We start from the raw sequence: 72,089 nt of genomic DNA on the forward strand, positions 1-72,089 counted from the left end.
TGCGAGCGGAGTTGTCCTATACAAAGAGTTTGTATAAGACCGGACCACGAGATGATTCGTCTCTGTATATAACGCCATTGATACTAGAGACTTACATCTCACCTAAACGACCATAGGTGACATCACCTCAATTCTGAGTGTTTTGGGAACTTCTGTCTTTGAGGGCGTTCCTTTGATTAGTATGGGTGAGAGTGACTAGATTGCCAACTCAACATGCCTACCTTTTTTAGGTCTTTTCTGATTTGGGAGCTAGGAACTCAGTTACACAAGATGGAATTCACTCCTTCTCCAAAGTAGGGGTAAGTAGATAGATTGCTCCCTTAAGGGCTGATTCTGGGGCTTGAACATAGTGGCCACAACTTCTCTTTGGAAAAGAGGACTCAGTCATAGTAGGACTATGACTTATGTTCATTAGAGGGATCAGTGGTACTTAAGGAGTTAGATGTAACTATAGAGGCATAACGGTTATTGGCCCAGCTATACTTACAAGTGATCTGTGAAGGGTTATCGCATTGTTGATTGGTTGATGGACACATAATATATATGTAGTAAGGAGAGTGTGGCTGTCGGTCTTTAGTGGAGTGTATGGCAATTAACAGATGGTGGATCCCGTGACTAAAGAGTTTAGTCAGTTATTCGCTGTTGGAGCTTCGAGTTACAAGTCCATAAGGTCCCCTTGGTAGCTCAATGGATTCAAGTTGAAAATCAGTTATTGATGTTGATTTGAAATGTTCAAATTAACAAGAGATATTCGATTATATATGATATGATCGGTGTGATGTATGAGATACATCAAGTGGAGGATTAATGTAAATGAGATTTACATTAATTACCATGAAATAGAAAAAGAACTATGGTTTATATGTTTCATGAGATGAAATATTAAAACTATAGGTTATAAATATAGTATGGTAAGTTAGTTATCATATATATTTATAATAATATTAATTATTGGATAATTTTCTCTTTTTCTCTAATAACCAATTGAGTGGGAGGTTATTGGTGGTTTCATGGTAACCGTGAGATAAAAGAAATTTTTTTCCCCCTAAATTTAGTAGTTGAGTTGTGAGATTTTCTATTCTCGGAAAGACTCACGGTGACTGTCAAGTGAATACGATTTACTAAACGACAGCTGAAGAGAGACTAGACGATTGTGGAGTGACTCTACACGATAGTCACTTAATTGGCTGATTAGTGTTAGGAAACTAATTCTTGAAATCCTTTATTAACGTAACAGGTTGGTACAACCTTCCAGAAAAACAGTTAAATGATGAACAACCTCTTTATTAGACGATAGGAATCAAATGAGACTAATCGGTAACTTACAAACTATTACTCAATTGCTTATCAAACATTAAACGATCGTTTACAAGTTCTATACGATCGCTCAGTATTACTAAATGATCGCTTACTAAATCCTCCACGATCGCTTACCAGTTACTATACGATCGCCTACCAAATGCTACATGATCGCTGAGCTCTGCTACATGATGGTTTAGTGTTGCTACACGATCGACCAGTAGAAGTAGACAATAAGCGGCACATTGTGATGGCTTCTCCACGACAACATCTTTCGAACTCCCACCCTCGAGAGACCCTCGTCCTCACTTTTGCTATTTAGAATTCACCCCCCCCCCCTTTCTGTTTTCTTCCTTCTTTTTAAACCTCAACTTTTCCCAACAACCTTGACAATAACTCTTAACCAATTGAACCGTCGACTTCCCCTTTTTTCTTTTATTCTTTTTGTTTTGATATTGCCACATAATTGGAGTCCTATCATTACCTCCGTCCTCCACTTTTACCTTGTCCTCAAGGTAAAGTTCTGTTTGTTTAGCTACCTCTTTGGCAGTCTTCTTCATTTTCTCTTGAGTCACTTTTCAATGCTTCTGAAGTACTCGTAGAGCCCCATCCCATATCCTCATCGTACATTTCAGACTAACCCCAGCCTCTGTCCGACTTGGATTCTCTTGCAAAGTAATCTTCCATCCCTCACGAACAAATGATATTGTTAGGTTCTGCCAATCGACCTCTGTTTTCTCGAAAGAGTGTAGCCATTGCATCCCCAAAATCACGTCAACACCTTCCAACTCCAATGGAATGAAACTGTCACACATTCTCCAATCTCCCAGCCTCATTTCCACATTTTGGCATACTCCATTACCTCGCAAAGCAGGTCCCGATCCCAAAACTATTCCGTAACTGGTCGTGGTTGTGATATTCAACTGCAGACAATTCGTTAAACCCTCTAATATAAAGTTGTGTGTCGATCCACAGTCTATTAATACCACTACCGATTCTCCTTTGATATCCCCTATAATCTTCATTGTTTGTGGGTTTGTCAATCCCACAACTGAGTTCACGGACAGTTCAGTAACAGATGAAATTTCCTTACTCAGCATCAGCATACGCAATTCTAATGCCACTTCTCTTGCTTCGTCTTCCTCATGCAACTCCCACTCCTCCCGGACGCCTATACCACCAGCAATCTCAATTCTCTCAACTCTCGCCCTTTACACCAATGTCTAACAATGTATTTTTCATCGCACCAGAAACAGAGCCATTTTTCTCTCTTCGACTGAAATTTAGCATCTGTTAATCTTTTCGCCGAAATTTCTCTCTGGTTATCATTACTCGATGTTCCTCGCAAGGTAATGGTCCTCATCGGGAACGACTCTCCGGTCTTCTCTCCCTCTTTCAAATCATTTCCGCTTACTGATTTACTCACATTGTCAGTATTGGATTTTGAAGCATTCGAATTGTGGAACTTACCCCTGTATGTCCGCGCTCGTCCGACTTTCACCCGCGCATTTTCTATATCTTCAACACGCTGTGTCATCGACATCATTTGCACTAACCCGGTGGGTTCCCAACATTCAACTTCCGTGTTTATCCATAGTGCCAAACCATTCATGAATGTCTCCTCAAGAACCTCATTCGGTAGATGCGGCAACGACGCTACTAACTTATCGAACAGATTTCGATATGCCTCCACCGTTGTTTCTTTTTAATAGCTAGGAATCTTCCACAGATCGATCCCTCTCTTAAGATCAAAATCGCACAAGCATCCTTTTCTTCAAGTCTTCCAAGTCCTTGAACAACTCTCTACCCTCCTTTGATCGGTACCAATCTAATGCGGCGCCGTCGAAACTCACAACTGCTACTGTTATCTTCTCAGTTTCAGTCAACTTATGAATTTGAAAATAGCGGTTTGCTCTGAATAACCACGTGTATGGATCACTTCCGCTAAATACCGGCATTTCGACTTACTTGAATTTGCTTTGGTCGCAAATCGCATCTTCTTCAGCGGCTTTCCTCGAACTATTTGCTTCACACACATTATAGGTATTCGATCTTTCTACCTCTTCCGTCACTTTTGCCTTTCCCTTGGCCAGTTTCATAACATAAGAAAAGAGCATCTGTTGATGCATCTCTGCTTGCCATCCCAAATTCCCTACGCTTTTCACCAGCGAAAAAAAATTCTCCTCTATGTTCGGCAATTTTTGTATTTCGACTTTGAATCCAGAGATCTCTTGTTCTAGTAATTCCAGTTTCTCTTCAAAACGTTTTTAAACCATGTTTGCCCAGGTGGTTGTTCCAATACCAATTTGTTAGGAAACTGATTCTTGAAATCCTTTATTAACGTAATAGGTTGGTACAACCTTTCGAAAAAACAGTTAAACGATGAACAACTTCTTTATTAGACTATAGGAATCAAACGAGACTAATTGGTCGCATACAAACTGTTACTCAATCGCTTACCAAACGCTAAACGATCGTTTACAAGTTCTACATGATCGCTTAGTATTATTAAATGATCGCTTACTAAATCCTCCATGATCGCTCACAAATTCTTATACGATCGCTTACAACTATTACACGCCAACTTACCAGTTACTATACGATTGCCTAACAAATGCTACACGATCGTTGAGCTCCGCTACACGATGGTTTAGTTTTGCTACACGATCGACTAGTAGAAGTAGACGATAAGCGGCACACTGGGATGGCTTCTCCACAATAGCGTCTTCTGAACTCCCACCCTCGAGAGTCCCTCGTCCCCACTCCTACTATTTAGAATTCACCCCTCCTTCTGTTTTCTTCCTTCTTTTTAAACCTCAACTTCTCCCAACAACCTTAACAATAACTTTTAACCGATTCAACCGTCGACTCCCTCTTTTCTCTTTTATTCTTTTTGTTTTGATATGCCACGAAGTTCTATCAATTAGCTAAATGATTGCAGAGCTTTTGCTAAACAATCGCGGAGCTTCTTCTAAATGATTGGGCATCGTCTATGCGATAGACTCTGTCATCTCCCACCTGCTCAATCGTTTACACGATTGTTCTTCTTCCGGTCTTTTCCTCTAACCAAGTCCACACAGGGCCCACACTTCTGAATTCTCACACTGAGAATACCAAGGTAGCCATTATGGTGGTGTCGTACCTAACTCGACATTGTTCGAGGTTTTTAGAGGACGTTCGTTGAGTTCGTAGTGTTTGTATGGTGGTTGTCGATTGTTCATGATCTTGGAGATAGAGTTCGAGCGTTCGTGTGTTGCAGTCTTGGAGTCTGTTCGAGCGTTCGTGATCAAGGGAGATTGAAGATGAGTCTTCAAAGGTATGTTAATTCTATCCCTTGGTCTTATGTAAAGCATGCTGTAATTTCAGTTTTGCGCATAGCCTGTATGTTTCTGTTTCTTGATTGTAGTTGTTAATATTCATATACGAATGAATTTTGGAATGATCATTCCTCTGCTCATAGAAATCCTCATGTCCGATTTCCTTCAATTGGTATCAGAGTCAGGTTGTTCTGATATTCCAAATTTCACTTCTGTTTTGAACTTCTTTTACAATCGTGGTGAGTTTTCTGTATTGCGTTTAATTATTAAATGCATTTGTGGATGGCGTTGATGGATGTTTATGGGTTTAATTGCCTCTGTTTAAAGCTTTCTTTAAATTACAAAGTGTTAATTTGTAAGGCCTCTGTGTTTTTGGGCATAATTAACATGCTATCGAGTCTGTAATTCAAAGTATTTGAGTTAGTCGAGTCGTTCGTGATGAAGTTTCGAAGCATGGAGATGCGGTTCTCAACGAAGAAGAAGACCAAGAGTTGGTCGTGTCGTATAGCCTTAGATAAACGATCGTTGAGATTTGGCTAGGCGATCGTGTAGATTTTTCTATGCAATCATGTAGTATTTACTAAACGATCGGGGGTAAATCGTTTACTCTATCGCGCAGCGTCGGTTGCACGATTGCATAGACATTAGAGGTAGATGATCAAGTGGGAGTATATGATGGTCATCATTTAAAAAAAGTCGTGCACTAAACGATTGTATAGTTAGCATGCTCATATAGTCACTGCCTACACGATCATGAGGTTACGATATGAAGGCGCTCGGTCAGTGATCGTTTAGACGATAGTGCTTCACCGCATCATAGTCATTTGGATGATCGTAAAAAGGTTGCATTGCAGAGCGCGCTGCACGATTGCATACCTCGTGCTTCATCGCATAGTAAAAGGTACACGATCATTGCTAAATGATCGTTTAGCTCTGGAAGCATTGGTAAATGATTGAGTAAAGTGTTTTCTCTTTCGTGTAGACATCGCTTGGGTTTTGGTACACAATCAGTGGAGACATGGACTTTGACCGGACGGTTCAAGACCTGGTTCGCCTATTTGAACGGGAGACTCTTTGTTTTTGTAATAGTTAGCTTTAGTTTTTGAGGATTTTGAGGAAATTTATCTTGGTTCATCAACATTTGTTTATTATACATGAGATGTATGTAGTTTATATGGCAAAGTGTTTGACATATAGATTTGAAACCCATCTTAGGTTGTGCAATTATTCATGCATCATGTAAGTGTTATAATATGGCATGATGAAATTACAAGAATGCATGTGCATGTATCATAAAAATATAAGAGTTACATTTATGCATGCAGTAAGCATATTCATACATCATCTTTATATTATAAGCATTATAGTATAAGGGTGAATGGAAGCCTGTTTTGCTTGGTTTGTTGCTTGTTTGTATAAGTGTTATATAAAAAGTAGCAATGAATGAACAATACATGGAGCATGACACTTAGGCTATTTATAAAAGTTATGAATGCCTTTTATGTGTTAGCTTTGCATTGTGTTTGATTTTGGTTGTTTCTATTATAAGAGTTATAATAAAAATTAGAACTAAAATCGATAAGAAAGAGTTCCATGCAGACTTAGGGTAAACTCATGTTTTAAAAGGGTTTTAAAATTAGATTGAGATAGACCTAAGTTCAGGTTCTAATGGGATTAGTAACCTAGTTTAATCTTTTTAAATCGGTTTAATAGGATTAAATCTTTTTAAATTGGTTTTGGTTCCTCTCCTTACTTTTCAGTAAAGATTGGTAGGTCTGCAACTTGTTGAGGAGAGTTGTTAGGTTATATTTCACTTAGTTAAGAATCACATCGCTAACAAAGTATAGAAAGCTCTCCGGAAATGAATGTAGGATTATGCTAACCTGGCTGCCCTCATCGATGGTAGACCCATTCAACTCCACCACATTGAAGTAGACCATCATGTTAAGCAGATGTTCACGAACAGAGGTGCCTTCTTCTATTTTGGAGTTGAATATATATTTAAGCCTCATGCATAAGCTGTTCAGACAGTTGTCCACACATCCCACGCAGGGACTCCATGTTCTCACATATTGAGACTATAGGCTCATGTTTCTTGGCCAAGACTTCAGAAAGACTTGCCAAGATGTAGGCTCAAGCCTTCTCATTCGCCCGTGTCCATTGCTTGTATGCCTCCTGAAAATTTCGAGCGACATTTGGAGCTGGAATAGGAGGACAGACCTCCGTAAGAGCGAACATGAGATCCTCGATGATTAGAATTGTCGTGATCATATGTTTCCATGTCAAAATATTGTCGCCAGTTAATTTTTCGACGCTTAGTAAAGCTAACGTGGTTGTTGCCATTTTGAAAAAGTTGTTGCTGAAAATATGAATTGAACTTTATTAGATTTTTACTAAACCATATTTAACCAATCAGTTTTGCAAAACAGTTTCAAGTACCCTAAGTGAAAAACTTCTATTTTGTAATGATGCCCCAGTGAGGCAGCACAAATCTCACTGATGGGGTGATCAAATACCCCTTCGCTGGGATAAGACATTCTCAACCATTAGGCAGAACCAACTCTTAGAACTAAACCTAACAATCACCATTTTTCGGTCTAGAACTATTAACCTTTAATAATTCCACGTAAGTGTGACCCCTCGCTTTCGGTGCCAGAGTCTTGTCCTAATGAGCCCACCGTAGGGAAGAAGCAGATTAGGACAATAGACTAAGTTACCTTATGCTCTTACAGGAGATCAAATAAAAAAAGGCGCAAAACTGCCATCCTTTAGGGGGGACACTCCCAGGGTGTCTCGAGGTGATGCGCAGTAACTTTATTCAATCCAACGAGGGAGACCGAGGAATATGCTGTCGCACTTCCTGCTCCCACTTATTATGAACACTCTCTCCATCAACTTTGATATTGACCTACCCAAACACCATTCGTTTGGGGGACACGCCAAAGGTGCCTCGAGGCCGAGGGTAGATCTCACGGTGTGGATTATTTAGGAGAAGCGTGAAAGGTTTAAGTGAAGCATCTTATACCCCAAGTACCTCCCACTGAATGTTCTATCTAGGGGTTCATTAACCTAGACAATTTAGCTACTGATTTTATTCTAAGTCGTCTTTTTAATTCCCGCTCATAAACAATGTTTGTCTATGAAATATGAACAAGTTCAAGTAGTCACATTTAAACACTTTAATGGACTGTCTTTAACTTGCATGCATGCATCAAATCTATCTAATTCACCTTTCCAGGTAAGTTCTCAGGTAGGGGTGTTACGTTTCTGTCAACTTAAATACCCCAGTTTAGATAGAACCCGCCTTAGACAAAAGGTCCCTTATAGATAGATTTGCTACACTTTAACCTTTTATTAGTCAATTTAATCCTATTAAACAGATTAAAAGATTAAAGCCTTAGGGTTGCTAATCATATTAGAACCGTGATCTTAGGTCTATGTGATCTAAGTTTTAAACATTTTAAAACCATGAGTTAAACCTAAATGAGCATGCATGTCTTTCTTATTTCTTTTAGTTCTAATTTCTCTTTAACTTTTAAAAAGAAACAACTAAAAAACCATTGCGCACAACAAAGTGTTTATAACAATTATAAAGTAACCTATGTGTCATGTTTCATGCAATGTCCGGTCATTACTATATATAAGTTTTATATAAGGCGTAATAACCAAGCAAACATGCTATCATTCACCCTTATACTATAACAATTATAATATAAAGATGATGCATATCAATGCTTTTTATGTATGCATAAATATAACTCTTATATTATATGATGCATGAGCATGCTTTTACATAATTAAATCATGCTTCTCTAAATTATAAAATTTACAATAAAGAGATGATGTATGACCAATGCATAACCTAAGGTGGAATTTACTATATGTGCATACCATATGATATATAAAAAACCAAACATCGCATGTTATAAACTAAGGATTAATGGACCGGGATTAGCTTTTACAAAAAAATCGAAATGAAATAACCCTATTTATTACATTTTCCATCGAGCGAACTAGTTCACAGGCGAACCGTGTCTTAAACCGCCAGGAGGACTCCAACATGTAGTAAACACCAAAGGTAAACGATCGCCCAACGCACACTAGACAATTAGACGACAACGAGGCTGCGAAGCTTAATCGTCTAGGCGATCGCTTAATGTGGCGAAAGGTAAACAATTTACCGTGCGATGCTAAGTGATTGTTTATTCAGTTACTAAGCGATGAAGCTTGCTGAGCTAAACGATCGTCTAGTGCACACGCGCGTTAAATGATACGTGAGCATCCCATCGTCTACACGACCCGATACTCAAGGATCACTTACCTCATCATCTACATGACCCGATCAACCCTTGATCGTCTCCTTCCTCGAAGAACTGCAACCCTTGCTCTGATCTTCTTCACGAACGACTCAAGACTCAAACAGACTTTGAATTACAAACTCGATAACGATTATTAATACCCAAAAATGCAGAGGCCTTTACAAACAACCGAAAATGTAAAACAATTAAATCAAACCGATGATAACATCCACGAAAACATCCAGTAATCCGCACATCTACAACAATTTAACAATTAAATAGAGTAGACATGTACCCACCAAGAATGTATATGTAATTCGTTGCAACAATGAAATTAGAATGTCAGAACCTAGCTCTGATACCAATTGAAGGAACTCTTAATGAAGAGAATCCATGAGTGCGTCCGGATCTTTTCGATTTCGTCGTGACCAAAATACAACACATACATTCCAACAGACAGTTATGCAAATTAACACTAATTAACGACATGCTTCGAACAATAAAAATACAAGGAAAAGAGTTCTCATACCAGTTGATGACTCTCTTCAAACGTCGAACTTAGAAGCAGTGGAAGAACCTCTACTCGAACTCTATCGCCTAACAAACCAATCGGCTGCAGCAGCACGATCGTTTACACGAATGGCAGCAATACGAACAATCACGAACAAGTGAACAGTGGGAACGACACCACCAGTTGGAGCCCTTGGTATTCTCGGAGTGAGAATCTAAAGTGTGATCTTTGGTGAATTTGGTAGAGGTCGGAGAAAAGACAAATCGTGTAGACGATAAGCAAGTGGGAGAGAAAGGGCTATTGTATAGCAAGGGTGCTTATCGTTTAGAAGAAGCTACACAATCGTGTAGGTTTTACTAAGCGATCGCTTAATAAATGGTAGACGATTGTTTAGAAAACGTGGCACGTTATGCAATCATTTAGGAAAGCTAAGCGATCGTTTAGGGACGGGCGTTGCGATTGTTTAGGCGCTGGTGTGCAATCATTTAGACGATGAGCTACTATCGTATAAGCTCTCAAGTTAGGCGATCGTTACATTTTCACACTGATTGTGAATTTTTGAACTTTTTGCAAAATGAATAAAATTTTCATTTTATTCTTCGGTTACAATAACCGACTTTGGATTCTCCCACTAACACATGACCGAGAGAAGTTTTCGGCCAATTATCATATAATTAACCAATTTAATAATTAATGAATATAATCTTATTATATTCTTACCCTATAGTTTGATATCACATATCTACTATAGTAATTTCTCCTCCACTTGATATAAATCATATTTATATCTAATTTCCTCCAAAATAATGTATCTCATACATTTAATCAATTATATCATATATAATTAACCAATCCAATTATATCATATATAATCAAACTCCCTCTTGTCATTTTGAACATTTCAAACTGACCCAAACACTGATTCTCGACTTTATCCAAGATACCAAGGGGACCTAATGGACCTGTGTCTCGAAGCTCCAACGGTCCGTGAATAGCTGACTAAACTCTTTAGCCATGAGATCCACCATCCGTTAACTGCCAGACATTCCACTAAAGACCAACAGCTGAACTCTTCTTACCATAAATATATTTTTGTGTCCATCGGATATAACCAATCATGAGTACAATGACCCTTCACAGATGCTCGTAAGTACAGCTGGGCTAATTTACCGTTTTGCCCCTATAGTTATATCTCACTTCTTGAGTACCACTGATTCCTCTAATGGACAATACAACATAATCCAACTATGTGTGAACACCTCTCAGGCCAAGAGAAGGTGTGTGGTGCCACATTGTTCAAGCCTTGGAATCAACCCTTAAGGGAGCTATCTATCTACTTGCCCCTGCTTCGGGGCAGAAGTGAATTCCATCTTGTGTAGCTGAGATCCCAGATCCCAAATCAGACGAATCCCCAAAATGGTAGGTTTGAATCAACAACCTGGCCACTCACACCCATACAAATCAAAGGACTGCCTTCAATGGCAGGAGTTCCCAACTCACTCAAGATTGAAGTCATGTTACCTATGGTCATCCTAGTGAAGCAAAGTCTCTGTCATGAACGGTGTTATATAACGAGACGTTAACACTTCATGGTCAGGTCTTATACAAACTCTTTGTATAAGACACCCCCGCTCGCATGTCCCCTGCATGAATGATCAAGATCAGACCATCTGTGACAAGTCACAACACTTGTGACCATTCCACAAAGCGGGCCGCATCCATAGCATAACCAGGATAAAGTTTTCCTCCTATATTCATATACTACAGACCATTTTGGTTATCACTCAAGACATGATCCACTTGTATGTCACCATATACATGTTTAAGTTACATATAGATAACCAGGAATTTTATATTTATTGGTTTGTGGTAAAGCAAATAAAACATACAACTGAGCAAAATCAAAATGTGAAGTAAATATCATATATTATACAACACAAGCATTCGTACAAACTGTTTACAAACTACAAGGCACGAGACTTTAGGGCATGAACCTCAACAAAATTGACATAGATTTACTGCTTTAAAAGAGTTTAAAGTTTAAGAGCCCAGTGTTTTAGGCATTTAATTTCTATCAAGTCTGTAAATCTATGTCTATTCATTCGTTTGGGTTGCTGAAGAGTTTGGTGGCCATTGGAGCAAGAACATGCTGGAGATTGAAGCAGAGTAAAGCATTCTGCCTTGGAGCAAGACACAACGTAATTACACTATGTATTACGTTGTAAGGCAGAATGCCCAACGTCACTATGCTTTGACAGTAGCATTACGATGCTGTGTGGAGTGTAAGACTACACTGCGGTAAAGTAAAACCCAACATAACGACGCTAGCACCGAGTGTCGTTATGTTCCAAGGATGGTCCGCGCGCGTGTCAGGCAATTCGAGTCATGCGTTCGAACGACAATTGAAGCAATTGTTTGCTTGTTTTTTTGAATTAATTTGTAATATTAATTAATTAAATTAATATAGAAGTTATATTAATTTGATTAGTTGTTTAGGATGCTAATTTTTGGTCCAATGTTGCTTTTTATTATTTTATACATATGATGTATGATATATTTTATTATGTTGTATAATGTATGCCGTAGTATAAAAATCCCACCATAGGATAAATATAAAACCATGCATCATTTAATTTAAGTGTTATATTATATAGTTGCATGATTTAATTAAGCATGCTCATGCATCATATTTAATATAATTGTTATATTATATGGTTGCATACATATATAACATGTCCATGCATCATTTTATATTATAATTGTTATAATATATAGTTTGGATGATGGATGTATGTTATTATTTTCATTATTTTATAATATAATTGTTATGTTATGAAATGAAAATGGAAATGCATGAAGCATGACATTACTTTAGAAATATAATTGTTATAATTTTAAGTATGTCATTAGATGCATGGCATAAGTTTTAATTGTTTCATTAACTTTATAAGTGTTATAAGTCTAATGGAATTAGAATTAAAATAATAATCAAGAGTTGCATGCTAATATATGTTAAATTAATTTTAAATGGTTTAAAATTGATTTCATCTAGACCTAAGTTAATAATATTTCTAACGAGATTAGAAATATGTTTAATCTTTTAATTCCCTTTTAATAGGATTAAATTTGATTAAATATAAGATTAAATCTATAACATAATTGTCTATAAGGAACCTTTGTCTAAGGAAGGTTCTGTCTAGGTTGGGTATTTAAGCTGATGAAAACGAAACATCCCTACTTGGGAGCCGACCTGGAAGGTGAACTAGACATATGTTATAAGCATGCAATAAATAATTAGGTTTATTAAAGTATTTAATAAACAAGAATCATTATTGTTAAACTATCCAATATAAGAGTTACCATTTGAAAAATTTAACAATCATTTGATATGTCAAATGATGTATATGATATGTCAAATTCATTTTAAAACACTTAATGGGAGGAAAATGATGTATATGATATGTCAAATTCATTTCACGTTTCTCCCTAAATAATTCACACCATGAGATCTATGCTCGGCCTCGAGACACCTTTGCTTGTGTTCTCCTATGGGTGGTGTTTGCATAGGTCAATACCAAAGTGAATGAAGCGGAACTTTTGTTGGGTTTTATGTCCTAAAAACTCGTAGTTTGTAAAATGATAAATATTTTCTATAATCAATATACTTGTTATTGATCTCATAAATTGTATGAAAGTCTAGATCCAATAAACTAAGACCCATGACTATTGTATGAGTACTTGAACTTTATATGGAGACATAAGAGTGGATCGGGTTCGAGTAAATAGTCAAAATGATTTATTGTACATGAATGAGGTTGGGTACCTTATTCTGGTAACACCATTGGATGCGGCCTACTCTGTAGTTGTTACAAAGAGTTGTAAAGTGCTACATACGATGTGATCCTAATTCGTACATATTATGACATGAGGAGTGGGGGCATCCTATGCAATGAATTTGCATAAGATCAGAACCAAGAAATAAGTCACTCTTACTTTATAACGTTGTTTACTGTTTAAGACTGACTATTTCACCTAGATGACCTAGGTAACTCGATCTTAATCCTGAGCTAACTATGAACTTCTGTTTATTCGGGATTGCCCTTAGATTTGCATAGTTGAGGGTTGGCTCAACAGTGCCGACTCAATAAGACTCCCATTTCAGGGGTAAGACCGAATAGATAGTTAGGGACATAGGGTGCAAGACGGAGTTCACGCCTACCCGATTTAGGGATAGGAGAAAGGTTGTTCTCTCAAGTACTGAATCCAGGTCTTGAACAAGGGGCCCCACTTTCTCACTGGGCTGAGAGAGTTTGGTTTGGTGATTGAATCACAAACCAATTGTTCATTAGAGGATCAGTAGGGACTTGAGGAATAAGACGTAATCTCGGGGGTAAAACAGATATTTGACCCAATCGTTGTTACGAACAACCTGTGAAGGGTCGACTTGCTGATTATGGTTAAATCATGTGGACATAATATATTTACAGTGAGGGGAGTGCAACTATGGGCTTTAGTGGAATGACCCATGAGTTAAGGAATGGAGATTAATTTGGTCTAATGAGTTTAGCCAATTAATCTCTGATCGTTGGAGCCCATGATCTGTAGGTCCGCGAGGTCCCCCTACTAACTCGTAACGAACTAGCTCTAGAACAACGTGAAAAGCTAATTTGAGACGTTCAAATTAAAATTAAGGGAACTAGTAATTATATGAGATATAATTATGTTTAATTTTAGAATTAAACGGAATAGGAGAATTTATATATTTAAATATGATTTAAATATATAAAGATGGATGTGTGTTAAAATTAATTTAATGTTTGATATTAAATTAATTAAGTTTTATTTAATAATTAATTTATGAAATTAATTAAATTTTCATTTTTAAAATCAAAATAGATTTATAAAATCAAAATTTTATTTTTAGATAAAATTGGAAAAATTGGAAAACAAAAACACAAAATGGAAAAATGGATTTTTTCATTATCCATCACTTAAGCAGCTCACACATGAAGCATTATTTGCCTTTCTTCTCCAAGAATGAGCTACAACTCATGCAACTCTTCTCTTTGCATGTTGATCTACAATATAATAAAGAAATTGAAGTGAAAATCGGGCGTGCAATCAAAAGAGTTTTGAGAGAAAAACTAGTTTGAAGAAAGGTTCTTAAACAAGGTTGCAGCAGTGAGCTTTTCTCCTTCATTCCTTGATTCAAGCTTGTTTTGAGTCCCACAACTCAATCTAGAGCATCAAGAGAATAGTGAGGAAGATCTTGAGGTAGTCTACAACAAGAATGGAGAAGATAGCAGTTGGAGATGGAGCTTTGAAGAAGTTCTACAAGAGATATGTCTTGAAACTCACTTTTTCTCCAAAAGCATGCTTTATATTTTGCCAAAAATAGTGAATTAGAATGCTTAGATGATCCTTGTGCCTCCACTGCTATTGATACAATCTTACAAGTCGAGGATTAAGGAACTTGAAGATGTTAAAAAACAAATGAGAGAGGATCATGCAAGACAAATGGAAGAAATGAAAAAAAATGATTGAAGACATGATATGGTCATAGAGAGGAAGGCCATCGAATTAGGTATGATTACTTCATTATTTAGTTGTCTAATATGTTGCTATCCTGCAGTTATGGTAGCAAAGTAGTTATATCTTACTAGTAGCTTTATGATAAAGAATTGTTGGCTATCCTTCAATTATGGTAGCCAAACAACTGGATTTTAATGTGTTTGTCATCGTTATTGTGTGTTTGTCTATTAGCGTCGGGAATGTCGTGGGGGGTGGGCCAAGTTTGGTTTAGACTGTTTTGAAGGGTGGGTAAAGTTTGGTTATACTCGTTTTGTCATTGAACAGGAGTTTTTGTGTGTTTATGGATGTTTATGGATGTTTGAATATGTTATGGGGGTGAGTTGAGTTTCGTGATACTCGTTTTGGAGTTGAACTTGAAGTTTTTTTTTTTGTTTTTTCATGTTTATGAGTGTTGGGAATTTCGTGGGGATGGGAAGAGTTTGGTTATACTCATTTTGTCATTAAACTTAGAGTTTTTGTGTGTTTATAGATGTTTATGAATGTCTGAATATGTTGTGGAGGGTGGGTTGAGTTTTGTAATACTCGTTTTGGAGTTGAACTTGAAGTTTTTTTGTGTGTTTTTTATGTTTATGAGCGTCGGGAATGTCATGAGGGGTCGGTAGAGTTAAGTTATACTCGTTTTGTCAATGAACTGGAGTTTTTATGTATTTATGGATATTTATGAATGTTTATGAATGTTTGAACATGTTGTGAGGTGTGGGTTCAGTTTGGTTTAGAATTTTTTGGGGGGAAAGTTTGAGTTCTTTGTGTGTTCGTTCTTATTTATGAAGTTTGAATGTTGTAGGGGTGGGTAGGGAGTTGAACTTGTAGGTTTTTATACACTTTTTTTTATGTTTATGAGCATCGAGAATGTCGTGGGGGTTGGTAGAGTTAGGTTATACTCGTTTTGTTATTGAACTTGGAGTTTTTATGTGTTTTTGGATATTTATGGATGTTTATGAATGTTTGAACATGTTGTGGGGTATGGGTCTAGTTTGGTTTAGATTATTTTGGGGGGAAAGTTTGAGTTCTTTATGTGTTCGTTCTTGTTTATGAAGTTTGAATGTTGTGGGGGTAGGTAGGGAGTTGAACTTGTAGGTTTTTATGTGTTTTTTTTATGTTTATGAGCGTCGGGAATGTCATAGGGGGTTGGTAGAGTTAGGTTATACTTGTTTTGTTATTGAACTTGGAGTTTTTGTGTGTTTATGCATATTTATGGATGTTTATGAATGTTTTAACATGTTGTAGGGTGTGGGTCCAGTTTGGTTTAGATTGGTTTGGGGGGAAAGTTTGAGTTCTTTGTGTGTTCGTTCTTGTTTATGAAGTTTGAATGTTGTAAGGGTGGGTAGGGAGTTGAACTTGTAGGTTTTTATACACTTTTTTTTATGTTTATGAGCGTCGAGAATGTTGTGGGGCTTGGTAGAGTTAGGTTATACTCGTTTTGTTATTGAACTTGGAGTTTTTGTGTGTTTATAGATATTTATGAATGTTTATGAATGTTTATGAATGTTTGAACATGTTGTGGGGTGTGGGTCTAGTTTGGTTTAGATTTTTTGGGGGGGAAAGTTTGAGTTCTTTGTGTGTTCGTTCTTGTTTATGAAGTTTGAATGTTGTGGGATGGGTAGGGAGTTGAACTTGTAGGTTTTTATGTGTTTTTTTATGTTTATGAGCATCGGGAATGTCATGGGGGTTGGTAGAGTTAGGTTATACTCGTTTTGTTATTGAACTTGGAGTTTTTGTGTGTTTATGGATATTTATGAATGTTTTAACATGTTATAGAGTGTGGGTTCAGTTTGGTTTAGATTGGTTTGGGGGGAAAGTTTGAGTTCTTTGTGTGTTCGTTCTTGTTTATGAAGTTTGAATGTTGTGGGGGTGGGTAAGGAGTTGAACTTGTAGGTTTTTATGTGTTTTTTTTATGTTTATGAGCGTCGAGAATGTCGTGGGGGATGGGTAGAGTTAGGTTGTATTGGTTTTGTTATTGAACTTGGAGTTTTTGTGTGTTTATGCATATTTATGGATGTTTATGAATGTTTGAACATGTTGTGGGGTGTGGGTCCAATTTGGTTTAGATTATTTTGAGGGGAAAGTTTGAGTTCTTTGTGTGTTCGTTCTTGCTTATGAAGTTTGAATGTTGTGGGGGTGGGTAGGGAGTTGAACTTGTAGGTTTTTATGTGTTTTTTGATGTTTATAAGCGTCGAAAATGTTGTGGGGGTGGAAGAGTTAGGTTATACTCGTTTTTTCATTGAACTTGGAGTTTCTGTGTGTTTATGGATATTTATGAATGTTTATGAATATTTGAACATGTTGTGGAGGGTGGGTCCAGTTTGGCTTAGATTGTTTTGAGGGGAAAGTTTGAGTTCTTTGTGTGTTCATTCTTGTTTATGAGTTTGAATGTTGCGGGGGTGGGTAGGAAGTTGAACTTGTAGGTTTTTATGTGTTTTTTAATGTTTATGAGCGTCGGAAATGTCGTGGGGGTGGGTAGAGTTTGGTTATACTCGTTTTGTCATTGAACTTGGAGTTTTTGTATGTTTATGAATGTTTGAACATGTTGTGGGGGGTGGGTCCAGTTTGGTTTAGATTGTTTTGGGGGAAAAGTTTGAGTTCTTTGTGTGTTCATTCTTGTTTATGAGTTTGAATGTTGCGGGGGTGGGTAGGAAGTTGAACTTGTAGGTTTTTATGTGTTTTTTAATGTTTATGAGTGTCAGGAATGTCGTGGGGGTGGGTAGAGTTTGGTTATACTCGTTTTTTCATTGAACTTGGAGTTTTTGTGTGTTTATGGATGTTTATGAATGTTTGAACATTTTGTGGGGGGTGAATCAAGTTTAGTTTAGATTGTTTGGGGGGAAGTTTGAGTTTTTTGTGTGTTCGTTGGTGTTTATGAAGTTTGAATATTGTGGGGGTGGATAGAGTTTGGTTATAATCGTTTTGGAGTTTAACTTGTAGGTTTTTATGTGTTTTTTTTATGTTTATGAGCGTCGAAAATGTCATGGGAGATGGGTAGAGTTTAGTTATACTCGTTTTGTCATTGAACTTGGAGTTTTTGTGTGTTTATGGATGTTTATGAATGTTTGAATATGTTTTGGGGGGTGGGTTGAGTTTTGTCATACTCGTTTTGGTGTTGAACTTGAAGTTTTTTATTTGTTTCTAGAAGTTTATGACATTTGAATGTTTTTATTTTGTTGTATGATGTTGTCCGGAGATGAGGTTAGACAATTGTTGAAGATGTTGTGTTCCACACGTTGTTTTCTTTTCTTTATTTCTGAAGAAATATTTCTTGACGTTGTTTTCATCTTATTTCTTTCATGTATTTCTGAAGACAAATTTCTTTTATAAACTATCTTGTAACTTTTCTTTTATTTGTTATAGTATGGACTTCGTTTTGTTTGTTTTATTTATTATGTGAATTTGTTTGAGTTATTAATGATGCTTTACAGGTTATTCATATCAAATTAAAAAAAAAATTACAAATTACAAATTAAACAAATTTAAAAGTCAATATTCAACCAATGAAAAAACTCCCCACGCATAATTGGGTCGTCGGGAGTTCCACTAACTCCTAACGAATGGTACAGCCCGTCGGGAGTTCTGAACTCTCGACACACTAGTGGACCATCGGGAGTTCCTGAACTCCTGACGCATAGAAGAGCTTGTCGGGAGTTCCAAGAACTCCCGACGACGTATACTAACCGTCCGAAGTTTCTGTAACTCCTGACGACTTACATTCTACGTTGGGAGTTTGTGAACAACTCCCAACGGTCCCTTTCTGGTGTCGGGAGCTTCACTCCCGACGGATTTCTCCCGACCCAACTCCCGACGATCAGTACGTCGTCGGGAGAGGATCTCCCAAAATGTTTTCTACCATTTCCTGACGATTTTAGGTGTGGGAGAAGTACGATTTCTTGTAGTATGTCGATACCCAGTGACTTGGATTTTAATTATTTAGTTTTAATGAAATTATTTAATTTACATCATTTATTAGATTTTTATTAAACTATGAAAAGGTATAGTTTTGAGTTTCATGCATACATGCTTATAGTATTGACCTAGCTTGAGTCCTAGGGAATCGGGTCGATATTACTATGCAACCAAAATATTTCCAATAGCAATATAGAAGAGATGTGAAACACTTTGATCTCGAGGTCAGGGTAAACGAAATTCAATATAGTGAAGATGTTCCTTCAAATGAATGGTTGAATGCTGAAGGTATTTCCTCATATGGATCCTCGAAAGTTGCAACATTACCAGGCCTTGAAAACACAATCTGCAACAGTTACATTTTTCTTTTAAAAAAAATAATAACAATAAAAATTAGAATTTATGATTAATAGTCTTAGGATTTCCCTATTTTTATAGATTTTAGTAAAGACGTATTAGTATAATTTCCTTGAAGTCACTAACGTAAACGTAAATATGCACCTGATAATCTCCGAGAGTACGTGATTTAAAACCAGCGGCACAATAATCAAAATAGTATTCCCATGTTCGTAGAAAACGTTCATCAAAACCAAGTTCAAGTATCTTGCTGAAAATAAATATAAATTATATTTCAATTTGAAACACATTCTTCATTAATAGTGATCAAGCAAAGCTTTCTTACCTTTTATTATTCAAGAAATTCTTTCTCCAAAATCTCAATGTTTGATAGTAATGAATTCCAATATTTTCCAAGTGCTCCACACTGTAAAATGGATGGAAATTAAGCATGAAACTTATATCTAATACTCATACATTAATTATTGTTCAAATATTAATAATAATAATAATAATAATAATAATAATCATAGCTTAATAAATTATATACCTAAGTCTAGATGCATTAGCCATGGCTGTTGTTATTCTACTTAATGAGGGTAGACATCCTCCTTGAAATATATATTCTTTGATGAAACCAGCTTTTAGCCTATACTCTTCATAAGATTCATCTGGCGTTGATATGAACTAATAATGAAAAATAAAAATAAAAATATAAAAATTAATTAATTAATTAAATTTTAAAAGAAAGAAAGAAAAATATATTTATGGCCATAGCAATAAAAGATTTTAAACCTGTAGAACAAGAAGACCATTTTCTGCTAACACTGATTCACATGAACTAAAAAAGTCTTCCATGAATTCATGGCCAACAGCTTCTATCATCCCACTGATACATTTGAAAATAATTAGGTTAAATTATAAGTTCAAATTTTCAAATTTTTAAGTTTGTGTTAAATAAGTCTCTAGAATTTAAAAGAAAATTTTAATAAATCCCTTAAGCCCTATTTGGTAACAAAAAATTAAGCTTGTTCCCTCTCAATTTCTTACATTAGTTTTCATTAGGAGTGTACATCAAACCAACCAAAACCGACCGAATTAAGGTAGGTTGGTGGGGGCTAGGGGTCGGTTGGTTTTTAGTTTTCCTGAAAAAAATTTGAAATACCGACCGACCGATGTATATATATTTGTTTTTTTTTTTTAATTTTTTTAATAAAAAAACAAAGTATAAAAGCAAGCTCATTACCACCAACCTAAGTCCAAGCCTACTAGTTTTAATATTGATTTAATATTATTTTTTATGTGGCCTAATTTTCAAACTCATTACATGATTTATTTAAATTTTTTCATTAAAAATGATTGATTTAAAGTTAAAAAAGTTGCTAATTTTATTAACCTAACAATAACATATTATCAATCCATATTTCCTTTTCATTCACCTTGGCTCTTCTTAAAAAAAAAAAAAAAAAAAAAAACGACCGATGGTGCCAGTTTTTTCCCAAAACTGACAACGACCGACTGATTTACACTCCTAGTTTTCATCTTTCTAAAGTAAAAGAGTTGAATAATTCCCAATCAAATCTAAAAAGAAAAACTACTTTTTTCTAATTTTCAAAATTTGGCTTGATTTTTTGAAACCTTTTGGTAGAAAGTAAATAATAAAAGCAAGAGAATTTATAGGTAGAATGTGTGTTTATAGGCCTAATTTTTAAAAACTAAAATCCAAAAATCAAATAGTTACAAAACGGGGTATCAACTTTTAAGTTTGTGTTTAGTAGGTCTCCAAACATTAAAAATTAAAGTATCTAATAAGTCGCTGACTTTTAATTTTGTATCTAATAAATCCTTGAATTTTAGATTTTATGTCTAACAGGTTGGACATTTTTTAAAATTCATGAATCTATTGGACACACAAAATTAATATTTAATGTCTTATTAGATGCAAAGTTTAAATTCACATTTAATAGATTTGTTAATTTTAAGAAAACGTTAAATATGCTAGAGATTTATTGGATACAAAAATTGAAAGTTTAAAGACTTATTTGACATTTTTAATTCTTTAAGATCTATTAATACACAAATTAAATGTTCAAAAACCGAAAGATCTTTAAAAGCATATACAAAAATTCAGAAAATTATTGTATTGTTTGATAATCATTCAGTTTTTGGATTTTAGTTTTGAAAATTATTATTGTTATCTCACCATTTTTACTTATGATTTTATATTTCTTACGTTAGCATTTAGATTCTTACACCCATGACTGAAGTGGTGTTTCCCAAAAAAAAAATAATAATAATAAAAAAAAATCTTGAAAATTATATATATATTTTTAATTTTTAAAATTTGGCTTCTATTTGAGAATACTACTAAACTAGTAGATTTAAGTCGTGTTTATTTATAGATTTAATTTTTAAAAATAAAAAATAAAAAATGAAATGATTACCCTAAAGAATCTAAATATATAATTCAACCAAATAATTGTCATAATATTCCTATCATATTTATGCATATTATGATTAATTAATTATAATCTTATATCATTCGTCAACTTTACCATGATATAATTCTATCATATTTATTGGTATTCGACAATTGTCGATAGTCACAAAGAAGAACCTCGATGTGATCCTGCAAGAAAAAATTGGACCAAAATGATTTGTTAATATTTCAAATTTTTTAAATTTGTATTATACACAAATGGGTCCTCATTTATAAGACTCCTAGAAAAACACATGCTTTTTTAAGTTTTTAATGTGGATAATTGTAATAAGTGAAAGGATAGTTTTTATATCAGGAGATTTTTTTTTAAAAAAAATGGTGAAACTATTTACATGAACTAATAAAATTTTAATATTATTTCATAGAGGCTGAAAGAATTCTATCAATGTCTATCAGTGTCTTCTTTTGCTATTTCTATAAATAGTTTGATATTTTTTCTATCTATAAAATTTTTTCTTTTACATTTACAAATATGTTATACAAAAAAATAATTTATAAATATGTCAATTTTTGAAACTTTCGAGTCTCACTGATAGTCAATAGTATATCAGTGATACCCACGTGGGTCCTCGCCTATAAGACTCCCTTACATAAACATATAGTTTCTTTAGTTTTTAGTTTAGATAATTGTAATGAGTGACAATGTAGTTTTATATTTACAAATATGTCACACGGACAAATAACTAATTTATAGATATGGCAAGTTTGAAAACTTTCGAGTCTATCAAAGTTTGTAGATTTGTATTATACACAAGTGGGTCCTCATCTATAAAAGCCTTAGAAAAATATATGATTTTTTTAGTTTTTAGTTTGATTAATTGTAACGAGTGAAAAGTAGTTTTCATATTTACAATATGTTAAACAAATAAATAATTTATAAATGTGACAAATTTTTAACTTTCAAATTTATTACTGGTGAGTGATAGACTTCTATCATGGATATACTGTTTATAACTATCGTTAATAGACCATTTTCCACTTCTATTACTGATAGATGTCTATTACTAGTCAACCATTTTATTCTATATGAATTGTATACAATTTTTGTGTCCATTTTTGGATAGACCATTAACGTGTCCATAAGTGATAACTTTTTACTATTGTGATAGATCAATTTTATGTCTATTAGTAATCATTTCTTTATTTGTGATATATTATTTTTATGTTTATTACCAATAAAACATTTTCATGTGTATCACTGATGTCTAACAATATACATGTGTATCTCGTTGACTAATAAGATTTAAAATTGTAATAGGTCTATCACTGACTCACAAATTGATAAGGCTTAAAATAAAGTCGTATTTTAAAGAGAGAATGAGTTTGTACCTGAAGGCCAAGATCTTTAACCCTATTTTGGGCATATTTGAATTGTTCTTTGGACAAAGTAATGCCAGTACAATGACATCCAGTTTGCTTCACTATTTCAATAGCTAGAGTTCCCCAACCACACCCAATATCCAAAACTTTGTGGTTTTTATTGATTCTTGCCTGGAAATATTAGAATAAAGAAAGGGGTTTGTTTTCAAATATAGAAAAAAACTAAAATATTTATAAATATAGTAAATTTTTTTTGTTTATCAGTGTTAGACATTGATAAACTACTATCATCTATTACTGATAGACTGTGAAATTTCACTATATTTAAAAATATTTTTAGCAATTCGACATTTAAAATTATTTCCCATAAGGAAAGAATTTTAATAAGGTAGTGAGATATATACTAAATTGCAGTAGAATAATGATTTAATAATATCACCTTTTTAATAAGAATGGAGATTTTCCTCAATTGAGCAATCCTCAAATCTTCATCTTCCCTCTATATTTTAAAAAATGGAAAAGGAATAAATAAATAAAGCACTTTCCATTAGAATTTAATTATCAAATAAAAGTTTGCATTTACAAACCTTAAAGATGGCACATGAGTAGGTCATTGTATCATCCAAGAAGAGAGAGAAAAGTTCATTGCTCTATATAAAACCAGATTAAGAAATAAGAATTTAAAAATTTGTAACCAAAATAAGGAGAACTTAGAAATATATTGTTAGGATATTAAGAATATTTTAGTAATTAATTAAGAAAATTGATATGAAATATTGTTAATATGATTGACACGGAACATATATCCAGAAATACAGAACATGTATGATATACTTTTATTTGATCAAATCGTCTTTTTATTCTTGATAATGAATCACTTGACGTTTTTAAAAGCATCAAAAGTTATTGCTATTTGACATAACAAAAACATCAAATAACACAATTTTTATAGTAGTGTGATGATTTATTGATTTGTTATAAAAATATTGACTGAGAGCAAGAGGATCTAAGTATCTTGAATTACTTATTTTTATATTTTTTTCACGTGTTATATTTGAGTCATTTTAGTTTTGTTTTTATTTTCTATAAATATCACATAAATGTTATAATTATAATAGTTATGCAATATTTAAAATTAAAATTTATCAAACACTATTTTATTTTATTACACATCTAATTTTTCTAAAAGCACAGCTACCAGTAATTATTTTAAACCTATAATAATCTCAAATTAAGCAAAATTAACTTTGATTCATATAATTTAATTACATAAATTTAATATTAATTTACTAATCATTGTAACTAAACTTTTCTGTTTTAAAATTAAAATTTACCATCCGCTATTAATATTCTTATAATTTAAAAATAGTTACCTAACTCCATAACTAGTATTTCTTAGATGATAATAAATACAAGTATAAATTGATGACACTAAAAATTAGCCATAGAAGTTGAAAATTCAAAATTCACATTTTTCCTGTTAAAAGTGTTTTTTTTTTTTTTCAAATTTAATAACTCTAAAGAACTATCTTTCTTTAATGATTGCGAATTCTATTCAAAACTATCATAATAGTCGAAAAATCTGGATTTTTCCCTTTTTATCTCACCAAAATCACGGATTTTTCATTTTTGTATATATAATGACTATTATTTATAACCACAAATTTGTAATACCTATCATAAATTTCAAAAAAATTCAAAAAACATTGTTTCTCCCAAAAAAAAATTATGAATTTGGCCTTTACAACTATTTAAAAGGTCAATAGACTGTGATAGATAGTAAAATTTTACGATATTTGTAAATATTTTGATTCATTTTTTTATATTTTAAAACAATAAAAAAGGTGTAGATTTGATTTTTATGACGGTTTTTCTCTCTCGTCTCTAGATTTTGTAGGATTTGTCTTTCTTCTTGTGTCATGAAAGGTGCATTTTACGTTCTTATAAGAAAGAGATTTTCTAAAGACAAAAGAAAGGAAAAAAACAAAAAAAGGTAGTCATCCATAATATATAATACCAGATCATAATGACGAGAAATATTTGTGCGAGCTTGTGCAATGCTGTTTTTCCTTGAAGCATGTTGATAAAAATACTTTGCTGATGCAATACTAGCTGTAAATAGTGGAGGAGACCACCATCCCCTGCAAAAACAAAATAATATTAATAATAATCATTAACGATACGAAGATTTTTTCAAATAATAAAACTGTTGAAAATATTTACAAGATATAATAAAATTTTAGAATTATCAATGATAGACGCTCATAGACACCGATACACTTCTATAAGTGTCTATCAATGCCACTAATAGACGCTAATACAAGTCTATCAGTATCTATCAACGTCTATTGCTGAATTTTAAAATATATTTTGTAAATATTTTGATTCGTTTTTCTATATTTGAAAAGAACCCTTAACAATATATCATACATGATAAATAGTTCTCAAATTACAAATTTCGTCCCTATATCTTTTTATATTTTTATTAATTGGTGTATCAACTATGACGTCTCCCAATTTTCAATTTTGTATTTAATTAATTCTTGATGTATTTGACATGTTTCCAAAACAAACCAATTTACTAAACATATAATTGATTTTTTTTTGTTTTAAGATCATTAAGATCACTTTTGATAATTTTTTTTTTGGTTTTTTAAAATTAAGCAAAGATTACATTTTTCGTAAGTATAAAAGTTGAATTCTAACCAAATTTCAAAAAGAAAAATAAATTTTTAAAAGGAAAATTATTTCAAATGGTTAAACCGTTGAAAATATTTACGAAATATAGTAAAATTTCGAAACTATCAATGATAGACGTTGATAGATACTGATAGACTTCTATCAGTGTCTAACAATGTCACTGATAGACACTGATACTATCATCGTCTATCATTGATAGTTCTAAAATTTTGTTATGTTTTGTAAATATTTTGATTCATTTTTCTATATTTAAAAACTACCATTTTTAAAAACTACTTTTTTTTAGTTTTTTGAATTTGACTTAATTTTTGAAAATATTGATACAAAGTAGATAACAAATTCAAGAGATTTAGATAGGGATAAGGGACACTCATGGGCTTAATTTTCAAAAACAAAAAAATAAGAAACCAAATATTTAGCAAACAAGATCTTAACATTCAATTTTATATACAATAAATTATTAAATTTTTAAAATTGAAAGTTCATGGACATGCGTACTTATTCAACTTATAAACTCATTCGACTCGAAATTGAATGTTTAAGAAGTTATTGACCCAAACCTAAAAGTTAAGTTGAGAATATTAACCAAAGTATATCATAATTAATATTTGTCTCTAAAACATTTACCTTCTTTTTTTAAGTTTTGCAATAGAAGCATTTGTATCTTTATTAGCTATGAGAACCTGCATGCAAAAGAGAAGTTAATTAAGTATATATGAAAGAGTCTATTTAGATCACTTAACATCATTGAGAAGAAATAATGTTTAAATGGCTGAAAATAATTAAACTAAATTAAGCTCACCAAAATAAGATTAAGAAGACCTTCATTTTTATCCATAAATGAAAAGTCTCCATTAATATATGCATCTGCAAGACCTAAGTCAGCTTGTGTCATTATCTGAAAAAAAAAAAATGGTATATATCATTGATATTGAGTAGAATTTGAGAGATAATAAATTTTTATCCTATTTTGTATCTACACATTTTTTTTTTTAAATATATACATCAAACAACTATAATTAATAATAAAATAGTTTAAGTTAAATACCTTCCAATAAAATTGAGGGGTGTGAACTCTTAAGACAACCTTTTGGGGCAAGTTGTCACTTATTATTCCCTTGAAGGTAAATATTTTTCCCCCTTCTTCCATTATACTGTGTCATAAAATTAATGCTAAGAAAAGGATTGTGATCGAATAGAGTAGTAGGATCGTAACTAAAGTAAATTGAAAATAATAATAACGAAGAAGAAGAAATGAGAGAATAGCACACAATGACTTTACGTGGAAAACTCCTAAATAAATCAACTTAAAAACCACGGGAAAGGATAGAATAATTAGCCACTATAAAAACAGTAGTTATAAACTTTCTCTCTTAAGAACACCAAACTCTCTTACAAGAAGAAATTCTCTTTATTTTTATCTCACTTACTTGTTGAAATTTTTTTGAATGGATTGGTAACCATGGGTCCCCTCCTATTTAAAGCCTAAAGATAGTTCATCATCAAGCAAATCCAATGGTTCCAATTTGTCCTTATAGATGTGAAGGATCCAATGACTCAAATTGTTTTAGAGAGATGTGAAAGATCTAAGGGTCACAAATCGGTCTTGGAGAAAGTGTAAGATCCAATGGCCCAAAATTGTCTTCTAAAAACTTTTTGAATAATTAGGATTTTTCTTGATATACCAACAATTAAATTAGGTTTAAATACTACTTTTATTCTGTACTTTTGGTTTCGGTTAATTTTGGTTATGGTATTTTCAAAATGTTCATTTTGGTTGCTATACTTTTAACTTTTGTTCATTACGGTTCATATACTTTCAAAATGTTCATTTTGGTCCTTATACTTTTAATTTTGGTTCATTTTTATCCTTACACTTTTAAAAAGTGATAATTTTGGTCCTTTCATTTTCATTTCATTTTTAAAGGATCAAAATGATCATTTTTTTAATGTTCAAGGATCAAGATGAATTAAAATTGAAAGTATACAAGGATCAAAATGAACATAATAAAAGTATAGAGACGAAAATGGACAAGAAAAGTTGAAAACATAGGGATTAAAATGAACACTTTGAAAATACAGTGACTAAAATGAATCAATAATAAAAAATACAGAGACCAAAATACCATTTAAACCATTAAATTATAAGCTAGTATGAGTTCTCATGATGCACTATAAAGAGAGAGAACTATAGTAAACAACAACTAGGAATAACATTCTCATTGATTTAAATTAGGTAAACGAGAATTTAACTTAACAAAATAAAGTAATTAAAAAAAAAAAAAAGGCATGAATGTAGTATCATGGGGGACTCACGTTAATGATCCAATAGATATGTATCGGCAAAGAAATTTTGTGACGAAAAGTCGTGCTCCTCTTTCTGTTAGAGAAGGTACCATACATTTTGGATTGTTCAAAACACTGAAACTTTTTCCCAAAACATTGTGGGTTGCATTGATACATGCCTGCAACATTTACGTGTTACTAAAGCCCTGTCTGGTAATTATCTACTTTTTTTTTTTGTTTAATTAATTCTACGAACTTTCCATTTTCATCGTACGTTTAAATTTCTTGTTTTATATCTACTTTCTATTAATGTTTTTTTTAATAACCAAACCAAAATTTGAAAACTAGAAAAAGTAGTTTTTATGAAGGGAAAATTATTTCAAATTGGTAAAATTATTGAAAATATTTACAAGATGTAACAAAATTTTATAACTATCTATAGAAGTCTATCGGTGTCTACCAACATCTATTATTGATAGTTATAAAATTCTGCTATATTTTGGTTCATTTTTATATATTTTAAAAACAGCCCATTTAAGAACTTGTTTTTATGGTTGAAATTTGGTTAATAATTCAATTCTTTTACTAAAAAAAGATGAAGAATATCGTAAGAAGAAATTGATGGAAAATAAACTTAGTTTTCAAAAATCAAATGGTTATTAAACAGGTATATATTTTTTAATTAAATTAAAATGGAAATTTAAAGAATTAATTGGAAACCTTGGGAAGAAAAATTCATATCATTTACCTTAACCCCATCCTCAAGGGAGCCATAACCTAAAGAAAAGGCAGCACATAATCAACACATGCCATGCTAGAACAAAGCTTCAAAGAAATTGAAGTTTAATGGAAATTTAGATGTTGAGTTGGGCAATGTTGTTTCTATTTTCTTGTTTTTAGTTTTGAATTCTTCTCTATCGAATCATCGATTGACTAAAAAACTTAAGCTGACGGATTATACACTTTTAACATTCTCGTTTCTTATTTTCTTTTACCATTTGTCCAAATTAAAAAAAAAGTATTATTTGATCCATTTTTACTTTTTAAAATGTACAATAAATATTAAAAATTAGAAACTAGAAATAGAAACGTTATCAAACAACACCAAATATATATGTTTTTCTCCAAATGAAAAATTGAAGACAAAAACAAAGTAACTTTTTTTTTTTAAAGTTAAAGCAAGAAGGCTACCAAAGTGAGTATAATTCAATCGGCATCCAAATATGTTAATGACTAAAAGGTTTGTGGTTCGAATTCTTGAATTACATACCTTGATATGCTCCACAAAACCAAAGTTTTCTCTTCCCTTGGATGGTATGAAGCTCATTTAAAGCTTTGAAAGCATCAACTGTTGGAATTGAATGGCCAGTTGACCATTTAAACAATATATCTTTTGGCTGTTCTTCTGGATTAAGAGTTGCAAGAAATGGAAGACTTGTCTCCCCAAGATTCTGCTTTTTGTCCAAATAAAAATCAAAGTAAAAAATAGTAGTTTTTACTCATCATAAAATATTTTAGGGAAAAATATCATTTCAGTCCCTAAATTTCTATTTGATCACTAAATTTCAAAACGCTACACATTTAATTTTTAAAATTTGAAATTTATTTTTATTTAGTCACTAAGTTTTAAAATGTTACAATTTTACATTTGAAATTTGAGTTATGTTTCAATTTGGTCACATGGTTCAAGTTTTACGTTTTTTACTTTGATTTTTCATTAAATATACTCACTTTCCCTCATTGCATGTTAATGTCTATTACTTGACTTAAATTAATTATAAAATGAAAATTTAAATTTAATTTTCATAGAGATGAAAATTAGTGAAACTTAATTAATTATAATTCTTTTTAATCTTTTAAATCAAATACTAAATATTTATTCTAAAAATGAAAACTGAGTATTTAGTAAAAAAAAATTGATGTTAAAAATGTAAATATGGAAACCTAGTGATCAAATTAAAACAAAACTCAATTCTTAAAGATGAGATTAGAATATTTTGAAACCTTCTGAATAAACTGAAACCAAACTCGAAACTTAACTAAACGTATAACATTTTGTAACCAAAGTAAGGACCAAATAAAAATTAAATCCAAAATCTAGACATAAAAATAAATAAATAAATTTTCTAAATATTTTAAATTGTAGAACAAATTGTGTAATTACTAACCAGAAGTACATTGAGCCAATAAGTTAAATAAACTTTATTGTTTGTATTTCCAAGGAAGTTCCATGCACTCCATATTTTTGGATTTTGAGGCATGAAATCTTTGTCGCCATGAAGATAAATGTCACTGCATTCAACATTATGAAATATATATATATATATCTTAAATCACAAATGGACCTAAATACTTAAGTTAATGGATAAAGGTAAATTTAATTATATATAATCTAACATTCTCTCCTCAGGACCTCTCTAGACGTGTTTAAATAAAAATGAATTTTTTTTAAAAAAAAATTTCTTTTTAAGTCAATCCAAATAAAACACTCACGAAATTACTAGATTATCGATTTAAAAAGGAAAAATTGTGAAACCATTAGTTAATTCTAGAGTTTGTTAAATACTTTTAATTTGATTAATCACCTTCTAAATTTTGTAATTTGTTACAATTATATCCAATTTGATCAATTAACTCCCTATAGTTTGTTAATAGTTTAATCATGATTGGATATCCTTTAATGTTATAAAAGCAAAGAGACATTACATTATATAAAAGTAAAAAAAAAAAAGTTTAAATCCTATTTTGGTCCTTAAACTTTAATATTGTTCTATTTTAGTCCCTAAATTTTTAAAAATGTTGATTTTAATCCCTGAACTTTTAAAAAGTTCGATCCCAGTTATTAATATTCTATTATTTTTTAAGGATGAAATTGCATATAGCATGAATTGAATAAAATGAAGGTGAAGTAAAATATCAACAACCAATGCGCTAAAATAGTGACGACCAAAATCTTGAGCTAAAAATGACTTTTGATCTCCTATAGAAAATCGCTTCACCATCCAATTCAAAATTGAAACTCTAGATTTTCAACCACCTGTTTTGGTCCTTAAACTTTGAATTTTATTATATTTTGACCACCGAAAATCTCTTTATCACCTAACTCAAAAAGAAATAATAACTGTACCTATAAACATATTGAAAGGCAGCAAGAACTTTCAATTCATCTGGTGTTGCTTGTTTCCCCAATATTCTTAAAGTCTCAGGAGCATGAGTTGCTATTATACATGCATCATATATTTCTTGAGAATAACCATGGCCATAACTTACAATGCACCCTATTAAACATTTTGTAAAATATTAAAAATCAATACTATATATTATATAGGATTCAATTAATTACAAATAATAAACAAAAAAAATATAATATATATGAATCAACATCTTTTATATAATAAATCACTCACCTTCATTGCTTGTTGAGATGGAATCAACTTTAGAACCAATTCTTATTTCACAACCTCTACTCTTAAGGACTTCTTGGATCTGATTTTTTTTTAATAATAAAATAATAATAAAAAAAAAGAAAATAAAGATATTAATAGAAAAATGAATAATACTTTAAGTGTAGTCCAAGTTGCACCCATGTTCATGCATCCATTACATTAACAAAGAAAAAATTGAAAAAAATATATTTTTTTAAATAAGAAAAGTTTTCTACGTGGTAACTTGCGATGGGACACTTCAATGAGCTGCACAAATGGTATAACTTCGGGATTCACATGAATTTTCTTCATAGAAATAGCATTGGATTAATATTCACGGATTGTTGCATTAGTTTTATGTATCAAAATAAAATTTTTATTAAAATATCATTTTGATCTTTATATTCTAAATTATATTTCATTTTAGTCTGCTTACTTTTAGTTGTCTAAATTAGCCTCTCTTACTTCAAATAAATTTTAATTTAGTGTTTGTACTTTCAAGAAATCGTGTATTTGTAGTTTTTCGAAGTTAATTTTTATCGAAACTGGTTGAACAATAATAATAATTATCATGCACTAAGAGAATACCATGTATTCATATTTTCAAAATTTATAAAGAGAACATTGATACTGTTGAGGATCTTCAAAGAGATCTCACAATATTAATAAGATACCTAAGCTATTTCTCCTATCGCTTTAGTTTTAAGATGGAACCTTATATTATATATAATATGGTATCAGAGGTCATGAAATCCAAATTATGGGCAATACGATCCAAAAAAAAAAAAAAAAAAGGATTCGACCTAAGAATGTGATAGGATTAGTATTAGAAGAATATTAAGAGTATATTAGTAATTAGCTCGGAAGTTGGTTATAAATAGAGTGGTAGAGAAGAGGATAAGCAATATTTGGCATATGAATTAGAGTTTGAGAGTTATCTCAAGATTGGGAGGGTCCAAATACCTCGAGCACTTGGTTTATCTTATATTTCCGTTATCTTTTATATTCGGATTCTATCATAATGGTGAACCCACGGAGAGGTACCAATATGAAGGAGCATGTTGAGAACGTTAAAAACATCAAGGAATCTATATAATATATATTTTAATTTTAAGAATCAACAACAAACAAAAGAAGAGGGGATGAATTTGAGATTTATTAGAAGTATTAAGCAATAAATATAGACCATTAAAAGTACAATGATTAAAATGAAATTAAACGTTTCAAAGTGTAGGGACCAAAATAACATCTTAATCCGAAAACAATAATAATAATAGAAAATAAAATTAAAAGAAATATTTCTTCCCCATATATAGTTTCAAGGATCACCTTCTTTACATAAGATTGTGAATGTTGTTTGATAGTAATCCATTGTGGTTCTCCAAATAGCTTTAAGAAAGAACAAGAAATTTGAAAATTTATTAAAATAATGCCAATGTTTATAAACTAAATTCTAGAAAGGTACAAAAGGTGATGAAAAAGAGAATAATTAACCTGAAGTAAGTAATGATTTTGAAGAAATGAAAGAACTAAGAAGGCTGAAAAGTTGAGAACTTTGGCTGAGGAACATGACCAAATTGAACATAAAATTGGAGCCTACAAAAACATAAGAAACATTAATATCCTAACCTACTAAAGACTTAAAAACATTGTCATATGAAATTGATAAGAAATAACAAAAAAAATTACAAGGGAAAAAAAAAAGCATTTTTTGATCCTAAATACTCAGGGATAAAAATGTAATATTTGGCTAAATGAAAATTAAACTCAAAACTCAATAGTGAAATTGTAACGTTATAAAATTTCAATAAACGAAATAGATACTCGACTCAAAACTTAGGACTATAGAATCTATTTTCCCAAAATATTATGAGAATTTAACTCACAACATAAGCTTGCTCAAATGTTTTGGAGTACCCCCTTGATTTGAGAAATTGTCCCAATGTTTCATTTGGATCAATTTCTGACTTTTTATTGTCCATAACATCAAGATAACTGTACACAAAATAATCGAGATTAGTATCTAATTAGTTACTTTGAAATGTGAGATTTAATTTTCTAAAGAGAAATTATTTGAGGAGGTTGTGAACAGTAATATGGTCGATAATTTTACACCATTAAATTTAAGAGAAATAAATTACAAAAATATTCTACATTCTTATAAAATGATTATGAATCGGGAATCATGTAGGTTTTTTTTTTTTCTCTCATCCAACCGTTAATAAGAGGCAATCACATTGTAGCGATCTAATTGAATAATTTGTTGTCATTGGCAATACTTACTTGATAACATCGTCCTTAAATTTGATAACTTCTCGAATCATTTTCCAAAAATATGGATTGAAGATGTTATTCATTTGTGCAAATAGACTTGAAAGATCATTTCGGGTGCCCCATTCATAGCCTCGTCCTTTGTCTAAACTCACTGAGAAAGACATATTTGATGTTTCCATTTCGACTCCCAAATTTTCAAAAAGTTCCATCATATTTGGAGATGTTACCTGGTCATATTTTGATGTTTAACCAAAATCATTATATAATCTATTTTGCTCATAAGATCATACATGTAATCTTCTAAAAAAAATTATGATATTTAATATTAAATGTTTTTAAAATATAAAGAATTTATTCATGGATTATTTTCCAAAAAAAAAACATGGATAGTAAAGGATAAAGATGGAAGTCAACTATACGAACTTGAGCATTGTTTAGAGTATTAAGTTGAGTTTTGAAGTTTGAAATTAGTTTATTGGAGTTATGAAGTTTATGTTTGAAGTAGAAAGCTGTTTAGTTTAGAGTTAAGAAATATTAGAGGGAAAGATAGAAAAAGATGGAACATGAACTTCATCGATAAACGTAAAAACTTTATTAGTGAAGTTCATCCAATGTAAGAACTTCAATAGTAAACATTCTTGTTCTTAATTTTGCATCGAGACTTATATGTATTTGATAATGTAAATTTTTATAGGTAATTTTTTTCAGAAAAAAATTGTTAAACTATTTACAGAAATAGTAAAAAAACAATAATAGACACTGAAGAAGATTGAAATTTTGCTATTTTGTGTAAATAATTTTCCTTATTTTTCTATTTTTGAAAATCCTCCAATTTTATAACTATTTTTATAATATTTTAATGAATGTTATTTTTTTATTTTACACAATTGGATCATATTTAAACTATAAAATAAGAGAAAAAGTTTATTTTTTAAAAAAAACTAGAAACAAATAAACAAGAAATAACTATCCTATAAGTTTATGTTTCTATCTCTCTTCTTCAAGAAATAAAAAACAAAAATAGCTATCAAACATGTTATCGTTTCTAATTTAAAAAACACAAAAACAAAAAATGTTTATGTTCTCAAATGGACCTTAAATTTTTGGATATAACAATTTTATGTTTAAGATTTTCATTTGATAGTATTCTTAATCCCATTATTAATTTTTCATTAATTATTAACGAAAAGTTGTTGTGGCACTTATTTTTTTTAAAAATTATCATTAATCAATGACAGACACTTATTTCTCTCTTCATTTCTTTTTTTCAAATCATAAAGATAGGAACAAAGGAAGAAAGAATGATTAGAGGGAAAAATTAGAGGGGAGAGTAAAAGGAGAGAAAATAAGTATCTATTTCAAGTTTAAAAAATAAAAATATTTCTAAAAAAATAAGGAAGAGGTAATTTTTCAATTGAAATAAAAAAATTAAAAAATTATCAGCATGACTAAATAGAAACAAATGCAAACTTCAGATGTAAAGTTGTTGAGTTTGAAAACTCGAAGATATAAAGTTGTAATAGCATTACTCTTAATTTAATCCATTTTTGTTCTTTTTTCTTTTCTATTTATTAGTTCAACATCGTCAATAGTTCTGAAGTTCTAGGTCCAAATTCAGCATAAGGAAGTTCTACTAAATTTGATCCGCTCGATCTAACTTAGTCCATTTATTTATTGGATTGCCTATGATTTGCTATTTTGAAGATGACTAGGTCCATTTAAATCATGTTTGCATCAGATTCAACTCAATGGATTTGTCATTGTACCAATTCAAATATGTATGCGTATATAATTATTTTTTTTTTAATGTTTTTAAGTATACTTTTAAAAAATATGAAAAAAAAAGAAAATTTTATAATATCAATAATTTTAAGGAGTAAAATAACAAAAATGTGAAGTATAAAAATAATTTTAAATAAATCAAATTAAAAATCAATGAATGTTTATCATCGATGTCTAATATGTTTTCAACTTTCAATCTAATAAATTTTTTACTAATTCAAAAAATTTGTTACCTACTCAAACAATCACTTATATCTTTACTATTCTTTTTTTATACAATCTTTAATAATTTTTGTCGACTCATACCACTATCATCCCAAATTTGACAAAAATTAATGACTATCCACAACATAATTAATGTAAACGACGACCAAATTTGTCAATTTTGAAAACTATAATTAAAACTAATTATAGACAAGATTGTATTCATTGAAAGTTTTAAAAAAACAAATCACTTACTAAACAACAAGATTGATTTAAAACTAAAACAAGATCGTTACTAAACAAGATTGTATTCATTGATTGTATTAAAAAAAAAAATTTATTTAATTATATGTCAATTTTGAAAACAAGATTGATTCAAATACTAATTATAGACAAATTTTTAAATTTGTCTATAATTAGTATTTGTCAAACTAAAACAAGATTGTATTAAAACGAAACAAATTATAAAACTAAAACAAGATAGTTACTAAACAAGATTGTATTCATTGAAAAAACAAATGGATTACTGGATTGAAGAGATTGAAGCCAAGGTCCAAATCAATGTCATTAAATTTGATCATTTTAGAATGGTTGCCTAAGTACTCTTCCTTCTCAAACAACACTACTTCTACTCCAGCATTTCTCAAAACATAAGCCGAAATCAGACCGTTGATTCCTCCTCCGACCACTGCTACCTTCATCACTTTCTTTTCTTGATCTTTCTTCAACTTAACTAGATCGATGCTTTCGAAGCGAAAGGAAGAAGAGAGAATTGTAAAGAAGATATGGAAGAAAGAAAAGGAAGAGAAGAGAAAAGTTGAAAGAAAGCTAACCAAACTTTCGTTCCCTATCTATGGTGGATATGGTGGATATTCAAAAACAGTTATTACTATTTATAAGGTACATATCACCGAATTCATAATATATGAAAATCAATCTTAGAAGGGATGGGAAAGTTCCTTTTTCCTTTCTTGGAATTGGTCTTTAAATTTTTTGTATAGTTTTTATTTAGTATATAGATTGTAAGTAAGATATACTTTTTAGTTCTTAAGTTTTGAATTTGACTTCTAAAATTTTAGTCGATGTTACCCGTTTTTAGAGGTGTTCAAATAAACCGACAACCTAAATAACTCAGACTATCTAACCCAAAATATAAGAGTTGGGTTGGGATGGATTAGTTTTGTTTCTGGGTTGGGTTAGATTGGATTAAACTTTTTCTATTTTTGTTGGGTTGGCTAAAAAAAATTTGGAATAATCCAACCCAACCCAAATTATGTATATATATATAAATAAAATATAATATATATATTTCTCTTTGTTTAAGATTTGATTACTTTGTATTGATTAATTTATGAATTTTAAATATTTTTCTTTTAAAATTGTTATGATATTTTTCTTTATTTGAAATTTGCAATAAATATCTTAGATACTTGGTATTTAGCATTTGAATTTTATGAGATTTTAGTTATTAGTCATGTTTTGTATATAAATTTATATATTTTTTATTAAAAAGAAAAAAATAAATTATAACCAACAACCCAACCCAACTCGAATTGTAAGGGTTGAGTTGGGTTGGGTAACTTTATTTGGGTTCTTTGGGTTGCCAACCCAACCAATTCGAATTTTCGGGTTGGTCCAAAATACACCCTTAACCCCACCCAACCCAACCCATGTACACCCCTATCACTTTTACTTTTGAAGTTTCAGTTTTGATTCAATTTGGTCCATCAGGTTTCATGCTTTATACTTTTAACCTAATTAGTTAATTAGTAGAAGTAAAAATAATTAATCATTATTGTGTTCGTACTAGATTTTGACAAGAAAATTTAATTCGTGGAAATGAACTCGATTTTCTTGATTTATTGTATAAGTGTTATATAGTCTCAAATTCTTATCATGGACTTGATCTTCTTAGATAATCATCCTTTGAGTTTGACGATCTTTTTGGATGATTAATCTTCAGAATTTTTGATTTCATTGGATGATCGATCATTGAATCTGATAATTTCAAAAAATAACTAATTTTAGATACTAAAAATATACATGGGTTGGGTTGGGTGGGGTTAAGGGTGTAAAATAAACAAAATATAAAAAATTACAAAAACATTTAGTATAAATACATTTTTATTTCTATATTTAAAATTGAAATTGTGTTGTGATCCAATTGTCGAAATTCCTTTGAAACGACAAGTAGTCGAGTTTGAATAGAAGTTGTCGATTGGGATTCACACATTGAAAATTTAATTGAACTCGCACCCTTTAATTTGGTACATGAATTATTTATTTAATAGTATATTAATATTCATTTCAAATATATGATTGATGTATTACTAAAATATGAGCAATCATTCTAAATTCATTCATATTAGGACCATTAAAAATGTGGTTTCCAAATTATCATCTTAGAAAAAATTGAATTTATTATCAATATTTCTTAAAATCATATTTATTCTATTATATAATAAGGAGTAGATCGAAATTGGTTCAAAATTTAATTTTAAGTGTGTAACATTAATGTATCAATAATTTATCAATGTATATTTAAAATGGTTCCCAACCTGATGAATTGAATCAATATTAAGTTGATTATAATGTGACATAAATTAATTTTATAAAAAAATGAATAAAAATTCAAATTAAATCACGAATAATAACAAATGTACGATCACTAATATAATTGGTATATGAATAGTATATTTGGTGTATTTAACCTAAAATATGTTCTTTCATTTCGTTTGGAGGGTCTCATAATCTAACTATGTAAAGTGAAGGTTATAGTTCAGCTTATAAATAGTTAAAACACTTATTTGGTGTGTATTAATTAAATACAAATATGAATTATAAAAGTAATAAATACAATTTAGTGCATTTACTTTTTGCCCAACTCTATTAAAAGATAACTTTTTGCCTAACTATTTTTAAATTTATCCAAATAAAAAAATATATAAAAAAGAGGTCTCAACTAAAAGGCTCACTGAAAAGGTAAGATAACTAACTAATTCGCAAAAAGAAAAAGAAAAAAAATAAAAACAAAAAATTAAGGCCATTTGATAACTATTTGATTTTTTTATTTTTGAAAATTATGCTTGTTTTAGTCATAAATTGCATCCGTAACTTTGCATTTTTTAAAACTATTACTCTTTTTGAAAACTTGTTGAAATAATTTTTTTTTTTTTTTTTTTTATGTTTTTCGATCGAGATCGACTACTGAGATTTATATAAAAAAAACATTTTCAACATATATTTAAACGGTCGATTCTTTTAGGCTTTCTCAGTGAATCTCAACCAGGATAAGGATCGAGAATCACATAATTTTTTCAAATATTACTTAAGGTATGTTTGGAATACTTTTTTAAGTATTTAATTTAAAGAATAAGCCATTTTGAAAGAAATACAAGTATTTGACAACCATTCAAAATGGATTTTGAAAGCCTTAGGGTCGTTTGGATTAAGGTTTTATAAATGTCCAAAAATTAAGGATGCCTGAGAATAAGATTGATGGGAATCAATGATGATTGTGTTTGATTGTGTCATGGGGATGTTATCCGGATTTTTTGGGAATAAATTTTTGTATTTAATTGTAAAATTCATCATGAAAATTTTATAAAATTTCAATAGATTAATTGATAAACAATGAATTCAATTCAAAATTTTGAAAAAAATTAATTATTTAACAATCAAATGTTAATATTAATTAAATTATTAATTATAAATATTTGTAACATGAGTAATTTATAAATAAAGTTATTGGGTTACATAATTTGATGGGATCAATTCATTGAATTTATATAATTATGATGTATTAAATAATAAAACAAATGTCTAAGTAATCAATGATAAACTAATTAAAGGTATTAAACAAAATAAATTCATATTATATTAATTATAATGAACATTAACTAACTACAAATATAATTAATTAATTATTGATAGTTTTATTGCATCGGTTCTTTATAGAAAAATAAAGTATATATATATATATATTATAATTTATGTAGTAGTTAAATTCATACACTATTATTTAAGATTTAATATAATTTTATAAAATAGTAATTTAATTTTCATATAATAAATAATTTAAAATAATTAAGTTTTCATAATATATAAAATAAAAGAATAAATAAATGTATTATAAGGTGAGAGATAGTGGGAATGAAGAAAATCCACCTTTTTGAATGAGAATTATTCATGGGCATAATGGATGCATGGGAATAGTTTATCCCATGTCGAAGCGACCAAACTTGTACCAAACAAGGGGATATTTATCTTTTATCCATCCCCTGAAGGAACTCTAATTATAGAGGACCTATGAGCGGAAGCGGATCGTCCCAAACTCTATTGTGAAAGAAGATATACATTCCCAGTCATACTAAACAGATTATGCATTAATAATAAATTACAACATGTTTTGAATTAAATACAAAGGATGAGAGAAACAATAGCTTTCAGGAACCTTTCTTCAAGTGTATCCCTCAATCAAACTCAAACGTAACGAACAAGAACTCGAACTCCCTCGAACACCAACAATGAGTATCAACTCGATTCTTGAATAGATCTAGACACAACCACTAGATTACCTTGGTATTTTTGGTGTGAGAATCCAAGAGTGGTGGACTCTGGCTTATTTTATATTAAGAGAAGGATTAGAGTGAAGGAGGATAACGATCGAGTATATGATGACACAATCGTGTAGCAGATGGAAGGCTATCGCATAGACTCGATACTCGATCGTTTAGAAAAGATTACTATCGCATAGTAAACTCGATCCTATCGTTTAGTCACTCGATAGTTAATGGTGCAGTCAACTGAGATTTTGAAATGAAATTTCCTTTTATCTCAATTTGCCATAAAACTATATAACCACCCACTAAGGTCGGTTATTGAGAAAAAGAAATTTTAATTATCATATAATTAATAAAATATAAATAAATACAATAACTAACTTATCATATTATATTTATAACCTATAGTTTTAATATTGCATCATATACAATATATAAACCATAGTTCTTTTTCTATTTTATGGATTTTAATATAAATCATATTTATATTAAATTCCTCCAATCAAATAATAATGTATCAAATATATCATATCAATTATATCATATATAGTTGAATTAATTAAATTATATCATATATAATCAAATTCCCTCTTGTTCATTTAAACATTTCAAACTAACCCAAAAACTAATTCTTAACTTGAATCCATTGAGCGACCAAGGGGACCTTATGGACTTGTTATTTGAAGCTCCAATGGTACATGAATAACTAACTAAACTCTTTAATCACGATATCCACCATCTATTAACTGTTCGACACTCCACTAAAGACCGACAGCTGCACTCTTTGCACTACATATATATTTTTGTATCCATTGGATAAAACTAATCAACAGCACGACTCTTCACAAATCGCTCGTAAGTACAGCTGGGCTAAATTACTATTTTTCCCCTGTAGTTACATCTAACTTCTTAAGTACCACTGATTCCTCTAATGAAAAATAGATCTTAATCCTACTATAACTAAACCCCTCTCGGGCCAAGAGATGATGTGGCACTGAAAGAAAATCAAACATGAGGATTTCCATGAGCAACAAAAGGATCGTTCCAAATTCTATTTGAATGAACACAATCAATTATAGTCTACAACGGAAACTAACAGGTCATGCACAACAAGAAATTACAGCATGCTTTAAGATGATATCAAGGGATAGAGTATGCATACCTTTAAAGAAACTAATACCTTTAATGATATCAATTATAGACTCCAAGCACCCAAAAATAGCAACGTTCGAACACAATGACCGATACACAACACCAACACGACGAACACAATTAACAACCTCCACGAAACCAATCGAGTAACACTCAATTCACGAAGTGAGTGAGGACACCACCACAATGGTTACTTTGGTATTCTTGGTGCGAGAATCCAGGAGTTGTGGGATCTATATGATCTTGGTTGGTTTGAGGACGAAAAAGGAGGACAACAATCATGTAGACGATCGAGCAAGTGGGAGATAGGAAGCTGTTTATCGTATAGACGTTGTGGTCGATGGTTTAGTAAATAACACCCTATCGTATAAACAAAGCCACTCGATCATTTAGTTACGATCAGCTAATGAACTATCGTATAGTCAAAGTACACGATCGTTTAGTCTCTACTCGCTATCGCTTAGTGAAACTCTTTCACTTGATAGCTAAAATTAGGAAACAATTTTTCTTTTATCTTACGATTACCATAAAACCATCAATAACCTCCCACTCAATTGGTTATTAGAGAAAAAGAATTTAATTATCAAATAATTAATTTATTATAAATAAATATGATAAACTAACTTGCCATATTATATTTATAACCTACAGTTTTAATATTTCATCTTATGAAACATACAAACCATTGTTCTTTTTCTATTTTATGGTACTTAATGGGTACAAGCTATGTCAACTTGAATCCATTGAGCTACCAAGGGGACCTTATGGACATGTAGCTTGAAGCTCCAACAATACGTGAATAATTGACTAAACTCTTTAGCCACAGGATCCACCATTCGTTAACTGTTTGGCACTTCACTAAAGAACGACAGCTGCACTCTCCTCACTACAAATATATTTCTGTGTCCATACCAATCAATCAACAGTGCGATAATCTTTCACAGATCGCTCGTAAGGACAACTAGGCCAATTTTTACCCTTGTAGTCACATCTAAATCCTTAAGTACCACTAATTCTTCTAATGAATATAAGTCATAGTCCTATTATGACTGAGTTCTCTCTTCCAAAGAGAGGATGTGGCCACTATGTTCAAGACTCAGAATCAGTCCTTAAGGGAGTAATCTATCTAGTTACCCCTACTTTGGAGAAGGAGTGAATTTCATCTTGTGTAACTCAGTACTCAGTTGCCCAATCAGAGAAATTCCCAAAAGGGTAGGTTTGTTGAGTTGGCAATTTGGCCACTCTCACCCATACTAATCAAAGGACCGTTCTCAAAGGCAGAAGTTCCCAAACATTTAGGATTAAGGTCATGTCACCTATGATCGTTTTAGATGAGATATAAGTCTCAAGTATCAACGATGTTATATAAAGAGACGAACCATCTCGTGGTCCGGTCTTATACAAACTTTTTGTATAAGACACCCTTGCTCGCATGTCTCCACATGAATGGTCAGGATCATACCATTTGTAGTAGATCACAATACTTATAAACCTCTACAAAGCGGGTCGTATCCGTAGTGTCATCAGGATAAGGTATCCCTCCTTTATCCTTATACTATAGACCTTTTAGGTTATTACTTAATGCATGATCCACTTGTATATCTCATATACATGCTTAAGTTTACATGCAATGACCACGAATCTTTGTTTATTGGATATGAGTAAATGAAAATAAAATAACTCTTATTTTATTCATAACAATGTGTACAAAGTTTACAAACTACGAGACTTCAGAAGAATTAGGACACCAATCCTAACAGACGCCATATTGTTCAAGCCCCGAAATCAGCCCTTAAGAGAGCAGTTTATCTACTTCCATCTACTTCGGGGAAGGAGTGAATTCCATCTTGTGTAGCTGAGTTCCCAACTCCTCAATCAGGCGAATCCCCAAAATTGTAGGCTTGTTGAATCGACGATCTAGCCACTCTCACCCATGCAAATCAAAGAATTGCCCTCATAGGCAGGAGTTCACAACTGACTTAGGATTAAGGTCATGTTACCTATGGTCATCCTAGTGAAATGAAAGTCTCTGTCATGAATGGCGTTATATAAAGAGACTAAACATTTCGTGGTCTAGTCTTATACAAACTCCTTTGTATAGAATATCCTCGCTCGCATATCTAATACACGAATGATCAGGATCAAATCATTTATAGCACTTTACAACATTTGTAACACCTACAAAGCAGGCCAACTCGTAATGTCACTAAGATAAGGTATCCCTCCTTATCCATATACTACAGATCATTTAGGTTATCACTTAAAACACGATCTACTTGTATGTCTCCACATACATATTTAAGTTACAACGATAACAATGGATCTTAGTTTATTGATTTGTGGTTAATGCAACTAAAATATCTCATATTTCATAGACTAAAATGAATAAAATATCATATATTATAAATCACAAAATGTTTGTTCATACAAGTGTTTACAAACTACAGGACCCTACGAGATTTAGGGCATCAACCCCAACAATCTCCCACTTGTTCTAAAGCTAGTGGGGTGTACAAGATAATCATATTACAAGTACACAAAGTAATAAACTAGGCACAAACACCCAGTACAAGATATCCCACTTGCCCTAGTCCAACTGTAGTCTGTCCCATAGACCCATACTCTCTAGATGACCTTTAAACACTGTAGCCGTGAGGGCCTTCATAAACGATTAGCAATGTTGTGCTTCGAAGCTACCTTCATGAAAATCACGTCTCCTCGATACACAATCTCTTGGATGAGATGATATTTTCACTAAATGTGTGTAAACCCCGAACTTTGGTTCCTTAGATAAGCATGTTTTGGCCAAAAGGGGTGCTATATTACACACACACACACACACACACACACACACACACACACACATATATATATAATATTTTAAAGTAGATAAATATGTTGTTTATAGGGATTTTGAAGAAAGGAAGGAAATATCTTAAATGAAGGAACTCAATCATTATCTGGCTAGAGGCACTAAGAGAGGATGACATGGCAATTTATTCCTTAAATTCAGGAAGCGGCAGAGAGATTAAAAGGGAAGAGAAACTGCAAAGGCAGGGTTTCGACAATTGACAAGAGAAAATCTAGTAAATTCAGTGCCATTTGAAAGCTGGGAGAATCTAGTTTTCGAGGTGGTCCTGTTGGAAAACGATTGCAAGAGGAGAAGAAAAAAGGAGGAGAATTTGCAAAAGAGGCAGAACCACGGATTAATCCAGACCTGTGGTGAAACCTGGAAGTTCCAAGCAACACTATAAAGAAGTTTGGGCTGAAGTTTTAAAGTAAGAAAGTTAACTTAAATCTAAACAAGTTTGTACAAGGAAGTTTCTTAAAAAGTGCTCTGGATTTTGAGTTATGAATTTTTGAAGTTGTACCAGGGAATTGGGCATAAACAGACAGCTGCTTGTGAAGAACAAGCAAGCAGTCCAACGTGGAGAATTACAGTGAGACTTTGTAAGGAGGGTATCGCTCTCGGGGGAAATCTCGCTAGGAATTGAGGTGAGTATCGTTAAGAATTTCACAAGAAAAGCTTGGTATCGCTCTAGAGGGTATCGCTGGTGTCGCTCCAGAGGATTTTTCCAGTGTCGCTTGTGGGGATCTCGCTAGTGTTACTTGTGGGGATCTCACCAGCATCCTTGAGGGGATCTCACCAACATTGCTTAGGGGGATCTCGCCAGTGAAGCTGTCTGTGTTGATGGAAGTTCTTTTAATAAATAAATTATTTGAGATAAGCTAGGAATTCTAAGTAGTTTTAATCAGGAGTTATATCTTTTCAGGCCAAGAGAAGCTAGGGGAAGCGTATAGACCAGTAGGATCCTGAGGAATTGTGAGTGACTAAGTAAACTCTAAGTTTTTAATATTCACGCATATCTGATCAAGTAACGCACAGTGACATTAATGATGTATTTACACTTCCTCAAGCAACAAAATGTGGAAGAATAACTTAATGCATGTCTCCCGGTTTGTATGTGTGTAGCACAGGCCAAGGTATGTTGTGTAATCTTTACAAAAGCTATGTTATGATTTTGATATATGCTTTCTAAAGGAAGGTTACGGGAGAATGAATTCTCGTGTAAATGAGTGGCAATGGAATAGCTCTTGTGTTATACTAGGCTATGGAACTTAGTGTGTTTTACAGAATACACATTTGATACCGATGGACTTTTGAGAAGGTATCCAACCAATTAGGTACCAAAGGACACTTGAGAAAGTACCTGGCCAATTTGATACCGAAGGACTTTTGAGAAGGTATCCAGCCAATTTGATACCGAAAGACATATGAGAAGGTATCATAGAAGCTCGATACTGAAGGAAAAATTTGAGAAGGTATCTGAGCGAAAGTATCTAGAATATGATAGTATTTAGAGTGGCCACGTGCACATAGGCAGTTATGAATGGGGGACCGAGGTATGGGTCTCTTGGCTGGTTGTAAACATTGGGAGCTAAAGCGTTTAGGCTCATTCTCAATTAGGAAATAATAACGTTTAATGACGTTCCGAGAATGGCTTAAAGCTATATTTAGGGACAATTGTTGAGTTTACTCATTTGTATGTTGACATGTTCATAGTATTGCTATGCTTGTTGCGTTATGATTCTATAGTCACTCATTGGGCTGTTAGCTCATCAAATTTTTGTATTCTCTTTTCTCAGGTAGCGGTCAGTTTCCTCAAGGTTGATCCTGCTGCTGCTTGCCACCAAAAGTCTCGACTTATTAAGAAGATTTAGGTTGATAATCTTTTTATGTACACATATTTTGTAAAAGGGACTAGGGCTTTTTTAGGAATGTTTGGGCCTTCTGGGATGTTTCCTTTTTATTTCCTGTAAAAGTAATGTTGTGGCTGTATGCGTATGTTTATAAAGTTTTGTAGAATTCCTTTGGGAGGTTTGTTGTATGTATAGATTATTAGTGTTTATAATAAGTTGGTATTAGATTAAAAGACTTCGTGGTGGTTGCAGGCAGTAGAGGCTAGTAACTACCACGATCATGTCCTTTTCCTGAATAAAAGAGTACTTTGGGAGGGGGTGTGATAATGTGCTTGTCGTGCTTATGACTCTGAGACTCACGGGAATTCGCCACAACACCACTATTATCACAATATAGGGTGATGGGCCTAGACATGTCTGGAACAACTTCCAGATCAGTTAAGAACTTTTTGAGCCAAACGGCCTCCTTAACAGCTTGACAAGCTGCTATATACTCGGGCTCCATGGTGGAGTCCGCGATGCACCCCTACTTGGTGCTTCACCATACTACAGCCCCTTTGTTAAGAGTGAACACTGATCCTGAGATGGATTTCCTAGAATCCTTATCAGTCTGAAAATCAGAGTTTGTGTATCCTTGAAGGATCAAATCCTTAGAACCATACATATGAGGGAGTAATATAACACGCAATAGAAGAATTTAGAATCAATAAGCGCTTAAACTGCATTTAGTTTGAGTTTTAAACATGCTACTTATGAGGTTTTCATAAGAGGGTTTGAACATGACAATACCTTTGTAGTTCTTTTCACGATTTCAACAGAATCTCCACAAGTTTGAGCTGAATTTTTCAGATAGACCACCAATAAGATCTTCTCAACTATGCTCAAGAAGGAATGCGTGGTGGAAAAGAATCAAGCTAAAATGAGGATGAACTTGAGATGGTGTAGTAGGGTTTTAGTTTTACAGCAACTTGGATAAAGAACTCGGAGTTCTATCTCATTTCATGCATGAAGCTTCATTATATAGACTTTCTTCATGCATTAAAAGATAGCTGTATGTAGGGTAGCTCCAACTTGGTATTAATTGAAGAACTCATGGTGGATTTTGGTAATAAAACACAATAAATAATGTTAGTGGATTTTTTCAATTTTTGGGAAAAATCCACTAACTCTTAATCAATTTCAATTAAATTGATTTTTCTTTTCAAAAAAACTATTTTATTTAAAATTTAGTTTTATATAATTAATTAAAACATTAATTAATTTAAATAAAACTGATTTAATTAATTTAATATCTTAATATTAATAAAACATCAATTCCAACAATATGATTCAAATTCATATAATCAATATTTAAATCATAATTTAAATAGTAATTGATTATCCAATCTCGTTTTAATTTCGATTAAATTAAACGTTTTAATTGCATCATATACAATCAATTGAGAACCTTAAAACTGAATTTGAACATTTCAAATTCATAACCCTAAATCCAAAATTCATCCAATCAATTACTCAATTCATTATTCCATTTATGAGCTAGTAGAGGGACCTATTGGACATACAAATCATGAGCTCCAATAAATTTGTAATCAATTGATTAAATTCTTTAAACTAAATTAATTACTTTCGTTAACCATCAAAGATACCATTATAGCTCGATAGTTTCACTCTCCTCACTGTAGATGTATTTCTGTCCAGGTAAACCATAATTAGTAAGTCGATCCTTCACATGTTGTTCGTATTTACAGTTCGGTCAAAATTACCATTTCACCCCTGTAAATACATCTTGTTCCTTAAGCTTCCACTAACCCTTTAATGAACAATTGATTCATAATATCACTTATGAATCATGCCCCTCTCCATCATGAGAAGACGGGGTCTTGATTGTTCAAGATCGGGATTCAACTCTTAAGAGAACAACCAATCTCCTAACCTTAAAATGGGTAGGAGTGAATTCTATCTTGCAAGGCTATGTCTCTAGCTATCTATTCGGTCTTATCCCCAAAATGGAAGGCTTATTGAGTAGTGTTGTTGGACTACTATCACCCATGAAGATCAAAGGAAAATCTCGAATAAATAGGAGTTCATAGCTAGCTTAGTATTAAGATTGGGCTACCCTAGATTATTTTAGTATGGAATAGTTAGTTTTAACAGTAAACGGTCGTTATAAATAAAAAATGACTATTTTGTGGTCTAGTCTTTATGCAAACTCATTGCATAAGATGCCCCCACTCACATGTCTCTACATGAACGATCTGTGAATCACATAAGTTGTATTACCTATATAAAATGAGCCGCGTCCAATGGTGTTACCAGGATGAAATATCCAATTTCATCCATATACTTATAGACCATGTAGGTTATATACTATTAACTTGATCCTATTTATGTCACTATATAGTTAACGTATTCAACTATAGCCATGGATATGTATATTGGATTTTCATAATAAAATGCAATATCAATAACTTTATCAAATAAGATACTCGATAATATTTTATTGATAAATAGAATGTTTAACACGAAATTTACGAACTGCAGGTTCTAGGACATTCCCAACAACATAAGCATGTAGTCCCTTGTTCTCCGAAGATACTTGAGGATGTTCTTGACAGCTGTCTAGTGACCCTGTCCTGGATTAGATTGATGTCTACTGACTATCGCCACAGCGTCAAGTCTAGTACATAACATCACATACATCAAACTCCCCATGATAGATGCATAGGGGACCCGTCTCATTTCCTCAACCTCTTGAGGTGTCTTAGGACACTGTTCCTTAGACAATGTAACTCCATGCCTGAAAGGAAATAGGCCACTCTTGAAGTTCTGCATCGAGTACTTGATCAACATATTGTCAATGTACGATGCCTGAGTCAGTGCTAGCATTTTGTTCTTTCTATCTTGAAAGATCTGAATCCCAAGAACAAACTGAGCCCTCCCAAATATTTCATTTGGAACTGGGTTGCTAGTCAGTTCTTAACTGAAGTCCATAAGCCTATTGTTGGGGTTGATGCCCTAAATCTCGTAGGTCCTATAGTTTGTAAACACCTATATGAACAAACTATTTGTGATGTAATAATATGAGATATTTTATTCACTACAGTCTATGAAATATGAGATATTTTAGTTGCATTAAACACAAATCAATAAACTAAGATCCTTAGATATCGTTGTAATTTAAACATGTATGTGGAGACATACAAGTGGATCATGGATTAAGTGATAACCTAAATGGTCTTTAGTATATGGATAAAGAAGGGAAACCTTATCCTGGTGACACTACGGATATGGCCCACTTTGTAGATGTTACAAGTGTTGTAAAGTACTACAAATGATCTGATCCTGGTCATTCATGTGGAGACATGCGAGTGGGGTATCCTATACAAAGGAGTTTGTATAAGACTAGACCATGAAATGTTTAGTCTCGTTATATAACGCCATTCATGATAGAGACTTTTATTTCACTAGGATGACCATAGGTAACATGAGGGCGGTCCTTTGATTTGCATGGGTGTGAGTGGCCAAATCTCTGAATCAAACCTACCACCTTGGGAATTCGTCTGATTGAGGAGCTGGGAACTCAGCTACACAAGACAGAATTCACTGCTTCCCTGAAACAAAGGTAAGTAGATAAATTGCTCCCTTAAGTGCTGATTTTGGGGCTTGAACAATGTGGCACCACACTTTCTCATGGCCCAAGCGTTCACTCATAGTGGGACTATGATGTATTGTTCTTTAGAGAAATCAGTGGTACTTAAGGAGTTAGATGTAATTACAGGGGCAAAAAGGTAAATTGGTCCAATTGTACTTAAGAGTGATTTGTGAAGGGTCATCGTACTATTGATTGGTTATATCTGATTGACACAGAAATATATCTGAAGTGCGAAGAGTGTAACTATCGGTCTTTAGTGGAGTGCTCAACAGTTAACGAATAGTGGATATCGTGATTAAAGAATTTAGTAAATTATTCACATACTGTTGGAGCTTCAAGCTACAGGTTCATAAGGTTTCCTTGGTAGCTCAATGGATTCATGTTGAGAATAAGTTTTTGGGTTAGTTTGAAGTGTTCAAATTAACAAGAGGGAATTTGATTATATATGATATAATTAAATTAATTAAATTATATGTGATATAATTTGATGTATTAGATATATTAATTGGAGAAATTAATATAAATATGATTTATATTAAATGCTATAAAGGAGAAAAAAATATGGTTTAAATATTACATATGATGTGATATTAAAACTATAGGTTATAAATATAATATGATAAATTAATTATTATATTTATTTATAATAAAAAATTATGAGATAATTGTTTGTGGTTAGTTAATTTTTCTCCTTTAACCATTTGAGTGGGATGTTTATAATCAATTTTAATAACTGATGCATAAAAGTGAAAATCATTTCGATCGGGTGAAGAAAATAGTTATACGATAGCCTTTGAGAGAGTGAACGATTAAGAATCGAGGCATTGAGTTTGCTAGATGATAGTTCCTCGTTACCCAACGATCGAGTACTAAGTCTATACGATAGATTTTCTTATTCTCTCACTTACTTGATCTTTACTCGATCATATAGTTCAACCTTCCCTTTATCAAATCCACACAGAGCCCACACATCTTATATTCTCACATCGAGAATACCAAGGTAGCCTCTTGGTAGTATCAAGTTTGCTGTTCGAGGGTCAAGGATCAAGTGTTGCTCGATTGGATTCAAGAATCTGACAATTCGTGTTATTCACTGGTTTTTCATTGTGTTCATGCATTTGATCGAGTTTACTCGAAAGTTTGATTGGTGTTGATTGAGGGAATACTCGAAGGATGGTTCTTCAAAGGTATGTCACTCGATTCCTTTTGTTTTTAACTTAAAAGCATGTTGTAATTTACTCGATGATGCATAACTATTGAAAATTGATGTAACATTGATAAATCTACTTGTGAGCTAATAGAAATTGAAGTTGAAATTGTAATTAACCTATTTCTATTTCATACTTGGCTTTGCATTTTCATTAATTGCTAATGATCTTCCACTTTTAGTAAAGGAGTTGTTTGTCGAATGGAATTAACCATTATCGTCATGTATATGGCTTTTCCTTTTCATTAATTACTAATGATCTTCCATTTTAGTAAATGAGCAATCTGTTGAATGGAATTAACCATTATCTTCATATGTATTAATTTGTTGTACAAATTTTGTCCACTGCAAAGAGCAATCACAAGCAAGCACTGATGATATTTTCCAAACTATTTCTATGGGATACCACTACTCTCATTTAACTCTTTTAAAAGCACTTTAAGATAAAAATTTTGTTTTCTTCCACTTGTTGGTTTAATTATATGAAAGATATGTGAAAAATAAGATGGTTTGATATAAAATTAGTTGAATGAACCCATGTCCACTAACTTAGGTTCTGACTGAAGGACCCGTGTGCTAACCTAAGCATGCTTGCTAGTTAAGTTAAATGTAATCTTTTAAGAGGTCGTACAAATCTCTAACTCAAAATACAGTTGGGTTTGTTGGGATTGATGCCCTAACGTCTCGTGTCCTGTAGTTTGTAAACAGTTTGTACGAATGCTTGTGTTGTATAATATATGATATTTACTTCACATCTTGATTTTACTTAGTTGTATGTTTTATTTGCTTTACCACAAACCAATAAACATAAAATCCATGGTTATCTGTATATAACTTAAGCATGTATGTCGTGACATACAAGTGGATCATGTCTTGAGTGATAACCAAAATGGTCTGTTGTATATGGATATAGGAGGGAAACCTTATCCTGGTAATGCTATGGATACAGCCCGCTTTATGGAATGGTCACAAGTGTTGTGATTTGTCACAGATGGTCTGATCCTGATCATTCATGTAGGGGACATGTGAGCGAGGCGTCCTATACAAAGAGTTTGTATAAGATCTGACCACGAAATGTTAACGTCTCGTTATATAACACCATTCATGACAAAGACTTCACTTCACTAGGATGACCATAAGTAACATGACCTCAATCCTGAATGAGTTTTGAACTCTTGCCATTGAGGGCGGTCCTTTGATTTGTATAGGTGTGAGTGGCTAGGTCGCCAATTCAAACCTACCATTTTGGGGATTCGTCTGATTTGGGAGCTAGGAACTCAGCTACACAAGATGGAATTCACTCCTTCTCCGAAGCAGAGGTAAGTAGATAGATAGCTTCTTTAAGGGCTGATTCCAAGGCTTGAACGATGTGGCGCCACACATCTTCTCTTGGCCAGAGAGGTGTTCACACATAGTTGGACTATGTTGTATTGTTCATTGGAGGAATCAATGGTACTTAAGGAGTGAGATGTAACTATAGGGGCAAAACGGTAAATTGGTCCAGCTGTACTTACGAGCATCTATGAAGGGTCATAGTATTCATGATTGGTTATATCCAATGGACATATAAATATATCTGTGGTAAGAATGGTTCAGCTGTTGGTCTTTAGTGGAATGTCTGACAGTTAACAGATGGTAGATCTCATGGCTAGAGAGTTTAGTTAGCTATTCACGGACTGTTGGAGCTTCGAGCCACAGGTCCATTAGGTCCCCTGGGTAGCTTGGATAAAGTCGAGAATCAGTGTTTGTGTCAGTTTGAAATGTTCAAATTGACAAGAGGGAGTTCGATTATATATGATATAATTGAACTGGTAAATTATATATGATATAATTGACTAAATTTATGAGATGCATTAATTTTTGAGAAAATTAGATATAAATATGATTTATATAAAGTGGAGGAGAAATTACTATAGTAGATATGTGATATCAAACTATAGGGTAAGAATATAATATGATTATATTCAGTAATTATTAAATTGGTTAATTATATGATTATTGGCCGAAAATCTCTCCTCGGCCGTGCATTAGTGGGAGAATCTGAAGTTGGTTATTGTAACCAAAGAATAAAATGAAAATTTGTTTCATTGTGCAAAATGTTCGAAAATTCACAATCGTTGTAAAAACGTAACGATTGCCTTGTTTGAGAGCCTATGCGATAGTTGCTCATTGTCTAAACAATCGCATATTAGTGCCTAAATGATCACACCCCCGTCCCTAAATGATTGCTTAGTTTTCTAAACGATCGCATACCGTGCCACGTTTTCTAAACGATCGTCTACCATTTATTAAACGATCGCTTAGTAAAACTTACACGATTGTGTAGCTTCTTCTACACGATTTGTCTTTTCTCCGACTTCTATCAAATTCACCAAAGACCACACTTTGGATTCTCACTCCGAGAATACCAAGGGCTCCAATTGGTGGTGTCGTCCCCGCTGCTTTTTTGTTCATGATTGTTTATGTTGCTGCCGTTCATGTAGATGATCGTGCTGTCGTAGCTGACCGTTTTGTTAGGCGATAGAGTTCGCATAGAAGGTATTCCACTGCTTCTGAGTTCAACGTTTGAAGAGGGTATTCAACTGGTATGAGAACTCTTTCCCTTGTATTTTTATTATTCGAATCATGCTGTTAATTAGTTTTAATTTGCATAACTGCTTATTGGAATGTATGTGTTGTATTTCAGTCATGATGAAATCGAAAATATCTGAATGCGCTCATGGATGCTCTTCATTAAGAGTTCGTTTAGGGTTGATACCCTAAATCTTGTGGTCATGTAGTTTGTACTCATATTATACAAACAATTTATTTATCTAATAAAATAAGAAGTATTTTTTTCGACATTTAGTTGCATTAACCCAGAAGAACCAATAAACTAAGATCCAAGGTTATCAATTGTAACTTAAACATGTATGTGGAGACATACATGTGGATTGAACTTAAGTGAACCTATACTGTCTGTAGTAGATGGATAAGGCTGAATACCTTATTCTAGTGACACTACGAATACGGCCTGCTTTGTAAATGTTGTAATTATTGTAAAGTGCTACAAATGATTTGATCTTAGTGATTCATGTGGAGACATGTGAGCAGGAGTATTCTATACAAAGAATTTGTATAAGACTGAACCACAAAACGAATAATCTCTTTATATAACACCGTTACTAGAAGAGATTTACATTTTACCTAGATAACCATAGGTGACTTGACCTGAATCCTAAGTGAGTTGCGAACTCCTGGCTATGAAAGTCATCCGGTGATCTGCATGATTGAGAGTGGCCAGTTTCCCTAACTCAATATGCTTACCATTTTTGGGATCTGTTTGATTGGAGAGTTGGGAGTGCAACTACACAAGAAAAAATTCACTCCTTTCCTAGTGTTAAGGTAAGTAGAGAAATTGCTCCCTTAAGGGCTGATTCTAGGGCTTGAACAATATGGGGCCACACCCTCTTCTGGCCGAGAGGAGTTCAATTATAGTTGGACTATAAATTATTGTTCATTAGAGGGATTAGTGGTACTTAAGGAGTTGGATGTAACTATATAAGCAAAACGGTAATTTTTGTCCAATTTTACTTACGAGCAATTTGTGAAGAGTTAATGCACCGTCGATTGGTCAAATCTAATGGACATACAAATATATTTTTAGTGCGAAGAGTGCAACTTTAGTGGAGTGACCGACAGTTAATGAAAGTTGGTTAATTTAATAAAGAGTTCAATCTATAGGTTCGTACGGTCCCCTTGTTAGCTTTATTGGGATTAATGAGAATCAAATTAATTTTGGATTAATTGAATTGTTCAAATTAATAGAGAGAATTAATTATATAAGAAATAGTTAATATAATAATCAAGTGTATAACATCATTTAAAAAAATTGCAAATATAGACAAGTCTATCACTGATGCGTTGTAAATGTGATGCGATTATGGTGTATGTTTTCGGTGATGAGTTATGTGTTGCACATGTAAGTTTTCCTAGTAAAACCCAAGTATAAATCTCACTAGTTTTCCTGGTAAGTCTAGGGTCGAACACAGGGACTACTGAGTTACTATGCGACAGTAAAATTGATTCCTTTGCGGTGGCAAAAACAAATAAGTTGGTTGGTATTTTGTTTAAGTAAAAAAAATCCTATGCGACGGATTCGAGTAAAGAGTTGATGAATCAAGAATTACAATGAGTATGCGATGAACGGGTTGAGAAGGGATTTAGCTAACACTTCCTAAGATTGCGTTCATGTTATGCGATCATGCTACACACACACAACAACATGTCATCTCTCAATGTAAATGCCACAGTTCCTTTTTCTAGGACGCATGTGATGTATACGATAATGTCGATAGGACTTATGTCTAAGCCTCTATTCTTGTCTATGTGATGATGAATGATGCATACATACACAAGGTGACCACATACTATCATATCCTATTTCTAGGGTGCATGCGATGCGTAATAGCAAACAAAACTTATGTCTAAGTTTCTATCTCTTGCTTATGTGGTTCTAATCTCTCTCTCAAACTTAGATTCTAATCTGACTTTCTCAAGTCTAGATTTTTTTCTTTAGACTACTCTCTCAAGTATCTCTAAAGGGTGAATGACACATACATAAGACAAGATGATTGCATAAAATGAAAATCTTAGGTCATGCTAGCTAAGTACTTCTCAACCCATTCGAAAATTTAGCTACTCATGTGAAATATGGAGAGATTGAACATATGTTGAGATGAGAATTCCATTTTCTATAAATAATGTGCAGAATACAAAACAACAATGGGATGTAGGGACAGAAAGCCTGGTAGCAATATCTTACTTCCCGTGACTTTTTACACTGTCTTTTATGCATGGAATTATGTGGTGGAAATATAGATGATATGCGTTGATGGATTTGCGTTATGCACACAAGTTTTCCCAGCGAAATTCAAGTGTAAATTCCTCTGAGTTTCCTGGTAAGTCCAGGGTCGAACACAGGGACTTGTGAAAATAGTTTGCATTGGTGATTTTTATGAAGACTTACGGTAGCCAGTTAAATAAATAAATCGTTGGGTTTGTTGTTTACGTTGATGAAAAATAAATAACAAATGCTACGGAGTTTGAAAAGAGTTTGTAAACGAGAGATGCGATGAATATGCTGTGAACGGGTTGAGAAGGGTTTGACTAACACTCCCTAGGATGCGTTCATGTTTTGTTATCGTTCAATATGCATACAATAGTAAACCACCTCTCGACGTGAATGCTACGGCTTCTAATACTAGAATGCATGCAATGTATGTGCAAAGGTGTCTATAGGGCCTACACATAAACCTCTAATTCTTGTCTATGCGATGATACACAAACAAAGCGACCACATATCATCATACGTATTCCTAGGATGCTTGTGATGCAAGTTGACAACAGAGCTTATTTCTAAGTCCCTATCTCTTGTTTATGCAAGCCTAATCTTGCTCTTTCGAGTCCAGATTCTAACTTAGCTCTCTCGAAACATTAGGTTCTTTCTTTAGACTCTCTCTCGAGTAACTCTAAAGGGTATTTTGCACAGCATAAAACAAGATAATCGCAAGCAATAAACTTCCTAGGTCATGTTAGCTTAGTTCTTCTCAACCCAATCAACTAGCTTAGCTACTTATGCGTATTAGGAAAGTGAGCAGATGTAGAAATAGAACTTCCATTAAATAGATATGAAGATGAAGTACAAAATAACAATGCAAGTTTAATAAAGAGCCTGGTAGCAATTTCTTGTTGCCAGGCATTTACACTGTTCTACTTGTGCTCTAAAGATAATCTTGCTCTCGTGAGAGTTGGCCCGCTCTCTACTATTACGCCCCAAGGTTCTCTCTCGAGTTGCCCTGGGTGATCTCCGACGCCACCACTCTTCTCTTGCTCCGCCTTAAAATGGAAAGGAAATTATGAACAGAAGCAACTAGTTAACTTGTCAACCAATCAACCCCTTCTCTGAAGAATGCCCTTGGTATTTATAGAGCATCCATGATGAAAGGCGGCTTCTCTCTTCTGGTTGTACAGATGGGACAACTTTAATTCTTGACTGATGCGCTAGATAATTGTCACTGATAAAGCTGAATGTACCTTGGGACTGTTATCGGCTGTCAACTTAATTTGGATCTGACTGTCATAAGCTTTCTGTCCCATCATTCTTAATTATCCTTTCACCCGGATGCGTCCACCATGTTGCCCTGACCAAGTTGCGGTGATCCTTCTCGGGCGATTGTTTACAAGCATGATCAACGCAAAACCTTGCGGTGAAGTTACGCTTGACCAGTGAATTCCTATGATCACAATATTTGCATTGCGTTAATGTATATTCTGCACAAAAATATAAAGATCAACTGTTCTAATGCGTTGGACGCATTCAACCACAATATTATAGAATTTATGCTTAATGGACGCAATTTAACATATTTCATCAACGCAATCCAACATTGTTTAAGAACTTAGCACTATGATAATGTGCATTTCTGCTCGTTATCACTTTTCACTCCAACTCTGCCCAGAAGAATATCCTTGCTTTCACAAGTGTCGGCCCTCTCTCCTTTTGTAGCACTTCCCAGCAGTCTTTCGAGTTGTCCAAGAATGATCTCTCGGCGTCTTCTTCTCATTGCTCGTCTCTGTCTTCCAAGTATAAGAATAACTATGAACAGACTAACGACTATCTATTTCTGTATATGATCATCTTGTTAACTGCCGAACTTGTTAACCTGGTGGCCTTCGATATTTATAGAGCTCAAGGTGGAGAAGCTTTTCTCTTTAATGATTGCAATTATGGGCGATCATTAAATCTTCTGCTCTGATGCGCCGACTAGTGGTCACCGAAAGTTGAGTGTACTTACTATAGTGTGTCATTAATGGCTTGTCAACTAAATTTGGATTTGACCGTCATCAGCTTCCCATCCCATCATGATTTATTATGCTTTCACCTTGATGTATCGTGAGCACATACGATCACATAACTTTGCGATCGAAGTCTTTCAATGCGCGTGGACACTCAATTCCTTGGATCACAATTTTACTTGCGACAACACATTTTTCTTACATAAAACAAGTAAATTAACTACTTTTATGCGATGGGCACATGCGATCACAATTTTCTCAGTTTAACGCTTTTGGACATGATTTTGTATATTTTTATCGTCACATTCCCTCATTGTTTTACTTGTTTACGCTGTAATAACGTGCATTTCTACCTGTTATCAATCAGCGATAGACTTCTATCATTGATAGACTCTTACCAATGATATGGGTTATCACTGATAGACTCCTACCAATAATATGGTTTATCACTGATAGACTATTTAAATTTGGCCATATTTCTGTGAGAATTTTTTTTTTTTTTTTTTTTTTTTATATTATGTTATATCTGCTGCTACTTACTTTGGGTCTAATATTTGTCTAACTATTTGCAACTGTCCTTTAATACAATGTATATGATATATTAAAATATAAAGTTTTATTTGAAAGGAGATAAATATTTGAATATGATTTAAATATTAATTATATGAATGTGATTCATATTAAAAACTATTGGTTAAATGAAAGAATATGAAATTATAGGTTATATTATATGTGATATAATATAAACTATAGATTATATGTTATATTAGATAACATATGGTTTTAATATATATATATATAAATACATATATTAAATCAATTAATTAATTTATTTTTAATTAAATTAATTATGGGAAAGAGAAGTTTTAAGTGATAAAATTTGACTAAGGGTTGAAGCCTACAAACACCATGCACTAGTGTGGAGCATGTGTCCAAGACACCAAGTAGCAAGGTGTTATGCGTGGCAAAGACCCATGGTGGATGCAAAGTGTTGGCTAAGGCATTTGAGGTTAAGTGTGGAGTGGTCGAGCCTCTCTAGGCATGGATGGGAGCCATGCTATGCATTGATAAGCTTTGCTATGTGTTGATGGTGTGCTATGCGTTGATAAGCTTTACCATCCGTTGATGGTGTGCTATGCATTGATGTTGAAGGGTGAAGGCATGTGGCGAAGCTTGATCATGTGCCAAGGCCATATGAGGTTAGCTGGTCACATTAGGAGGCCATGCAACAAGACCATGTGATGGCTAGCTCATTTGAGGTTAGATGGTCACATTAGGAGGCCATGCAACAAGACCATGTGATGGCTAGATCATTTGAGGTCAGAAAGGGCTTCACAGGTGCATATGGCAAGGTTGGCTAGGCGTAGAGTTGGTGTTGTGGGTGGTATGAGATGGAAAGGATGCAATGGTCATGGTCCTAGTTGAATGCATGCACCAAGGGTGAGCCATGCTAGGAGAAGAGTATGCGGCCAAGTAAGGGCTTGTGATGACTTGAGGTTAGTGTGGCACAAGAAGGGTGATGCGATGGTCAATCCATGTGATCATGTAAGCATGCGACCATGTAGTTGGAAGGATGCAATGACAAGTGGAAACTTGGAGAGCAAGGCTGTGTTGCTAACTCATTTGGATATGTGGCTAATTAAGGGATGTCTTAGGCTTTAAACAAGGTGTAGTGGATGCATAAGAAAGCATGAAAATTTGCAAGCTAGAGGTGTCAAGTTAGGAAGAGGTTTGGACGCCTATAAATAGGGCATGTTAGGGCGTTCATCTCTTAAGAACCACTCGTGCCATTTAAGTAAAATCAGTGTGAGAGTGCTCAGAAGTGAGTGTAGAAGAAGGCCCCAGGCTGCCGTTTTAATTGGAGTCTGAAGAAGAACAAATTTGCATTGCAAGCTAGGGGGCTCAACTGATTGCATAGCCCATATGTCTGTCGCTGTGCCTGTATGCACGTGCCTAGTATCCATGCTACCTAACCTTGTCGAGCGTCCTCGCCAAGCGCTTGTGCGTGCCATCATCAGACGCACATCTAGACGGATGCCTGACAGCATGCATGACCCCATCGAAACACACGTTTGCACGCATCTCACCACCCAGCCCTGTGCGGAATCGACTAAGTGCATGCCCAGACGCCAAGTGCTGCCTTTGTACGAGGTCTGCCGCCCAGCAGTGCCATCCATTTGTACGCACTAACATGCCCACCTTGCAGTCCAACACCCGTCAATTTGCCAAAATTACCTCCAAAGGCTGGTTTTTGAATGTTAGGCCTATTTTGCTTATTTTAAAGAGGGTAAGCTAGTTATTTCTATTTTTAAGGTTATTCTGAAATAATTTGGAATTATTGAAAGAGTTATAAATAATTTGGGATTTCTTTGAAAATAGGAGAAATTCAAGGAAACAGGGCCATGAGTTGTCTAAAGGAATTCCCGAGAAAGTAATTAGGAGGAGCTGTGAGTGACTTTAAATCCTTTAAATATTTTGCAAATATTTTATGAAATATTTAGTAATCTAAGTTTACTGAAAGCTATTTATGATAACTAGTTTCCAATAGTTTTCCAAAATAACGTATCTCTTAAATGTAATGTTATGTGTTGATCTAGAATGCTAATAAGTATGTTTAAGTTATGAACTTCAATGGTCCTGAGTATGCGTTAGGATTGAATCCCCTAATGAAACTAAGTCTTGGTAAAGGTGAGAATATTCCTTAGAAAGTATGAGTAGCTCAGTACTGAAGGACTAAGATGTGAAGGTACTGGAGTTAAGCCCTAGATATGAATTCTGATTACAGGATCCAGACTATGTGAACGTAGGACAGGTAAGCCCTAGGAAACCATGAGAGAGATTAGGTAAGTTGATGGACAAAGGTGACACACCTTAACCTAGGTTAGTATAGGGTAAAGTGATGGAAAAAGGCGACACACCTTAACCTAGAGTAGTAGGAGAGTTGGACAATAGGGCTCCTTCCCTCAGCTAGGTAGTAATGTTGTTAAGTAAGGTAGAGAGTGGACAAGAGGGTTCACTCTCAGGTAAGAGGCTAAGTATAGGTATTGGGAATTGAGCAAAAGAGCCACTCTTAATTGAAAAACAGTTCGACCAAATATAGATAGGATGTGTTATGTTAATTTTTATGGTTGCCTAAGTTATGTTTTCAATTAAGCTTTCATTTTTATTATTAGTTTAATGTATGATACATGTGTTTTCAAAGTTAATCACTCACTGGTCTTTTAGCTCATGGTTTTCAAAATGTTTCCCCCCAAGTAGCGGTCATTACCTAAAAGAAAACTTTGCTTTTGCAGTACCACTCAAAAACTCGAGTTAAAAAAGTGCTGAATCCTGGTCTTGAACAAACGGGGTCCAACCCTCTCGTGATAGAGAGGACATGATTCATAAGTGATATTATGAATCAGCATTAGAGGGTCAGTGGGAGCTAAGGAACAATATACATTTACAGGGGTAAAACGGTAATTTTGACCTAACTGTAAATACGAACGACTTGTGAAGGATCGATTTACTGATTATAGTTAACATGGATAAAAATACACCTACAGTGAGGAGAGTGCAACTATCGAGCTATAGTGGTGTGTCTTGATAGTTAACGAATATTAATTAATTTGGTTTAAAGAGTTTAACCAATTGATTAGAAATCATTGGAGCTCATGATCTGTAGGTCCATTAGGTCCCTCTACTAGCTCATAAATTTGAATAATAAATTGAGTATTGATTGGATGAACTTTAAATTTAGGGTTAGAATTTGAAATGTTCAAATTTGATTTTAGGGTTTTCAATTGATTGTATACGATGCAAGTAAAACATTTAATTTAGTTAAAATTAAATGAAATTGGAGAATCAATTAATATTTAAATCATGATTTAAATGTTAATTATATGAAATTGAATCATATTGATGAAATTGGTGTAAAACTAATTTTTAAATAAAATAGTTTTGTTTAAATAAAAAATCAATTTAAAAGAAATTGATTTGAGTAAGTGGATTTTTCCCAAAAATTGGGAAAATCCACTAACCACATTTGGGTGGTTAATCACCAAATCCATTTTTTATCTTCAATTAATTCTAAGTAGGAGCCGCCCTACATGAAACCCTCTTTTATTGCATGAATTCAGTCTATAAAATGAAGTTTCATGCATGGAATTGAGAGAGTATGCTGAGAATTTTACCTGAGTTGCTACAAAACTAAAAACCCTACTAAAAACACCCAAGTTCATCCTCAGTTTAGCTTAATTTGAGTGTTTCCACCACACTTTCGTTCTTGAGCATAGTTGAGAAGATCTTGTTAGTGGTCTACTTGAACAATCAAGCTCAAACTTGTGAAAATTCTGCTTAATTCGTGGAAGAGATCTTCAAAGGTAATGTTTGGTTCAAACCTTCTTATGAATATATCATGAGTAACATGTTTAAAACTCAAATTAAATGTAGCTAGAGTGCTTATGGATTTTGAATTCTTCCGTTGCATGTTATATTTCTCCTTCAATTGGTAGCATGACATGATTTAAGCACTTAACTATTGTTAATTTGAGTTTGATGGGTGAATTTCTAAATATGTTTGAGTTTATGACTGATATGGTTTAGATTACTCGTTGATTTCCGAGCTAAATTTTTAATTGGCTATTGATTGATGAACTTATATGTATTTTCTAAAGTTTGTAATCTATTTGGAGTCATTAGAGTCTGAATTAGGCTGTAATTTGAAGTTTGAAGCAAGCAAGGTCGAGCAGCAAAAACTGAACTGAGGCTTCTGCGTAGGAGCATCGCGACCTTGTTCATCGAGTGTTGCAATGCCACGGGCTCACTGTTGAACAACATTGCAATGCTGGGATGTAGCGACATGATACTATTTATCCTAGTGTAAATTTGTTCGTGCACCACCAGGCCAGTTTGCGGGTTGAAGAGTTCGGTTCGACCGGTTCTTCTTTGAACTGGTCCAATTCAAGCCGTTTGGGTCCGATTCAGGTGGTTCGGGTTGGCTCGACCGGTTCTTCCCATTTTGAAGTTGTTTTATTATACAATTTAGTAATAATTTAGTATTTTTTTTAATGCCAAATTTTAACCATATTAGTATTATTTAATTATTTTATGCACGTGATGTATATTATTTTGAATTAAAACATGTTTGAGCATATTGTATGCCATTTAGATTTAAAATCCCACCATAGGTAAACATGTTACATGCCTTATTGTATGTTATAATTAGTTATAATATATAGTATGCATGTTTTATGGTTTGTTAAAAATTGATGTAATTGTTATATTGATTTTGAATGCCTTTGAAGCATGTTAGTTTGGTAAAACATGTTTATTTTATAAGTTTGTTATAAAATGAAATTAGACTTTAAAATCCATAACAAAGATAAACAACATGCTCACTTAGGATAACAACTAGTTTTAATAGTTGAATTAGATTGTTACCTTATAAAATTTGGTTACAAACTCAAATCGGTTCATAAACTTGTCTAAGGCTTGGGGTACTTAAGTTGATGGTTTACGTAACATCTTCTACCTGGGGATTATGACCGAAATGTTGAGCGTTGTTAACTGATTTCATAAACTTGCGTGAGTAGTGTGAGGTTTAAAACTAGTTTAAACACTTAGACATCATAGGTTAGTATCCAAATATATAAATGTTATACTTAGATAAAAATCACATAGACTTAGGTTTTTTAAAGATTAGCCATTTTAACCTAAGTAAATAAACACCCAAACATTCATAACACTTAGTGGGAGATTAGCAATATATTCGATGCCCTCACGCCCCCAAGAGTTCACACCGTGAGATCTATGCTCGGCTTCGTGTCATTTTTACCACGATTACTCCATTCGAAAAGTGTTTACATAGGTCAATAACAAGGTGAATGGGGGAAGTAGTTCATAGTAAGCGGATGAAGGAAATGTGTCAACATTATCCTACGATCTCCTCCATTAGTTTGAACTGTGAGATTTCTATGTAGCACTCCGTGAGATCTATGCTCGGCTTCGTGTAATTTTTACCACGATTACTCCATTCGAAAAGTGTTTACTGTCAATAACAAGGTGAATGGGGGAAGTAGTTCATAGTAAGCGGATGAAGGAAATGTGTCAACATTATCCTACGATCTCCTCCATTAGTTTGAACTGTGAGATTTCTATGTAGCACTTGTTGTCGGTTTTAGGTGGCACTAGCTAGTTGTTAACCACAATGATCCCTACGGAGGGTTGTAACATAGGATTCGGAACAACCCAAGCTTCAGAAATGAATAGGATCTTATAGTTCTATCTTGGATATTGTCTTCCACCTCGGAGCATATTCATACTGTTCTATAAGATCTGAAATTGGCGGGTCACACTTACAAGAATTACTAATTGTTTTTTTATGATAAATAAATGAACTATAGGAATAAAGGGTTATTATGATTTGGTTAGGATTGTCTTGCTTCAATGAAAGTTTTTTTTTTACTACTCCACGGTAGCAACTATTCTGAATCACTGAAGTATCGTTGCAAAATAAATAAAGAAAAATAGGTACTTTATTTCTTTGTTAAAATTGGATTTAGATGCTTAAATTTAATAGAATTTGTTCAATTTTTTCAGCAATGTCTAATTCAATTATACAATTGCTCACTTCTGATAAGTTTAATGGAGAAAGATATTCAAACTGGAAATCCAACATAAATACGATATTAGTTGTGGATGATCAGAGGTTTGTGTTAACAGAGGAATATCCTCCGATTCCCAGTACAATAGCGAATAGAAATGTTCGAGACATCTATGTTCGGTGGGTTAGAGCTAACAAAAAAGCTGGGGTTTATATCTTAGCAAGTATATCTAATGTACTTAATAAGAAACATGAAGTAATGCCCACTGCTCGTGAGACAATGGCGTCGCTCCAGGAGATGTTTGAGCAATCGTCATCCTCTGTTCGACATGAAGCCATTAAATATTTTTATAGTATACGCATGAAAGATGGTACCAATGTCAGAGAACATGTTCTCGATATGATGGTCCACTTTAATATTGTTGAGGCTCATGGGCGACAATAGATGAAACTAGTCAAGTCCGTATGATATTAGAATCTCTTTTGAAGAGTTATCTACCTTTCCGGACCAATGCTGTTATGAATAAAATTTCTTACAATTTGACAACACTGTTGAACGAACTACAAACTTATCATATGATGAAACTTAAAGAAAGTGAAGTAAATGTTATTTCACGACCTAAAAAGTTTCTCAAGAGTTCTTTGTCTGGAACAAAACCCGCTGATAAAAGAAACATGTCTAGTGGGAAAGTTTCTCACGACCTAGAAAAGTTTCTCAAGTTTCTCAAGACGTTCCCTCATCTTCAAAAGATAAAATTGTACTAATGAAGAAGAAGGGTAAAGGGAATAAGAATCCCACTGCAAAGAAAAATAAAATAAAGCTCCCAAAGAGAAATGTTTTCATGCGGAGAGGATGGGCACTGGAAACCCAACTGCACAAAGTATTTAGCTGAATAAAAAGCAGAAAAGGCGAACCAAGGTAAATCAGATTTACTAATAGTTGAAACATGTCTAGTGGAGAATACTCACTTAACCTGGATATTATATTTGGGCGCCACTAATCATGTTTGCACTTTTCTACAGGAAACTAATTATTGGAAACAACTTTCTGAACAAGAAATGACTTTCAAGATAGGAACGGGAGAAGTAATTAAATGTATGTTATGTACCTAAGATGAAAAGAAATAATCTCCATTTCCTATTTGCTAGAAAACATGTACAAAATATCTTTTGAATTTAATGAAGTGTTTGTTTTTCAAGAGGTGTTCATATTTGTTCTGCAAGACTTGAAAATAACTTGTACATAGTAAAACCAACTGAAGCAAAGGCCATTCTAAATATAGAGATGTTTAAAATGGCTAGACTCAAAATAAAAGACGAAAAATTTCTCCTAAAACCTATCTTTGGCACCTTAGACTTGGTCACATTAATCTCAATAGGATTGAGAGATTGGTTAAAAACGGTCATATAAGTAAGTTAGAAGATAGTTCTTTACCTCCACGTGAATCATGTCTTGAGGGAAAAATGATGAAAAGATCTTTTTCTAAAAAAGGTCTTCGTGCCAAAGAATCTCTAGAACTTATACATTCAGACCAATTAGTTTTCTTTCTATAAGTCTCTGTAACTTCGAGTTTGGGTTGTTTAAAGTTGGGACAGGAGTTTGTAAATTAATTTGTTTGAACATTAAATTTGGTTATAATAAAATAAGATTTGAGTTAAGTTGTTCACTTAGTTTTAAAGGTTGTTAGGTAAACAGGTCGAGGTGAGCAATAAGTATTACAAAAGGGTGGTATTTGTTGTCTTCATACCTCCTTCCGAGTGAAAGAGGTAGATCTGGGAGGAGGTATGACATTAATACTAATGAAATATTAATAAAAACTAATTTATTTATTATTTCTTTAATTCTTTTAAATTACTTAATAGACATTTAACAGCAATGAATGAAAAAGAGTGAGTATACTCACCTCAAATTAAGAATAGAAACATTAATCTTAAAACTTAAAACGCAAACAAAACACAAATACTCAAACTTGTGGCCAAATGAAAATTAAAATCACAACTCAATAGTAAAATTGTAATATTATAAAGTTTAGGAGGAAAAAAAAAAAAAACAGATACTAGACGACTCAAACTTAGGACTATAATGTTATTTCCCAAAATATTATGACACGTTAACTCACAAGATAAGCTTGCTCAAATATTGTGGAGTACCCCGTTGACTTGAGAAATTGTCCCAACATTTCGTTTGGATCAATTTTTGAATTTTTACTGTGCATAATGTCAAGATAACTATAGAAAAAAGAATCAAGATTACTGTCTAATTTTTTACTTTGAAATACGAGGTTTAATTTTTTGACGAGAAATTATTTGAGGAGGCTGCGACAATAATATGGTCGATAATAGTTTTACACCACTAAATTTAAGAGAAAGATATTGCAAAAATAGTTTAAATTTGTCGGGGAGGGAATCATGCAGATTTTTGATTCTCTCATCCAACGTTTAATAAGAGGCAATCGCATTATAGAAACCTAATTGAATAATTTGTTGTCATTGGCAATACTTACTTGATAACATCATCCTTAAATTTGAAAATTTCTCGAATCATATTCCAAAAAGGAGGATTGAACATGTTCTTCTTTTGTGCAAATAAACTTGAAAAATATTTCGGGTTCCCCATTCATGGCAGCCTCCCTTGTCTAAACTTGTTGAGAATGACACATTTGATGCGTCTATTTCAACTCCCAAATTTTCAAAAAAGTTCCATCCTATTTGGAGATGTTACCCATTCATATTTTGATATTTAACCAAAATCAGTATATGTATTTCTTCCCTAAAATAAGATTTAATCTACTTTAAAAAATTATGACATTTAATATCAAAGGCATGTAAAAAAATTTTATTCATTGATTTTTTCCAAAAAAAAAAAAATATTCGTTGGTAGTAGAATAAAGATGGATGGTTAACCATACCAACATGAGCAAAACATAAATAACTATTGAAATATTCATCTTTCGTGTATTTATTCATTTGATTGGAATATAATATATATATATATATATATATATATATATTGTCTATTTGTTTTAAAGAAATATCGTCTATTTTATTATTGGTTAAAAGATTGACATCCTAATAATAATAATAATTAAAAAAATGAATCTTCTACCGTCCAAAATCTAAGGTGATTAAATTATGGATGGATACGAATTGGTTCTCTTAACCTCATAACTACTCAGTTATTACAAGAAATGACCAAAGATACTACAGAAAAATCAACAAGAATTGTTGATCAAGCTTTTGCGACATTCAAAACTCCTCTCTTTCACTATTTAGGAGAAAAACTAAAAACAGAAAGAATGATCTGGGAAGACCAATGAGTAGTATTTTATTATAAACATAAGTTTTTATTTTTAAAACCTTTTGTAAAACAATTTTCAATGTGTCAATTGAAGAATATTGAAATATCAAATTAGGTTCCAAAACATGAGTAGACATGATCGATCACAAATTTTCTTTCAAATATATCTAGAAGTAAAATCCACATAAACCACATACAAGTTCCGAAAACCATATCAATCCCATACCCTAAACCTTAGTTAAGGTAGAGCAAATTCAATACACCCAACGTCGAAGACCTTAGTTGAAGTAGACTAAACCCACTACAATCAACATCGATAATTTTCATACGTGCACGCGTAAGTTCTAGGTTTTTTTGGATATCTTCTCATGTCATTAAGTATTGGAAGTCATGGATTTCTCATATACCTTCTATTTGTCCTTGAGTATCAAGAATCCTTATTACAGGGTACACAGTTTAAAAACTATATTTTGCAACTCAGTGGTTTGAAATCTATTTTCATCAAAATCACCATGAATATGATTTTCTAAACCAAATCCAAATATTTAAAACCAAACCATTATTTCTATAGAAAATATTTAGAAACAGTAAATAAGTTCTGATATAAAACATGCTTACACACAAGCCATAGAAAAAAATATATTTATCTAAATCAAGAGCTCAAACTAATAGAAAACCAATGATTCCTAATTAATTCCAAGGAAATCACATAAAAAGATCATGCCAGGTTTCGAAATCATACTTATAATACCATATGTAATATATTCACCAAAATATTTGAAAATAAACCACTCACAATCACTGGCAAAGATTCTCTATCTCCGAGCCTTCTTAGTCTCTACTTGGATCCCTAACTCCTCCAACTTCTAACTTGTCCTGAATTTATCCAAGATTAGCTTAGAGTGCAAAATGTATTCCATTTAAGGCTAGAATATTCTTAAATTACATACTTGGCTCTTAATTTTACTTACCAACTCCAATGGGTGCGAAACTAGGCTTTTGTCAACGAACAACGACAGTGGACGTAGGATAGACTTCTTCAACAGGTGGTTTAGCAAGTTGGACGCATAGTCAATGGCTGACGACTGATGACAGGCAAAAATGCACGTCATCTTAGTTCTTTTATTTAGAATTATGAAGGCTGTTAAGTAGAATATGCGGCAATTATGTTAGGAATTCATGAGAAAATGAGTTTGCGGCGTTCAGCATTGAGAATCTTGGCTAACCCATTATTATGCATTATTATGCGTTCAATTGTCTATTTTTGTAGCTAACGTAGAAAGTGGACGCAAATGCGGAAGCCGGGCTACCACATAGACGATCGCATGCGGATAAACTCTCCATCGCAAAGGCGAACGCATACGATCAATGCATGGGTGTTGCGGTGATTAGCCGCATGTGTCCATTGCATAGGAGTTGCGATCGTCAAGCGATTGCGATCATCATGTAGAGTTGCGGTAATTAAGCAAATGCAATCACTGCACGATTGTAGCTACACGATAACGCATAATAGAGGGATCAACGCAAGGTTGGTGGAATAAACGCATCAACGCATATCTCGGAAAAATCAAAAGATGATGTTGACATTTCACCTACCACGCTGTTAGCAGCAGAGATTTAGAAAACGACTAACGCGCTGCGAATGTCAGAATTAGAGCAGTCCATAAATGCTGTCGGCGATCCAAGCTCTATAAATAGAAGTCACTGAGCAGAATTTCAACTCATCCAAGGTTTTCGCCTGAGGTTTTCCTTAGGGCGGATCCTTGTGATCCAGATGAACGCGTTAGAAGAAAAGCTTGAGAGTTCTTCATCTCCTTCATCCATTCCGAGTGACGATCGGAGCCTTCGACTGAAGCTAGATCTTGAGAGAGTCAGTTCTACCGCCCATCCATGGCACCACCGGCAGCCTTGACACACATCCACTAGGAACTAGACATTGTTTCTAGTTGGTCCTTTCATTTTCTCTTCTTTTCTTATATTATATTGTATTACATTTTGGGATTAAGGAATTAATACATTATGTGTTCAATGCATTTCTATGTTTCCTTCGATTCCACCTCCATCTTTCTTTGCTTAGCATGCTTAACTTTCATTGCATCACTTAGTGAGATTGCTAGAGTATCGCATACTTAGTCATGTGGATTAGAGGTATGAAGCATGTAGCAAACCATCGAGAGGTGTGCATTGCGTGAGTGTGTGAGAAAACCTTATTTTCTTAGTGCGAAGAATGTAGCAACGCTTGCGGCAACGCTTGTCTATAGGCGGACGTAACGCTTGTCTATGAGTAAAGTCAGCAACAACCAACTGCTCGGGAAGGTAAGTGGTTGGATGCATCAAGCAAGGTAAGCTATTGTTCACTAGAGATAGGAATAATCTTGCGTTAGCCAAGTTCATGTAGTTACCTTGTCTTATGAGCGCATCATTCATCATTTAGGCATACTTGGAAGAGTAGTCTAAAATCCAAATCTAAGACTCGAGAGAGCAGATTGGAATGCATAAGCAAGAATGGGGAACTTAGGAATAAGCTCCGTTTGCTATCACATAGCGTATGTACCCTACGGAGAGGATATTGCATGCGTCCAAGAAGTAGGATATGGTGGCTGTATACAGTCATCTCGACCCTTTTGCATACACATCGCATACGTCATAGATTTAGACTCTAGTGTGTGTAGCATGATTGCAAGCTTGCGTTGGCTGAGGTTGCCCTTGCAGTCACTCTTAAGGGTTGCGATGAAGACATCTTCACATTTTATCTATTTTCCCATTCATTTATTTCATGTCAGCAGTTGTCGTGTCTCTACCTCTCATTCATACTTCTCATTGCGTTGTCTATTAGTTAGGAGTATGAGTAGTGTTAGCTTATACCCCTCCATCATTCTTTTGTTCAACCATCGCATACACATTACCACATACGTCTAGTTACAAGTCCTTAAGTTCGATCTCGGATCACTCGAGAAACTTGCGTTCAAGTTATACTTGGCGTGAGTGCAAGAAAACTTGTAACAGGAACGCATGGTCATTGCATACATTCGTTAACGCATAGTTTCATTCCAATGCATGACCACCGACGCATGATAATCAACGTGTACTTTAAGAACATGCATCACATATTGCGTTCATTTAATTTTAGTTATTAAGTCCTTGATGATTTGGTAATCTAAATTTTCGTCATCAAGTTTTTGGCGTCGTTGCTGGGGACTTCGACAATTCAGTGTGCTAACGGTAATTTTTTTTTATTTCTTTGCAGCTCTCAATCTCTGGAAAATTACGATCTGGAGATTGAGAGGACGTTCCGATGAAGATTGAGAGACAGTCGCCAACAACAACAACAGATAAAGACGACATGGCAGAGTAGCCTGGAAATGGAGCACCAAATGAAAATAATGTCATGGCGAATCCAATCCTACCGGCAAACAATCGTATAGGCTTATTCGGGACTATACATCGCCAAACCTCTACGATTTCTCTAGGAATCATGAGGCCTGCCCTTATGGATCTTAATTCGAAATGAAACCAGTGATGCTACAGATGATCCAGACCGCTGGACAGTTTGGAGGATGGTGTGGCGAGGATCCGCATGCCCACCTCCGGAGCTTCATAGAAATTTGCAACACTTTTGTGTTCCCGAATATCTCTACTGAAGAAGTTCGACTAACTTTGTTTCCATTTTCTCTGTGTGATCAGGCACGAAAATGGGCGTATTCTCTCGAACTGAGGGAGATCACTTCATGGGAACAAGTTGTAGAGAAGTTTATGAAGATATATTTCCCATCCACTGAGAATGCCAGGAGAAGGAAATTAATAACCAATTTCGAACAAGGCATGGACGAATCGCTCAGCGATGCCTGGGCGAAGTTTAAGAGGCTGGTAAGGGACTGTCCATACAACGGATTACCAGACTGCTTGCAAATGGAGATCTTTTATCACAGATTAAATCCCGCTTCGCAGACTGCTACCAATACAGCAACCATTGATGGTCTGCTAGATAAAACGTATGATGAGGCTAAGAACATCCTGGATCGCATCTCTAAAAACCACGAGGACTGGAGAGAGAGCGATTAGAGATTGAGAATAAAGGATAATGACGCAAATAATGGTGCTATTGCTTCACTTCAGAGTCAGATGACTGCAATGATGAACTTAATACAGGGAATCGCAATCAACAACCCAACATCGCATAGTGGGCAACTGAATGCAATCAATCAGACTGCAGCAAGGTGTGCGACTTGCGGTAAAGGACACGCTATGGAGGAATGCCCGCAAAACCCACAGTCTATTTATTTTGAGAAGAATAATCCATTCTCTAACACCTATAACCCTGGGTGGAGAAACTACCCCAAATTTGCGTTGAAAAACCAG

The 72,089-nt window shown here is 33.2% G+C and overlaps 2 protein-coding genes across 3 annotated transcripts; one reads left to right on the forward strand and one right to left on the reverse strand.

Annotated features, from left to right (window-relative positions):
• Positions 1-18,975: 18,975 nt before the first annotated feature.
• On the reverse strand, positions 18,976-36,584 carry LOC120078371 (uncharacterized). Of its 2 annotated transcripts, XM_090314024.1 has the most exons (24): positions 36,266-36,584; positions 33,762-33,979; positions 33,365-33,473; positions 32,973-33,074; positions 32,808-32,867; positions 31,461-31,539; positions 31,181-31,331; positions 30,222-30,345; positions 29,324-29,504; positions 28,802-28,830; positions 28,084-28,232; positions 26,816-26,921; positions 26,570-26,665; positions 26,395-26,450; positions 25,085-25,208; positions 23,655-23,717; positions 23,507-23,566; positions 23,077-23,238; positions 21,803-21,876; positions 20,043-20,136; positions 19,798-19,934; positions 19,594-19,674; positions 19,413-19,518; positions 18,976-19,257 (listed from the first exon to the last, which is right to left on the reverse strand). In XM_090314024.1, exons 1-24 carry the CDS (start codon positions 36,437-36,439, stop codon positions 19,153-19,155), a joined length of 2,640 nt encoding a protein of 879 aa, XP_090170150.1. In that variant the 5' UTR covers positions 36,440-36,584; the 3' UTR covers positions 18,976-19,152. The 2 variants fall into 2 exon arrangements, with proteins under 2 accessions (XP_090170150.1, XP_090170151.1); XM_090314025.1 differs by lacking the exon at positions 19,413-19,518.
• A 27,846-nt stretch (positions 36,585-64,430) lies between these two features.
• Positions 64,431-64,877, forward strand: LOC150035987 (uncharacterized). Its single transcript, XM_090313535.1, has one exon. It carries the CDS (start codon positions 64,431-64,433, stop codon positions 64,875-64,877), a length of 447 nt encoding a protein of 148 aa, XP_090169661.1.
• Positions 64,878-72,089: the final 7,212 nt, after the last annotated feature.

This window comes from Benincasa hispida, chromosome 5 (genome assembly GCF_027475165.1).
Source record: "Benincasa hispida cultivar pf3 chromosome 5, pf3_genome.v1.1, whole genome shotgun sequence".
In the NCBI taxonomy this organism is placed as follows: Eukaryota; Viridiplantae; Streptophyta; class Magnoliopsida; order Cucurbitales; family Cucurbitaceae; genus Benincasa; species Benincasa hispida.

Bases quoted from the DNA above. Each gene is read 5' to 3' on its own strand.
- LOC120078371 (XM_090314024.1), bottom strand. From the start codon at position 36,439: ATGAAGGTAGCAGTGGTCGGAGGAGGAATCAACGGTCTGATTTCGGCT. The intron at 26,666-26,815 runs GTATTTAACTTA...TTTTTTTTTCAG, and splicing joins CCCCTCAATTTTATTGGAAG to ATAATGACACAAGCTGACTT. The intron at 20,137-21,802 runs GTAAAGTTGACG...CAAATGTATCAG, and splicing joins TATGATAGAATTATATCATG to TGGGATGATAGAAGCTGTTG.
- LOC150035987 (XM_090313535.1), top strand. From the start codon at position 64,431: ATGTCTAATTCAATTATACAATTGCTCACTTCTGATAAGTTTAATGGA.